We start from the raw sequence: 72,089 nt of genomic DNA on the forward strand, positions 1-72,089 counted from the left end.
TCAGAGAGATATTTGCTGTGAAAAATTTGTTAAGTTTGAAAAATCAACAAATATTCATTGATTAGACTTGTCTTTTTATAACATCAGAATGACCAAAGCTAATGACATTTTTTGCAACCCACTATTTTTCCCTTTAAACATACCAAGCCACTCATATTTCTCCACCAAGTAGAAATGGCATAATTCTCCAAATGGGTAAAAATTCTGCACAGTTGTTGCTAGAATTTCTCATATAAAAATGAAATTATGTTTCCAAGTGCCTGGGGATTGAACACAATTTTCCAGAGTCATTCAGACAGTCCCACTCTCCTCTCAAGCCTTGCTTTTGAAATCAGCCACACAGCACGCCATGCAACAGTATCCTGCACCTAATTATTCTCCTTTTATCAGAAGGTGTGAAACAAACCTAGAACCTCTCACACTTGTAATTATATCTGCAGCTCGTTATCACAAACACAATTAGGTGAGGTGCAGCAGGTCAGGGAGCTGGGCTGGGAATTGCTGGTGGTGCTCCCACTCACACCAGGGATGTTTTGGGAAATCCACCCCACCCAGGGATGGATGGCTGCAGCTTCCCATCCTTTGTTTGCTGTGCTCTCAGCAGGTTTCATCACAGTTACCTCTGCTGGACCTCAGTTTGCTGGCTGAGAAAATATCCCCAATCTCAATTTTTAACAAGCAGGGAGCTTTAGCAAGTTTGAAATAAGCTAGCTGGTCTCTCTGCCATTATTTTATCTAAAACTCTTTTGTTTCTGCATAAAGCTATGATTCTAATATTGATCAATTAATGCCTTGCTATGTTTATTCAAAATTGCAACTTTCACCATAAAACATTGTTTCTGATTCCCAGTTGGATTGATAGAATTTCCTCCAGACTTCTCGTACGCAGAAGTTCAAGTTATGCTGAACTTTTTAATTATTCCAATCATCTGAGTATACTCAAGAAAAATGAGATTGAGAGTGGACCTCTAATGGAAAATGCTGCCAGTGTGAAGACATTGTTTCCAAACTGCATTTCTCATCACAATATTTTTGCATAACCTCAGCTGAAAATAACCTTGCTTACCCAAACGTGAACAGACAAATGAGCCAGGAGAAAACATATTTTTATACAGAATATCATTATCTAGGCCAAGCTGCAAATCCAGCTGAGATGTGTCAGCCTCTCCTGAGCGTGGCAGGAACCTGCTGAAGATCACCCTGCATTCCATAAAGACATCATGCTGCTAGGAAATTGCTTTGAAATATGTTCTGAGAGACACAGAAATTGAGAAAAAAAAAAAAAAAAAAAAAAGAGAGAGAGAGGGAAATAAGAACTTCTGGAAGGGAAGTGCAGAGGAATAGCTGAGATTCCACCAGCCCCCAGAGAGGTGACCCATCAGATGGCACAGCTCCTGATCACATCTCACTCTTCCAAACAAAAGCCAGGCAGGGAAGGGCCTCCAGAGGGTTTCCTTCCCCTGCAAAGATAATTGTGAAATGTGTGTCCCCTGGACACTTCTCTTTACACTGGGACTTCAAACAGATTTGGACATGACCTGCTTGGCTGAGGGACTTGCCTTTCAAGGGGATGAAGACCTATCTGTCAAAAATATGAATCCCCCTAAAGGTTTTTTTTATTTTTATTTTTTAATGTAAAAGGCACATTGGAAGCAGAGACCAGTCTCCAGCCTTTTTCTCCTCCAGATGTGTTTGTGCCTTCAGCCTTTGTTCTCCCATCTTCTGCCCCATTATTTTCTTCTGCCTTCAAGCCAAAGAATAAGGAATGATCCTCAGCTCACACTCTAAGCTGTATCTCAGTGACCATGGCAGTTTATAAAGCACAAAATAATGTATTTAATGCAGAATGTCCAGGAAAATGAAAATAGATTTGCCTCAGAATGCAGAAACAATGAGCTCCTCTAACAGAAAAGTTTTTCCTGTATTATAAATACAGCAAAGCATCCTCAGAGGACCTTGAGATGAAATGAATGGTCCCAGGTGTCCTCAAGACTTTTGAGAACACTGAAAAACTTGAAAGATTTCACACTGCAGAGCCAACAAAGGGACAAAACTGTCCCATTTTGCTCTCTTGCATCTGCCCACAAATACACCTGACCACGTTTAAGGGGGATGGAAGACGGATGAAGGGATTATTTGTAATCTAATACTGGATTTAATAACTCACACTGCCTTTTCCAGCTGCAGGCTATTTCATCCTCTGAAGCCAGAGAGGAAACTGGGCTATGGAAATAAATTAACCTAAAAAAGAATATGCCTTCCACTAGCAAGTAAGAAAATTATAAGATGAAACTGCCAATTTTCCACATTAAAGTATCCCCTAAGATTTGATGACATATCATGAGTTAATTTTTAAGGCCTGTATTTTTTTTTTTTTCTGTGGAAAGTTTATCTGAAAACAAAACACTAATAAATGTGGTGGGAAGTTCCTGAACTTCCAGAACTGCAGCAGGAAATATTTGACCTTAAGGGCCCTCTAACTGTGATGTTTTCATCAGGGAGAAATATCACTAAGCAGTGTCTACAGTAAAACTGTCTTACAACAGCAGTGTGGAATTTTAAACAAAATATGTCAGGAGTAATTAAAATCAGAAGAATGATCAAGTGTCTGCTAGCATTGCTACATAAACAGCCACTACCAAAACAAGAAGCAAAAAACCCCCAAAGATTAGAGAGACAACAAGCATCTTGTTTATGAAAACATACAAGTTTAGAGGCTTTGTGTGAATACATCCATCATCTATCCCACTTAAATTTAAGCTGCTCATATTTGCCATTCTTTTGGTGTCTTTCATGAAGTTTAATTACAATACAGTAAACAGAGATTGGGAGCATTTCTGTTGTGCAATAAAATCCAATTGCTGACAGTTCTGAGAGGGATACTTAGACCTGTGGCAAGTTTGAAAGGGAATTTCCTCACACATTTTGCCAAAACTAAAGAGTGCCTCCACTCAAGCGATGAAGAAGCTTTTTCTAGACTGGTGATAAATAAACAGATAACAATAAATAAAATAATCTCTTCCATTTTGAGCTGCCTCACACCTCCCAAGATAGCAGAACACCTTTTCTATGGGTCAAGCCACTTTTCTGGAAGGCAGAAAATTCCAGAATAATTTGGAAGAGGCATACAAAGAATGCATGTTGGAGAAACTGCTTGTCTGGCACAGAAAAAGGCTGGGAACACCAAATCCAGGTTACAGCTGTAGTTTGCTTTACTCTCCTCTCTGTGGCTCCCACACACTTGGGCTGATGAGCAGTGTTAAAATTTGGGTTGTTTTTTGGGATTGCCCCCTGGATAGGCCAGAGCAGAGAAAAAAAAAACAACAGCATTTGGAAAAAACAAGTTGAAATTGGCTGGGGAACTGGTGGTGCTTCATGTTTGGATCCAAGACCTGATATTCCATAAATACAGGCAAACTCCAGGTCCTGATGCACTCCCACTGTGATAGTGAGAGGCCTTTCAGACTCAGAGGGGCAAAGCATCTGAAATACCCAGAATTTCTGTAATTTCTTCTGTTTGTGTGTTTACAATCAGCTTGCAAGGCTTCACAGGGTAAGGATTCCAGGTAGGATGGTTGAAGATATGATAAAATTAAATGTTATGTAGGTAGCAGAGGAGTCCTACAAGCTGTAAGTTTCTGTTCCTGAATGGATTTAATATGGTTTTGTTATGTCATACACAATTTCAGCTCAGAGACTACTGTTACAGCTTATTTTCTGATGGTTTTATGAGGATCTCATGCCTGACTTCCTAAATTAGGGTGGCTCTTTAAAAAACACCTTTTAAACAAGCTCCTACCAGAACAAAGTTTCCCTGTTGTTAAAGGTGATAAATCCTAATGTCCAATTTTTCCACATGGAACCTTACAAGTCTTCTAAAGCAATAACCATTTGCCACTTGTTTCTCTGGAAAAAATTCCATTTTTTTACTGGCATGAGGAAGAGCCTTCTGGAACCCATACACTGCTTGAACTCTGAATCTCCTTGCAGTGACTCTTTGGAATGTGGAGTGTGCTGAAGGCAAATTCAAACCACATAAAGAATAATGTTGACTAGTACATGATCAAATTATTGTTGATAGCATTACTTTTCTCACCCCAAAGCTTCAAAGGAAATGCTATGGCTTTGTTGATTATTTTTAAAGGCAAGACTGACTAATGAGAAAAATAATCACAGCATAGGAAATCTTGGGTTTTTTGTGTTCTACAGGACAAAAGCCTCTTCAGATGTTTTTTCTTTCCAAGGTCATGTTAAAGGCTTTACTTTGTACCAAAGGGAAAAATAGCAACACAAGTTGTGCAGTCTGCAGTGCTTGAATTAAATTAAGATTCCACTGGAGATCTTCCCATCTTCTGTCATGGGAAACATGTAGCTTTAAGATCTTTTTCGTTCTGTGTGTGTTTTGTTTTCCTTTGACTTGTGTTTGCTAATGGAGAACATCTTCTTGCTGTAAATTGCTTTATGAAGTAATGATCTACGGATGTCATGAACCAGTGAATCAAACCAAGAGTTATTTAAATCCTTATGTAGGTACAAGGCTTTGCTAGATAACAAGCAGGATTCAGAGGTGAAATTCCTGGGATTCAGAGGTGAATGTCACCATTTGCTCACCTGAATAACCCATAAGACACAATAAAAGAATTTGAGGGAGAAAATACCCAGATTGTGGGTGCAGATGGTTGATTAGGACAAAGATAAAAGCATGAAGAAAATGTATGTCAATACTGTTTTCTTTCAAGATGTTCCTAACACAAAACACTATCAATGGGACATCATCAGGAACACTTTCTGAAAAGGAGCCACAGAGATTTAGGAATTAAAATATTTTGTGGTTTTGAAAGCACGAGCATTAAAGCTGGAAGTGATAAAATTTGGGAAGTTGTTAGTGTAAATAGAGGCTGAACTCTTTCATGCAGAGGAGCTGATTAGTGCTGTACAGGAGTAACACAGTGTGTGTATGTGGCCAAAAAGAGCTTTATAGACTGGGTGCTGTGCTGCACACTCCCTGCTGCTCACTGCTCTGCATTTCTTGGGGTTTTACACCTGAGTGAAAGAAACCATTTAACCCTCTTGCTCTTGTCCTGTGTGAGGTGGAGGGGTGAGAAGCATTTTCAGGGTTCTGTGGGTGCAGAGCAGACCATGGAGGTGCCTGTGGGAGGCAGCTGGGGAGATGGGGATGCTCAGCTCAAACAGGCTTTGAGAGCTGCCCACTGCTTGCTGAAAATGGTGAAGGGGGGTGACAAGTGATGGCCTGGCACTGACCTGGATTTTCACAGTCAGAACTGCATTCCTGCCATAACACTCCACTCATGGCCTGGCTCATCCCCTGTTCTGCAGGAGGTGAACCAGTGGACACAATTTTATTTGTTCTCTAGTACACCCATGCCTGTGGCAAGTGACTTTATGCCAATAGATGGTAAAACTAAATGAGAAAATATGTAATTAGTGTCTCCTCAAAAGGTAGTAATTTCAGGGAGGAATACCCCTTGTCTCCTGAAGACAGTAACTTTGCTAAAGAGCAAATATTTGCTTAAAAAGAGCCTAATCATTGATATTTCAGCTGGGCAGTTCTGAAAATGGAATAGCACAAAGTATCTACTGGGAGTCACAGAAACACCAGAGCAAACAGGCAATTAAAAAGAAAAGGAAATTTTACCAGGCTAATCACTGATATTTCAGCTGGGCAATTCTGAAAATGGAAGAGCACAAAGTATCTACTGGGACTCACAGAAACACCACAGCAAGCAGGTAAATAAGAAGTAAAGGAAATTTTAACAGTTGTATTTTAGATTCAGTCATACCTTTTAAATTCTATTTAATGTTTACAAAATGTTAGACAACATGAAATACCCAATTCTTTTGAAATAAGTCAGTAATATTAATATACCTGCATCTGGTTTATAAGATGTACAGGATGCAACTTCTATGAGTTAACCCTTCTAACCCTTCTAGGGATTATTTGAAAATGGATTGAGAATGTGATTTGACAGGCAGTTTCTCAACAGGATGCAAAAATGCAAACCATTTAGCTCTTTATGGAGCTTTTTTTTTTTTGGGGGGGGGGGGCGGGGGGATTTTGGGATTGTTTTTTGGCTCCCTTGTGCTGTTGTTTAAAAAGAAAAATTCAAGTATCTTCATTGCTTTTTATGTGCTCCTTCAGATTACCACAACACAGCTTGAAACTGGGGCTCTTAATTTATTATAAGCCAAATTTGAACTTGTAAAATAAGAACTTCTTTAAAATTCTAGGTTTAAAAATATGAATATTTTGTTGGACATATTAACAACCAAAAGTGAGAAGTATATTGTAACAGATATTTAATTTGACCCTTTCACATGAGCCATTCAGACTGAATTTTAATTTATATTAAATTATATTATATTTATAATTTATATTCATGTATTTTTCTATATAATTTATATTAAATTATATTATATATATATATTTATTACTATTATATACATGTCAGTGAAAAAGCCAAACTGATTAATTTTTGTTTTCTTGTGACTCTTCAAATTCTCATATTTAATATCCTTTTTCTCCATTTACTCTAAATTTGAGGTAGGGATAAGGCCTCATTTTTACAACTGACTATAAAATACTTATTCCACTTTAATGGAACCACCTGTAGGATATAATACAATTTATTGCCAGAAAGATTATTAAAAATCAATCTTTAAGTGCCTTAGTCATGTTCAAGACTTGCCTTTGTAGATAGAGAAGAAAATCCATTCTCTTGGGGGTTCTTTGAATCCCAAAACATTTTCCCTGAATTACTTTTCCAGTGGGCCTTCTAGCATACCACAGGAAGTTATAAAAGCACTCCAGAACTGAAAATATCTAATTGTTAAATCATATATCAGTGTGCAATAATAATTAATTTCTTATGTGATCGTAGGTATTCTCAGAGATACTTCTGAAAAATGAAACTTTATCTTGTTGCAGGGACAGACAGGACAAATGGAAAGAAGGAAGGGAATTTTCCATTAATTCTCTGGGGATACCTTTCATCCTGGAAAAGGGATTTGTACCATACAATAGCATTAAATCACCTGTCCCTGCAAGTTAACTCATAAAACCCAGCCTGTTAAAAATGAAGGTTGTAGACATTAAAATAAATGGAAAGAAAAGGCTTTAAAGTTATTCAGTTAAATGTAACAAAATTGCTGTAAAATACTCTTTTTGTCCCATGTTACTCGAGGGTAAAGGCAGAAAAGTGTAATTGTTTCTATGAATTCCTACTCACTCAGGGCTTTTCCTTAGGAAGAAAGGAGCTTTTCCTTGGCAGAAATTATTCTTTACCAATCTTTTACACCTTAAAAACTGCTGGGTATGACCACACCAGTAAAGCCTGACTTATGGTAGCTGACATATTTAAAAATTATTTAGCAAGCTCATTTCACCACTGCACTTCACATAATATCATTAAATGACACACTTTTTAGAATTAAAGTTCTGCAACTATTTGAAAAAAAGAAAAAAAATAAAACCTGCCATGGCTAATGATGGGTTTAGAAATCTCATAGTTGTAAGAGAGGCTTAATTCACATGCTGCACTATAGCAAGGGGATTCAGTTCCTCTGCAGGAGAAAAGTAATCAAAGGATTTTAAGTATGATCTCCAAAGCTTGGAAAGGTCAAGATCTAAGGATATTTATCTTAGGAACCCCTGATAAGGCAGGAAGTCACATTAGCACATTATTACCTTGCATTTTCATTTTCAAATGGAGAAAATGAAGCAATTCCTGAACTAATGTTCTTTTAAATATTTCTATTTAATATTAACATTTTAATATTACAATTTCTTTTTAAATATTTCTATCTATGTTTGATTTGGGGTCTTTTCCTTCAGTAAAAACATTTTTGTATGTCCTAGAAGTAGCTGACTGGCTTCCCAAAGAATTTTTCACCTTTAATGGGGTTGTAGAACACATTGTTGGTCCAAACTGAGATTTATGTCCAGTCAAATAATTCCTTCTTTCCAACAACTCAATATCCACATCAACACTGACAGGCCAACCAGGAGGATGAGCCAACAAAGAAATTATGAGCAAATATTGCCATGCCACTATCCCATGTCAGATGGCACACAGGAAACCTTAAATATAGAAGTTGACTTCTTACCTACAGATGTAAATTTGTGCAGAGTTGGGAAGATTTTAAATGTTCACATTTTTGTAACCTTTCCTGACTGAAATATGGGTGTGGATAAATAACAGTTTTATCCCTCTGATTCTGATTAAACCCCATCAAGAGTTGGACCAGTGTTTTGACTGTGGTGCAAGATGACCAAGAGAATCAAAAACGGTTCTGAATGGCTCAAAGTGATGTCTCCAATTCTACCTGAATCAGATTATCAGTCTGTTTTCTCTCCAATACCTCACTCCAAACCTGGGGCAAAAATAAACTCTAAGCCTTACACATCAAGATTTCTTTTACACTTGCCTTGGGTGCCATGAAGTAATTTTAATTTTTTTTTTTTTTTTTTTTTTTTGCCTTTGGGTTCAGCATAAGGAGAAGCAGTCCCACTCAGCATCTGTCACAGCATTTCCCTCAGAGCAATCTGCAGGGCTGTTACCCAAAATTCATTCACACATTTGCACAGCTCTGCACTTGTCCTTGCCTCCAAGAAATAATGATTGATGTAGAGGCCAGCTCTGAGCTCTCTGTTTAATTAAAGCCCACACTGCCCTCCTTTTTGCTGTACTGTCTTCCACATCCCAGAACTCCTTACAGAGCCTGGAGTTGGTGTTGTAATTAAATTCTTCCATTCTGGGACCTTGTTTTTTTTACTACCAGCCACTGGGTTTTCACCTTTAGAGCAAAGTTTGCTATTCCACTCATATCCTGGAATACAGACTTCACATTTCCCCATCAAGGCTTCCTAACTCTTCTCCCCTGTCAATTTTCTGACTCAAGATCCTCAATACATCAGCAGCCTTGGTACACTGTTCTTGCCAGGACACATGTGAGACATGATTGTGTTTTCATGGCCATAAACCTCGTCTTTCCAGATATTTCTGTGCTAAAATGCTTCTCTGGACCCTCAAGAGCAGTCACAGCATTTCCAGCCTCGTGTTTCCAGCAGAAATCCTTGTTTTTAATGCTGCACTGCTGCCCTGCCATGCTGCAGGGCATCCCCATTGCATTTTCCACAGGTAAATGCATTTATCAGCATCTATTTAACAAAGGTGTGTTGGTGCTCCCTGAGTGCTGCTTCAGAAACATTTCTCAGTTTCACAGTGCTGATGTGAAGGGGCACTCTTTCTCATCCAAAATTTGCTGGTCAGTAATCTTTTTTTCTTTACCAAGCAGTTTATAAAGTTAGCCTACTTGTGTTATAAATAGCCCATGACAAAACAAATTTGATATTAAGTGATGCTTCAAAGAGCTCTACATTCCAATGAAGACTTACAGTGGGTTTTCCATATGAATATATTTATTATGCATAAATCTGAATTTTTGCACGTACTGAAGACTTGAAGGAAAGCAATTCAGCTTCAAGGATCAAATGTTTAATAGGTGTCTCAGTAATCCATGATATTCTTTCTTGAATGACTGGGGTTCTCAGAGGCAGAGAGACATCTGTGGGGTAGATAAGCATGTGCTAAATGTCTGTATTTACATGCCTTCCTCAGGCACAAAGGTACATCTAAAATACATCAGTGGAAGTTTGAGATTTAAGTGGAGGTTACTTCATGCTAATGCTGCCATTCTTCAAAGCCACCTCCATAGAAAGGTCTGAAAAAAGGAATTTAATATGAAACCTTTATTTAAAAGTAACATTTATGGAATTTATATATTATAAGTCCCCCTCACTAAGCAAAATACATGCAGCTTAATCCATTTTTCATCCACTTTTATCTTTGTCCTCCGTAATCTGGCTCATCTCTTCAGGGTGGGGGAAAATGCAGGGAGTCAGTCTGCTTCACCTTCTCCTCTAAATACAGAATCTGTTTAATGCAGCAAAAAGAGAAAAGCCAATAATGGATGTAAATATTGACACATTTGAAAGGCATCAGAAATCCTTTCTCTCAAAGTATCCCATAATTTTGAAAAACTAGCTCTAAAAAATTATACCGTGTGGAAGACAATTTGGATTTTTCTCCCTTGACTTGCTAAATGGGACCTTTCCTATATTCAATGAACACAGTTCAAATAATCTGGAAACACAATTTGATTAAAATAAAAAATTGGTTTAATTTCACTAATTTAAATTAAATATTTGCAGTACCAAAACCTTAAATAGGAGAATGCAGATTAAAATTAGCATAGATGCTATTAGTAATAGAATATAAATTTGCAAATCACTGACAATGAGGATCATGCATGATTATTAACTCAGCAGGATTTAGTCCAAAGTTGAACAACATTATTTGATGTGTGTGCTCAACACACTGACAACTTCAAGGTGTGATTTGAACAAACTGAATTGTCATAACATTTTTTTAAAGGAAATGCTGTTTATAATTCTATTTTTTTAAGGCTGGCAGAAGAATCTTCAGTAACTCTTTCAGTTTTTCTATATTAATGATGACTGTTTCTCAACAGTAATGACTAAATAATTTATTTTTTCTTCCTGGATAAAGTGATCCAAAAATACTTGGCAACTGTGAAGAATGATATGACTGAGATTCCACCTTCCCTGGGATTTTGCTGCTGTAGTGACAGTAATTAATAATTACGAAGGCATTAGGATTAAATGGAAATATCACACTGGTGTTGTTATTAATGAAGTAGGTTTTCCTAGAGGTGACAATGTGCCTTGCTTACAAACCAGTGTGATGACAGCCACTACATACTTTTGTGGCAACTGGTGTGGCCCAAATTTTCTATGCTCCCAGGAACAGCAGCAACATGTGCTGGAGTCATCTGGCTCTATAATCAGAACACGACTGTAATTACAGACACACTCTCTGCTCTGACTGGGGCCAGCTCCCACTCCATGCTGTTCAAAAACAGGGAATGAGTTTTCACTGGGGCTTTGTCCCATTCTGGAGCTGGAAACACTTCCCATTCAGCCACAAGCTACAGAAAAGTCTGGGTTTCTAAACCACTTGTGTTGTGTTCTCCTAACTCTGCTTGTGCTCATCATCCCTGCTCCCTTCCCAAGGCTGTGCATAAAAGCAGATGGATGCAGAGGATTTAGGAATCTGATTTCCTGAGTTGATTGTAACTCTAAGAGAGTTAATAATGTTCTTCAAAAAGCCAAATTACTCAACTAATTATTAGCCATTTATAGTGAGATAGCATTGAAGCTGTCAGTCAGCAGCCAGAGATGCTGTATTTATTAAAAATGAACACTGCTTTTGCACTCCTCTGCTTGGCTTAAAGTGGTGGCTGCTCCAGTTTTGTTTTGTTTTAACTGCACAGCTTCTACTAATCTACTCCTCATTAACAGCACCAAGGCAAATCCTTTCTTTCTGCTTTGGCTGGCAGTTTCAGAGCTGTCTGTACATTCAGTGCAAACAAATTTTGCCTTACCAATACCAACCACCCACCTCCTGCACATCTGATTAATCCTCCTAATCTCTGGCGTTCCAGAAACACCTATTGCCATGGCATAATTAAATTTCCAGATTAATCATAATTTGAGTTCTCTGGCAGGGAATTACTCCTCGTGGTGTGGGTGGATCTCGAGGAAGGTTTGGAAGAATCACTCAAATCCTGATGAGCTGCTCGGGGATTTGGTGCTGGTCACCCTCTGCTGGGAAGGCAAAACACTAAAAATATAACCAGCCCAGGTGTGTGGCTTGGACAAGGAGAAAATGCAAGGGTGGAACAGGTGGAAAAAAATGCTGATGGGAGCATGGAGCCTTGCTTGGACCACTGCTGCATCCCCAGCATCCTTGTGTACTGCTCACATCTGACTTTGGTTTATGTCAATAGGATTATCAAGCTGCTGATACACATGAATGCTATTACCTCCAGTAATAAGATGCTGAATTAGTAGTAAAATACTTAATCCTCTTCCACTGAATTTAATGCTGTGAATGCAGTGCAAGAGAAAACACAGACAAGTCTAAAATTCCTTGGAAACAGACATTTAGATATTGACTTTCCTTCAAGGCATCTACTTGACTTTCAGAGATTTCTGAGATCTGGAACACTTGTCAAAGGAGGGAAATGATTGTTTTCCTATTATGGCAATGGCATTAATGAGTGCCCTAACGTGGATAGTTAATACAGTGGCTTCATATAGAGCCATAATTTATCATTCCTAATTAGAAAATCATTGAGTTTGTTTCCTATTTTTCTGACAAAACCTGGCAGAACTTCTGATAAACCTGGCATGAATCAGTTTGGTTTGATTTACTGAAAGAGTAATAGTGATTAGTGGTGAAAGGGGAAGAGAATAAATAGCTGCTAAAAACTGCAGAAAAACACAGCAGATATGATAGTGGAGTCCCAGGCACCAAATGGATTCTTACCCCTTGAGAAACACAGATTAAGCTGAAAACAGTTGCAAAAGTATTTTTAAATGAGGCTCTCAGCAATGAGATTGCAAAGCTGTCGATGTCATGGATACACCCTGGTTTCTAGTGCATGTCTATCTGCTGCACAGGCAGCTTCCTCAGTTATTTTCAGACCACTTTCAATCCTCTCCTTTATAGTAAGATTGTCTTTGCCATGGTGACTAATGACTTTTTCCTACGTTTGTCAAGGTTGATTTTTGTGCTTCCCTTCTGTCTCACTTCACAGAGCCTCTAGTGAGACACTGAAGGCTCCTTCTCACACTGGGAATTATTCCCCAGGCCTTGGATAATATGTGAGACAGCTTCAAGCATTTCCACCACTGACTGTGTCACCTGAAGGGAAACTTAACCTGCACCAGCAAACACAAAAATCCCTTTAGTCCCTGCACTTCCCCAGCAATTCACACCTGACTCCCACCCAGATAATTTAATCTGTGGAGGCTTCAGAACTCCATTTATCATCTCTTCTCATTTACAAGACAGCTAAAGTTATCTCCACCTCCTTCTGCCTAGGTCCCATTACCCCCTTAATCCATTTAAATCCTTCCATTAGTTTTTTTTTTTTCCTCTGCTAAATCCTCAGCTTCAAGGTCCTATGTGCCACCTCTTAATGTTTCCAAGTATATTCAGCACTCAAGTACTGGAGTGGTTTTTGCCAACACTGAGCACAGCCTTGCTGATAATTTATCTTTGGCTTTTTTTCTGCTGCTTATGACTATGCAGCAAAATGGACTTTGGGCTTTTTTTCCAGTTTTCCTGCAGGTTCAGGATCTCACCTATAAGGAAGTGAGCAATGATTGGACTCAGTGATCTTAAAGGTCTTTTCTAACCTAAATGAATGAATTTGTGAATGGTCTAAATTTGTTTAGTTTAATACAGCATTTCAACAATAGATTAGTTTTTGTTTGTTTTTTCCAGAGGAACTGTACAATGAAATTCATATTTTTTTACTCTTTTAACCCCAATTCCATTTTAGATCTTTTTTATGAGACTTATTTCCAAGTGAAAGCTAAAATAAGAAGATGTGTGTTGCTCTACATCTAAATATGCTTTAATAATTTTGAGCAGTGTACTCCATAAAACAATCCCATAAACTCTCTGCTGCCTGAGCCAGGCCTTTACCTCCTCTCCCAGGTTCCATTCCAATTGCCTGCATAAGAACATTAACAGGATTTTATGAAGATGACACACAGCCAGTCTCCAAACCCTTTGATCTTGTGTCCTAGATTTTGACTTCAGTTTGGATTTCTACAGTGTGCTAATGCCATACAGAAAAGGCAGAGAAGGGTGCTGGGCAATGCAAGTTGAGTGTTTGGAGATCAGGGAAGGGTGGGCAGGAAAATACTCAGGAATGCACCATCACACCCAGGGGTGATGAGGAGCTCTTTACAGCAATCCTCATGTTTGTTTTCCAGGTTCTCTAACACTGACTGGGCCAAAACAAATGCTACTGAAATCCAAACCCTTTGGAAAAGTCTGCATCTCTCAGTTCAGGTGGATTTTTTTGTCAATTACCAAAAAATAGGAAACTTGTGCAACTAAGTTGCTGTTATTGGTATTACTATTGCTATTTTGGGTTGTACCAGCTTATGACATTTTATAGGAACAGCCAACAAATAGCCAAGCTTAGTATCTGCCCTGAATCAATTTTCTGTACTTTCTGCATCTCTCCTGAGTTACCTTTACCTCCCGAAGTGTCAGTAAATGGCTTATGTGCTTGGTGAGTGCAGAAGTAACTGGTTTTCCTGTTAATGACACACCAAATTCAATTCTACTCCATTAAACCCCTATTTTCTTCATGTGAGAAAATAGCAAGTGGAAAAGTTAGTTGCTTTGATGCAAGTATGTGTCTAAAGTTTGGAGTTATTTTGCTGTGTTGCACAGGGAAACATAATTTGATTCTTTCCCTTTCGTTCCCTTTAAAAGGAATTTTTTTTGATTCCTAAAATCCGTTAGAATAAACAGTCTGGATGATGAAAAATAGAGAAAGTTTTTTATTTAGGGGAAGGAAGGGAATGAAATTCTGCTTATCAAATGACACTAATGACCAAACTAAATTCCCTTCCACACAAAATGCACATGCTGTTTTTCAATCAACATTAATTTGTCTTTCTCATTCTATTTTCAAAGTCTAATGGGACATTTCTAAGGACATATTTTAGCTGCCTCTTCCAGATTCAGCAGATCTGCAATTAATCTAAGCAAACTTATCCAAAATATGCTCTAAAAATTCTTCATCTCACTATGTCTCATCTGTGTTTAGAAATGTGTTAGAAGGGGACTAATCAAGTGGTTTCATAGATGCAGTGAAACGGATTAAAAAATCTTTTATATTTACCCCTGTTGATTACAATTTGTCATGAATAATTTTATTTTCTGAGTGTCTACAAGAGTTTAGTGGCCTCAGCCTGGGGAAAAAATACAGTTTACAAGTTTTTTTAGGATTATGCTGATTGCTTGTATTTACTAACTTTGTGAGCACAGAAATAATTCTGCAAGCAATGGGTATGACTATTCAACTAGACCTTGGTGGAACAGTGGAAGATGCTGAAACAGTTTTTCTTTCAGGGGGCAAAGACCAGAGCTGTCCTATGAGGAATTTTGCCAGCAAGGGCTAGCAGGACAGCTCTGAACTTGCTCCTTCTGCTCCTGGCTCCTCCAGTGCTCTCACTGAGCTCCTGTAGGTGCTCTTGAGTCTCCCTGTAAGAAAGGAGGATCTGTATTTGATTTTTTGGAAAACATGCCTTATGCTAAGGAACTTCTCAGGAAACTGGCTGTGTGGGTGAAGCTGGTTTGCAAGGAGGGGCAAAATGAAATCCTGCCATCTTCTCACTTGTGAAGGGATGATTTGCAGAGCCCCCTCAGACTGAGAAGAAGGGCAGCAGCCAGTGCTAACCAACCTGGGCAGCTTGCCTGACTGCACTGCAGTCCTTAAAACACACAAATTCACAAATAACACAAAACTCCTGAGCCAGGGTAAACTAGATGGAGAGAAAATGGGATAAAATTACTTATTATAGTATCACAGTGTGCCTTCTCACATAAAAGCTTTTGAGCTGCTACAGGCTTAGGGCAGAAGTGTGTAACAGCTTATACAGCAAGAAATATTTTGGTTATTTATTACTTCTGGTTTAGCCTGAAGAGTTTATGCTGATTCCATAACACATCAGTCAAACTCAGCTGGTTGGAGCAAGTTTGTGCCTATCTTATGTTGTTAAAGTGGTATAAAATATTTTGGCAAACCTTACTTTAGCTTGCCATTTGACCAGGCATAAGAAAGGAGATAGGAAAGATTTACTATTTTTATTGTACTGATGGAGAAACAGAAGCAGGTAAGGTGACATGAGTTGCTCAAGATCACAGAGCAGGTCAGGGCAAGTGTTCAGACACTGCCTGTAACACAGACTGATGAAAACACTGAAATTAGGAGAAATGTACATGTACATATATATATTCAGTGATGTTATTTATACACAAAATTTCCCAAAGTTCCCAAAGCTTATTCATGTGTTGCATGAAGCAAATATTTTGTTAAGGTTCACTAGGTTTATACAGTATCTTGTGCCAGCATAGTGTCTTTCATTATTGTAGTTATTTTGAATATTCACATAAGAATCAGTTGCCTAAGAATGTAACACTTTTTTTCATGCCTGATCTGAAATATACTTCTGGACCAAGTCAAGTAAAAAGTCACTTTCATGATTTAGTTTTTTCTTTTGATTTGCTGCTATGAACTTTTTTCTTTCCACTCCATAGACATTTTCATGCCATCATTTAACAGCATCTGAATTCTTTCCTTCCCAAGGAACAGACAATTATATTTTCACCCAACAGGACAACTTATCAACTGCAGCACCTGTTTTCAAGAATATCATTGCTTTAGTGTTAATTTTGGCTGGCCATGTGCAGTGTCAACTGTTATTAAATGAAATGGTGATGTTATACCACAATTCATATTGCACAAATATTGGGTAACATGTTACTTCAAGGTAGGAGGAAGCTGAAGCAGATTCATGTTCCTGTACACACAAAAATATCTGAAATTAGAATGACACAGGCTGGACAGAGCACAGCACTCCAGACCACTATATCAACATGGATTTTTTTTTTTTATGCTAAAAGCAGTTCTTAGGGATTTTTGGGTTTTTTTTTTTTTTGTGTAGCTGGCTAAAAATTATGATGTATTTTAGACACTCAGCTAAGGCTTTGCCCAATAAGTATCAGAGGTTGAGCATCAATTATTAATCAGAAGGTTCCTATCTTCCTAGTTCTGTGAAGATGCATATTTGTGTGTGTATAAATATTACACATACATATAAAAAAGATACTGCAGCAAATCTTTAAAGCCAATGCTGGGTTTTGCTCAAGAGGCATAAAAAGTGCCTCCAAGCCTTTCAACTAAATTTAGTGTGCAATTGGGAGGACAGTGCTCTCACTGCTCTCACATCAGCACAGAGCAAGCAGGAATTCCTGGAGGAATGCAGAGCATTTAGACTGGTCCCCTATTTGAACAGTCATCTGGTGGAGTGTTTTCCTTGACAAGCAATTTTACCAACAGGATGGTGGTAACACACAGCACTAGATATAAGCACAGTTATAATTACACATGACACACATCATGTTTTCCAGACATGGACAGAAGATCTTTTGAATGTGCCTTAATTCTGTTATTAAGCTGCAAAATGCACATCCACCACTGCTGGGTACTCAATGCACACGTGTATTTGTACAGAGGATGAGGATATGTGTATGCAAACCTCCTGCTTTCCCTTTTCTGTGGCTACAGGACAGACCCTGGCCCTTGTGTACCAAGGAACAGGGAAAAATTGCCTTCCTAACCCAAAGCACAATAGCCATTCCTCTACCAAAATGCAACTAGATTATGTTGTGGTGGCAGCTCTGTAATGACCTAGAAATGAATGCTGTCAGCCTGGAAATGGGAACTGTTTCCTTTTCAGGGAGAATGGGAATACAGCTCCCTCCTCTCCTGGCCAAGTGTTCCAGCCACCACATGATCCTATCCCAGATCTTTTGTTTAATTTTGCTTCAACTTAATCATTCTTGCATCCTTTGTTCACTGAGCTCAGGTTTCAATAGATGGGATAGATAGCACTCCTACCCAAATTACCTGGTAATGGGGAAGGGTGAGGAAAGAGCTGAAAGGAACTATTATGCTGCCTGGCTATATTCTTATGTAAAAGAACACTATTGCCTTCATCTATTGAAAATCCGAAATTGTGAGTGCAAGTCCCTGATAAGTAGGGAAAAAAAGAAAAAGAAACAACAAAACCAAGCTGCATTATGTTCCTCTTTTAAAAAAAGCAAGAAGGAACAAGATGGTCAGCCAGGACTCAGCTCCTGAGGAGCTCAGGAAGCACATCCTCTTGGAGTCCATTCCCAAGTATGTGACTAAGTGACCAGCTGAGTCTGAAGGATCTAAAAATTGTGGACAAGACCTATCCAGCCCTTTCTGAGGCCTTTGACATCCCTCCTCTCTAGATTCATTTAGAAGCTGACCTGGGCAATGGATCAGGTGGATCAGGGACTGGCTGTGGGTGCCAGACTGGACACAAGCCATCACAAACAGGACTTCCAGGTGATTTTGTGGAAGTATCTTATATCTGAGAGTCCCAAGATTAAAGTGCATCTCAGCCTGGACAGATGTTAGGACTAAGACCTGAAACATCAGGTTTTGTCTGAATAAGATTTCCACTATTTGCTTGGGAAGCTATAAAATTTTCTGTTAATATTCCTATGTTATCCTAAGTCTGCACTATCTTTATTTACCATCAACCTCACTAATTTTACCTGTCAGGGAATGAAAGCCTGAATTAAAAGATAATGACGCACGAAAACCAGTAACTCAAAAGTTACAAAAGCAGCTAAAGTGACTACCCCGTGCTTAAGCAGATAATCACACCTCGGGCCCACCCTTGCAAAACATTTATTCCTGGATGTGAATCACTGCCTGCCCAGAGCTCTCCCCAGGACACAGGAGCTCGCAGGAGCTGCACCCCTACCAAGGGCTGAGTCATGCACCAGAGAGCTGGAAACAGCATTCCAAATAAAAACACACACAAAGCCAAGCAGAGGTTTCGTGTACACACAGGATGGCTCCTTTTTGATGACTTCAAGGATCAGCTTTTCTCACTGTGATCCATGATGTTCTCCCGTCCATCAGGACTGCCTGCTTTCACATCCAAACAACATCACACCAAAACTGGTGAAATAATTGAAAAGCACGTAGCAGTCTTTCCTAACACTCGGTAAAAGATGTGGCAAATCGTTTGGGAAACATAAAAGATTTTTTGCTTAACCCACCCCCACAGGTTTTTCCAGCAGACTTCATGTTACAACTTTTTGTGCAATCTTTTCGCTACGAGTTTCTTCTTTTTTAGCCTTAACCATACTAAAAATCATACTAAACCATACTAAAACCATGCATGACACCAACATCCCATTCTTTAAAATCGGTGTGGCTCAGATTAACCAGGAAGGTTCCCACAGCTTCAGACCACTGAAACGAAAAGTATAGAGTGTTTTTGAGATTTTTTTTTTTTTTCAGATAGGAAATGTTGCAGTATTTCATCTCCTTTACAACGTTGCACAATTGTATCAGAAATATCTGACCCTCAGCTATAATAATTCACTAGAATGATGTCATCTGAGCTGTCACCTCAGGTATAGGAGGTGCTACGCAAATAATCTTGATAACAGAATGCCTCCCTTGCTTTTGAAGGCTGACTTCAGGGTCTCAGCCCCTTGTGTACAGATGAAAGATCACAGCTGCGCCTCTTGGTGCCAACCTTGGCGTTTTAACCCTTCCCACTTATTTTTAGGATAAATTCTTTCTTCAAAAAAACCCAAAATATTTACCATTAAAAGTGTTTATATGCTGTTGTTTCCTAGCAGTAATTGGGGGGGGAGTTGTTCCCCTTTAGTTTGTACATACAAAGTTTTTGGAAGGTCAAGTTTTGGACTTTGTAAGATTTTGCCTAACTATACTTTAGGCCTGCCACATTTTTTTCCCAATTTCTGTTTGTCTCTCCCTTCCCCTCTCTTTCTTCTGTTTATAATTCCAGCAAGTATTTCATATACCTGATGTAAGAGTGATATCCTGAAGGGAAACTGAGCTCAGATACAGTTTTAGGGGGTAAATTATTTTGTGTCCTCTGTACCATGCTAAAATCCAATTATTGTCATCTGTTTTAGGATTTATGTATTAGCATGGAAAGGTTAGTATTTTCACAGTTATTATCTATAACCCCATCATGTGTACACCTAAATATCTGATTTAGCAAACCATGCTGTTATTCCACCTGCTTCACTATATTCCCACTGGATGTTGTGAAATCTGACAGTGCCTTTTCATCTAAATTGGGTTTTCACTTGTGTCTCAGTCATCAGAAAGGCAGAAGTTGCAGTTTCCCCCGTATTTCATCATTGTCCAATTTCTTTTTTTTCTCCTCTTTGGGTCACCTACCAGCCTAATGCTTGTGCCAAGATCTGCTTCTTAGCGTGTTCAATCTGCAATTATTTCTTGTGAGTTTTTACTTTTTTTTTCCTGTCAACTTCTGTTTTCTTTCCAGCCTGCTCAGCAGCCCAGAGCAGCAATCCCATCACTCCGACCATTATCTGTCTCTATCCCTTTATTGTTAAAAGAAAAAAAAAAAAAAAAAAAAAAGAAAAAAAAAAGAAAGAAAATATTTTACAGTTTAAAGTCTCTTGAACCCGTATTAGTTTTGGAAGTCTTGAGTTTCCACAACATTTCGAAATGGAAGGGTGGTGCAGCTGGGAAGAAAAAAATGAAACAAGCCTAGAGAAGATTATTTGCCTGAAGTGTAGGGTTAAAAAAAACCCAACCAAGCCAGAAACCTTAAAAAAACTCCCAAAACAAAACAACCACACAACATTTTCTTACTACTAATCTCATTTCTGTTTCTCCCCCACTCCCAATTGCTCTGCGAATTTGTAATTCACTGCTTCCAAAGGTTCTTCAAACTTGTTCTACTGGTTTTCAGAAGCAGACAGACTTGTTTTTCGAAGCTCTTCGGTACACCAACTGAAATTTATTTCATTTTTCATTTTGCTCCTGCAAGGAGCCCCGGGACGCTGCATCACCGTGTTGTGTCCTATGGATATATTCAGTGTGCGCTGCACAATGTGTAATTACCTGCTGTAAAAAACCACACAGAGCCCTGCTGAAATAAAGGCACCTTGATGCTTGATGGAAAAGAATAATACAGCCAGCTGAAAGGGGAGCAAATTGTAATGAAAATCTATTTTGCTCTGTCAAAATAAAGAGCAGAGCGGTTGCTTTGCTGTCGTGTGTGGAAGGGGCTTCGCAAGGGCCGTGCAAAGGTGTCCTGGAGCAAGATCCACCCTGTTTCCTTCCCTATCAAAGAAGTTCTACCCTGGTTTCTCTCAAATTAGGGTCCCTGGTTCCAGAGTTTATAGGGATACACCAAGTGTGAAGCTCAAGGGACACTTTAACACGGCATGAGCGAAGGATGCGGGATGCCCCGCTGGAGGTCTCAGTGTTTCGCTAACATGATTTTTGGAACAGAAGCAAGGTGGGGAAGGCTCAGAACAGCGCTGCGATCCGGGTGGGCTGTCGGGGTGATTAATTAACGGGAGCTGTGCGTGCAGCGGGCACGGGGAGCAGCGAGCAAACGGAGCTGGGTGCGGAGACTCGGCGGGTGTCACTGCGGGCCTGTGCCGGCCGGCAGCTTCCCCTCAGCCGCGGAGCCCGGAGCGGGCCCGGGACGGCGCCGGGCCGGAGGCGCGGCCGCCCCCTGCAGGGCCGGGACGGACGGACGGACGGACGGACAGAGGGAGGGCGGCCCGGGGCCGGCACAAAGCCCGGGGCGGCGGCCAGGGCACCGCCCGTCTCCCTCCGCCCCGCACGACTCGGCCCCAGCTGTCCCCGCCGCCCGAGGGGAAGCGGGGCGGGCCCAGGCGGGGCCGGGGCGGGCGGAGCGAGGGAGGCGCCGAGCAGGGAGGAGAGCACCGGGCGGGTTGAGGCGGCCGCGGAGCGGAGCGGGCTGGCCGCGGCCCTGGCACGGCGGCGCCCGGGGGCGGGCGGAGGAAGAGGAGGGGCGCGGGCAGCGGCGCTCGGAGCCGTCTGGAGGAGCCGCCGCGCCGAGGCGGCCGCGGAGGTGAGCGGGGAGCGGCGCTCGGAGGCCCGTGCCCGGGCGGGGCTGACAGCGGCCCCGGGGCTGCGGGTCCCCGCGGCGGGCAGGAGGGGCGGGGGCGCTCCCGGCTGCTCGGGGGGCCGCAGGGAGGGAGGTGGTCGCTCGGGCGGCGTGCCCGGCCCGGGCGGGGTGGCGGCTGTCACGCCGTGACCCCGGCGCTGCCCGGCGCCGCTGCCGCGAACAAAGAAGCGTGCGGGGAGCAGCGCTGCCCTGCAACACAAACTCCCGAAAAACGCCGGCAGGCGGAACGCGGGGCCAGGAGAGGATTCCGTGCTGAAGCCTCGCTGGGAGGAATGCTTCGATGTGAAAGGATTTATTCGGTTCTCTCAAGCAAGACTCGCTGTGGTTTTGAGACCGCTGTCATATCTGCTCATTGTTTGTTGTTGGGTTTTTTGCGTGTGGCTGATCCTACCTCGTAACAGCAAATTTTCTTTAAAACGGCTCTCTTGGTGAATTTAACAGTATAGCAGAAATAAAGAATGCGAGCCCTTGACTTTGGTCTTTGTTGTCTGCGTTCGCAGCTGACGGAATTGTGATTTGCATGTAGGGTTAAAAGTGCTGTCTCCTTTATTTCAGGGCTCTAGGGGAAGATGTTGTCTCTTCTGACATCTTGCGATTGAGATACCTGAGAACAGGTTCAGTAAGAATCCAAGTTCCCGAGGAAGGCGCTCCGAATGTATTGAAACCAGAAGCTGTAAACGCTGATTTATTTCTTTGCCCTGCCGCCTGTACCGCATCAGAAGCCGTAATGTGAGGCACTTCTCGGACACTCTCCCAGATGGGTGAAGTCTGCAAGGCTCGCCGTCCACACTGGCCGCTGTAGTCACTGGTACTTGCCACGTCTGTGGTGTGTGTGCATAGTACTCTGAAGAGAAATCACTTTTTTTAATGAAATTCCCAGAAGGAACATTTTATTATGGACAGCTTCTTCTGTATGTATATCCATCGAGATTAATGCCTGGAGTTGAAAGGCATTTAGTATACAGTGCAAAGTTGGCGTTCCCTCAGCTTTTCCAGATGTGTCGCCTCCCCTGTGCGCTGGGAGCACACGCAGCTGCCTGAGCCGCAGATGCAGCCATGGAGCTGCGTGAACTTGTGAGCCACGGCACAAGTCTTGCTGAGGGCCGGTGCCAGCCGCCGCTGCACGATGTCAGCTGAGCTGTGACTGCGCCGGGCTGGTCCCAGCACATGGAGTGACACCCTTCCTGCCGAGTTTCACCGGGAAGGGCTGGCTGCCGTCACCGCTGCCAAGGTGTCCTGCCCCGGTGAAGGCGCGTCCCCCCGCTCCTGAGATGCTCGAGATGTGCCCCAGCTTATGACACATCCCGGAGAAGAAGCTCTGTAAAATGGCTCAGACCAGCTTGCTGCAGGGAAAGCAGTTTTACTGTAGGGAGTGGGTTTTCCACAAGCTTCAGCACTGCCTCCAGGAGAAAGCGAGCTGCGGCGGCAGCGCTGCCAGCAAACCCTCTCTGGTAGCGAGTGCTGGCAGTAACAGCGGCGCTGTCTCTGCGAAAGGAGCTGCCTGGGGAGTGCTGCTGGTAGGAGGGCCCGGCAGTGGGAAGACTGCCCTGTGCACCGAGTTGCTGTGGCCCAGCTCAGCTGCCAGCCTGCAGAGGGGCTTGCATCGCCAGGTGCTGGCCTTCCACTTCTGCAGGGCGCAGGACTCGGACACGCTCTGCGTCGGGGGCTTCATCAGGGGCTTGGTCTCGCAGATATGCCGCGGCGGGATGGTCCAGGGATACGAGGACAAGCTGAGGGATCCCGCCATCCAGAGCCTGCTGCAGCCCGGGGAGTGTGAGAGGAACCCTGCCGAAGCCTTTAAAAGGTAAAAAACAAACAAACATACAAGAAAAGCCTGCTGTTTAGGTCTTCCTTCCAGTGAGCCTGAGATGCAGATAGTTTAAAACACGTTTGTGTCGTGGCTTGTTATCTCTGTCAGAGCGTGCAGGCTTAACCATGGAACAATCTAACTTTGTTGTTATAGCTGACATAATAAATATTTACTTTTACAACAAAGTTTATTATTAATAGTGAATTTATTTACATGTGTATATTAGTAGCCTCTGATGTAACTGAGTGTTTTGGAAAGACTTGAAAGTAACTGACTACAGAGTGGTAAATATCCAGTCCATGGTCTCCCATGTGCCATGAAGGTAGGGCAGTTGTCCTTCACAGACCTGAAACAGACCTTACAGGACCCTTGGAAAAGCTTCCAACAGCATGCTCTGTCTGAGAGGAAACTGGGCTAATGGATCTCTGGGTCTGATCCAGCACATCGGTTTTATGTTTGTCTAAAAATATGTGGTAGGGAAATGTCAATTAACTCCTTATGTTACTTCTCACAATATGCACAGATTGTGTCAAATCTTTATTGCTACTTCTTCTGCAAAGTGCTTCAAAGTGTTGAAGGCATCAGAAATTGATCAAGAGGGCTCAACCTGCCCCTTAAGAGGTTTGTCAGCTGTCTGAGCTGAATGGAAAAGAAACAGATTTAATTTTTTTAAATAGTGTTCCCTAACAAACCATAGTCTCTTGAGTTTGTCACTGATAATTCTCTTTCTGTGAGCATCTTTGAAAGGATACATTACATGTAAATAGCAGTGTATATCCACAGATACACAACCAGCACAGCCCGTGTCAGTGTGTGTCTATTGCTCTTTATTCCCTTGGGTCACAATGAAGGAAAATTCATGAAGGATAAGGCTTGTCTTCATCAACACAGCTTTAAATTATGGTGTTGCCAGTATAAAACTTCTTTGGAATATTGGTTAAAATGAAAAATTTTTGGTACTGTGTATCAGTAACTTTTTGTGATACTTGAGGGTTTATTGCCTGTTTTCAGTATAAAATTCCTCTCCTCTATTTTTTCTTTCCTGACTGCTAGGACTGTGGAGACAAGTACTGAGGTTGAACTGTGGTGCTTGCTCTCATTGTCATGGTGGTGTAAAAGAGCCTTCTAGTCCTGGTGACTATGTCCTTGCCTGCTGAATAAACAGGATGCTTGTCTACATTGTTCTCAGTGTAGTGTCTTAAAACAAATAGTTTAAACTGAGACTAGTTCTGGATTTTTTTGTTTGCTGCTGAGTGAATATGGAGCTGCTAGCAGCTCTTAGGGTACTAATTTCAGAGGTATTAAGCTCTCTTAAATTCTAATGAATAAAAACTGGGTTCAATTAAGAGTCTATAAATGGAATAGCAGACTGGCCATCTAGCTTCAGGCAGTCTTTTAAAATCATGAAAGTGGATTATTCTGGTGAGTAAGAGCCTGTTTGTGTTTAAAAGTCTTAAATCTTAAGAATTTAGTACAGGCAAGTTCTCAGTAAGAGCTGGAATCCTTCCTCTGTTCTAAAAATGATTGCCTTACTGCACAGAGCAGGAGCTAGGTAAGTGTCTTAGACAAAAATGCAACCTAGAAATATAAAATACAATACATATTCATTTAGACTGATTTTTATGAACATAGGGTTTAATGATGGGCTATTTTGAGTAGGTCAATATACAGGGTTCTTGGTTTTGAACTGGAAAAATAAAATAGGCACAACATCCACCAGTAGTCTTTTCCTTCTCAAATTCTGCAGCAGTGATTGTGAACTATTATTAACCTAAAAATATTTATGGGGTAGTACAAGAGTTTCAGTCAAGGAGATTTTTCTTTTTGCCCTTCATGTATTCCCCTGCTCCCACTTACCCTGCTCTGCTCTCAGGAGCAGCTGTGGTGGATGGTCTCCATTCTCCTGTCTCAGGTTTGAGGGAGATGAGGTGCTGTGCTGGGAATATAAGTTTTCAGCACTGTGGCAGGGGACCAGGAGGTGGCTGTTGACAGCAGCACCACGAGCTTGTTCTGCTGGCTGATACAATCTGTGTCCACAAACAAGAGGCACTTGGCAGCCCCTGCCCACCATCAGACACCTCAATCCTTTGATGGAACCTTTGCTGGTGTGTAAAACATGCAAGGAGTGTGTTAACAGGATTACAATTTAGGGTGTTCTGTGGTTTCTGAGACTTGCTACTGAGCACTTCAGTGTTCATAGTTTATGTCAAGTGAAAGTTGTGTGAAATGAGTTCCAGGAAGGCTTTCCAGGCAGATGGTTGCATCTCTCCTTGTGTAAAGGCACTGAAGAAGCACAGAGTGCTTGTCTCAGTGCTCCATCGATTTTTGCCTTGCTTTAGTTTATTCAGTAGAAGAGGAGAAAGATTTTTCTTTAAAGGCACTGTCAAATTTTTGCTCTGCTGCTCCAGACTCAGCCATGTATTCATGGCCTAAAATGGAAAGACTTCTCTACATAAGTGCTAAAAAAGATGATGCCGCTCTATTTTTGTGCTAATTGTCCTGGAAATACTGAGAAAGAAAAGTTTCCTAATGTCTTGTAACAGGCCAGTTTATAAACAATATAAAGTTTGTTATTTAAAACAGTGACATGTTTTCCTGAAGGATGTTTCTTAAACAGATTTTCAGCAGTCCTGATGGTCATAGTGATACTTGTGCAAGTGATGACCCTCAGAGTTAAGACATTTCTCACACTGTTGAAATGCTTAATCTTAAAAACTTTTTATGCATTTATAAGCTTTAAATGCCCTAAAAATTCTTTCAAGGCAGATCTTGCAGTTTTGAAGAGCCAAAAGGGCTGAATTACAAATAAAAGGAATGTATTTAGCTTTTTGTATTTGTTGTTGCACTGACAGCTGAGAGAAAGAACAGCTACTTAAAGCACTTTTCTTATCAGTGCACTCAATGCTGGAGCAGAAAGCAGCTTAAAATGTGAGGGAGAGTGCTGAACCTTCAAATTTTCAGTGAAAGTAAAGCAGAAGGGAAGGAAAAGATGTTACAGACACCAGAAGTTAAGAAGTTACGTGATAAACAAAGAATTTAATTCAGAAGGTTTATTGGGCTGTTCTTCCCTATTGATACAAATTCTGAATAACCCAAATTTTGCAATGCTATCTCTAGGGTTGTTTTGGTTTTGCTGCAGCAAGTTTATGCTTCCAGTGATTTGGTAGGAACACAGGCAGATAGCACTTATCCAAGGCCATGAGGGCATGGAGGAACTCTGATACAAACTGTGGGTGATGCTGAAATTTGTGTAAACTAGTCTGTAGAAAGGCATTTCCCTCATGTTCCTGGTTTGTGTTTTCCAGACAGAGGAGATGACCTTAAACACCTTCAGGCAGTAGGGAAGGCATGTCATTCCCATGTGTGGTGCTGCAGTTGGGATTACTGGTGGGAGGCAGAGCTTGCTTCATTCACAGCCCAGAATGTGTCTGTCACTAGGAGTGTGAGCATAATTTACCCTGCAGAGGGTTTGAAAGATACCCAAAACAAAGCTCCTGGGACAGAGAATTATAGAGGTGGAAGGTCTTAAATAACACCATGTTTTTAAACTTCCACCAAACTCACCTTTAGTGTGTGTTGGTCTGATACAAATTTAAATCAAACTTTGAATTTTGCTTGGGTGTGTTGCTGCAATTAGTAAATCACCAAAAAAATGGTGAATTTCCAGATTTTCCCGCAGGTTGGTGTAAGTGGAGCTGCTCTCACAGGTGAAGTTTCTTTCCAGCTTCTGAATGCCTTTTTCAGGGTCTTGTGAGACTTTTCACATCCTTATTTCTCATATACTGAATTTGGGTTAGTGGTGTCCAAGTGTTTTTGTGAAGTATCCTAACATTTTTTTTATTAAAGTATTTATCATGCAACTACTTTAATGTAAGAGGGTCTAAGTGATTTTTATCAGGAAAAATAGTGAAGCTGTGAATTCAGATTTCTACTTACTGCATTGCTAAACTTGCATTCCCATGCAAGTAAATGTCCCTGATCAGTAGAGACCCAAAAATTTAAAAGAAAGAAATCCACAAAAACCAAACCAGAAAGAGCTGTTGAACAAATCTATTACTCTTTAAGAGCTTCATAAAAGTTTTCTTGAGGTGATGTTACATCCCCTTTATCAAAAATAAATACAGGGAAGCTGTACCCCAGAGCTTAAGTATATATTTATTTTTTTTTAAAAAAAGGACTCCAGATTCTATTCCTTTTGCAGATTCCCAGACTATCACAGCTTTTCTTCTAACTCCTGATCTCTGTGTGCAAAGCAGATTTGCCTTGTAATTTAACATGACCTTCTTGGTGATGTAAAAAGCCAAACAGTTTTATAATTCTCCAGAATATGCAAATACCTGTAGACTTGAGTGTGAGAGATGTGAGTCATTACATGTGGTCATGTAAGGTTCTCTGCTGACTGCAAGTTTGGAGCAGGGGTTTATGTAGATTAAATTTGAAATTTGAAATTTGAGTTGTGTGAGTCACTCCCTTGGACAGCATTGAAGTGCAGCAGGTCTTGTGCAAATTGCTGCTATCTGTGTAAAGTTCCTTCTGCCAGCTTGGAGAGCTCCAAAGGATTGAGTCTCTGGTGTTTTGTCTTTGCAGTGTAATGGAAACCTCATAAAGGGCAGAATTCAGAGAAAAACACCTCTGAGTGCCAGCCAGGGCTAACAAGCACTTCCTTCCCCCAGCCCTTCTTCACCTGCATTGCCTTTCCATGTTACTAAGTTTTTTATTTTTCTTCCCTCTTCCTCAGGAGTCATGTCTCATCATTGCAAAATGTAGGTGATAGAGTTTTTACTCCTATCTGAATGGTAAGGGTAACAAGTTTTATTTCAAGTTCTGGATTCTTTATCTGAAAATGTAGAAAACCAGTGGTTTGTTCAGCAAGATTTCTGTGACTTTTGCCCAGGGACTTTCAATCTGCAGTATAAAATGCATTCTTCCTGCTTAGATGAAGGAAAAGATTTAGGCATTGAGTTGTAAACGATAACAGATGAAGTGTGAAGAAGCTGTTCATTTTTAGAACTTCTTGTACCATCTTTGAAGTCAGTAACATAATTAAAATTATAATGGATTGTGTAGGCTTTATTGAACAATTAGCTAGTGAGCTTTTTGCTGGTTTTGGAGCAGCATATTCTTCATTGCAAAAAATTTGGGTGCATTTTGGAGTAAATTTGAGATGAATTGGGAGTATCCTGACTTTAACAGGTTTTGATATTGCACCCTACAAACTTGGGGAGTTTTCCTTGCTAATGAATTAACTACAGTATGTGCTTCTACTGATGTTTGCATCACTCAAGTTCTGAAACTTCTGTGACAAGGTGAGAGGCAGCACATTGGAGCCAGTTAAAGATACCTGAGCTTGGGCTACTGGAAACCTAAAAACTGCTGGGATTTCTATCAGTTTGCTGATAAGAAATGACTCAGTTTTTCTCACCCAGGTCTAGAATCCTGAAGCTACTTGGACCTTAGCCTAGAAGAGCTTGATCTGATAGAAGATTGGACTCTCCTTTTAGTAGGAGTTTTCAGTTAAACACAATCTCACTACAATTAGAATCAAGTTATTTTGTTTATCTGGGATTTATTTAATACTCAGAAATAATGGAGGCAACATAAAAATGAAAATCATACCAATTTATGGCTGAGATGAGAAATTATTTCTGTAAGAACATGCCACAAAAGGTTAAAAAGAATCTGCCAACTCAGCCAGTGGAGTTGCAGAAGGTGAATTTGCTTTTGTGGGAGCATCTTGAATTTGCTTTTGTTGGGAGCATCTTGACTCTGCTGGAGCTTCTGAGTATTTATATGTAACTTGTAGACTTGTAGCTGCTGCTGGGTTTAGTAGGAAACTCTGTGTTCTGGTGTTCTGCAGGCCATTAGAAGCGTTTAGCATTGCCTGAAGCTTAAGTGCTTTGTGGCATGTTTCTCTTTAGGCTTTTCCCCTAAATCTGAGGAGTTAACGGGTCACATAGCAGCAGTCAGTGTTTCTGCAAGAGCAAGCTGTACGTTCCTCTTTCATTGTATGGAAGCACAGCCTACACACTGAACATAATACCGTTTAAGGTTTTAACCTTTTCAGATTAAATTACCATAAGAAAGTTTCCCCGAGGCATTTTAATAATGACAACTTACATAGACCTTTTTGTCTTCTACTTCTATAGGCATTAACATTTTGGCTTTAATCAATGTGGCTCAGACTTAAACCTTACAGGTTTTCCTATAAGCTGTTTAGTTAGATGGACCTTCATAGCAATTCTTACTTGTTAATTATTTCCCTTCCCTTCAGTTTTCTGTGCACATGTTCATAGCTTGTGCAAGGGTTTAGGTTTCTTTTCCTTTCTTCTTTTTCAATGAAAAATGAAAAGGATTTGGTGGATTGTGAAGTAGAAAGGATGTAGTGTGTCATATACTGGGAGAAGCTAGTATTGAAATATTGCCTCCTGAAAGCAATGACTTGAAGAGGTTTCAGTTTCTTGCATGTGATGATATTTATCATCCACTGGGAATGGTGAGAAATCTCCTGTCTTTGTCCAGGAGCAAGAGTGTTTTCAATAGTTAGTGCAAAGACACTTTGTGATTGAAGAGTGACTGCTGAAAAAGAAATAATCAGGCAAAAAAGGCAAGAAAATAATTGCATTGACCCAAAGGTTGAGTTGTACAGAGGTGTTCAAAGGTATTGCAGAAAGAATGGAGGCGGGTAGGTTCCTGTTCTGCTTGTTGACATCAAAATGTGACAAGATAGCATGAAAAAACAAGGACAATGCCAGCAGTGTAGAGATGACAGTAACAGGCAGGGAATGAACCTCAGGAGGAAAACTGCTGAGGATGGGATTACAGCATTATCTCCATCTTAGAGCAGTTAATTAAGAAATCTTGGTTTAACTACATCAGCTCTCCTGCAGCCATAGTGAGCATGATACACTAAGCTGTCTATCCTTTTCCTGCACTTTTCCTGGAGTAGAGTTCAGCAAGACATCAGGAAAAAAGCTCAGTTTGTAGTAAAGTGAAGCTGATCCACGATAAGAGAAATATTGTCCTGTAGGATTTTGGATTACCCTAAATGATCAAAGTTTAACAGATGGAAACTTAGGCAGCCAGCAGCACAACACCAAATCTTTTTGTGTTTCCATGCTTTTTTTTGTTAGCACCTTCTTTTATTTTAAATTGTCATTTTCATCCACAGTAATGAATAATTGGAGGGGAAGAAGAGGAAGATACATTTTCTGTCACTTGTTCTATTGTAGCTAATGCTAATAAATATGAGGCTGCAAAATCAGTTCCAAAGCTAAATGCATCAGTGCTGTAAGATGATAGACTCAAATCTACATGGTGCTAACCTAACAGTGTTTATTTAAGAATAAATTATAGCAACAATACAGAAAGCATCAATTGGATCTTTTTACGGGCAAAACAGAAACTGTATCTGCTTGGGGCTGGGGATGAAAAAACCCAAACCACAAGGTAACTGATAAGGCCCCAAAGTGATGCATGAGGAACATATGCTGTGAATGTACAGTGGGGAGTATGGCAGAATAATCTTGAATGGGACACATGAAAGCTGCTCCATCTGTTGCCTCTTCAAGTGCAGCAAATGTTAGGATAGTCCATTTTACTAAGATGGAAAATAAGATGGTAAAGATATGTGGTAACACAAACAGTAGGAAAGCTGTCTTGTGTGTGTTTGACTAGGAAGGTAAATTCTCAGCAGGTTTTCATCTAGTATTAGTGCAGAGGATTTTCTCCAAAGGAGGTTGGACAGTGTGATCCTGCAGTCAGTTCAGCAGTGGAAGCGTGGGGTGCAAGGCAGGTGTGGAACAGCTTGGTGAGGGAATGGTCAAGGTTTTTAAATGTTGTTTATTTAGCCTGGTTCTTGCAGGCTGGCAGGCCAGGAGCCCCCTGTTCTGAAGGAGCAGCTGATGCTGAAACAGCCACTGCAGCTTCTCTTCCTGCTTCCCAATCAGCAGTGGTTTTTGTTTTGTTTTGTTTTGTTTTTTCTTTTAGAATGCATAGGAAAAATCTAATTAATCTGAGGATTGTCAGACTGAACTGCAGTAATGATGTTGGCTCTTTTATTGTGTATATTAATCTACTGTATTCTGTTTTATAGTCATGGAATAATAGAACATAGTAAACTGCCATATAGCCTGACAACAGCCACACAATTGAATTTATTCAGTGCAGTTTTCTCCCTGCCTCATCTGGGAGTTTTTAGGTTTCTTTTTCTACTTAGCATTTCTCTCATGCCAGCAAATCCAATCATATACCTGGAAAGAAATATCTGTTCCTTCAGTTGTGTTTATGAATAGAAACAGAAAAAAGAAAGGATTTGTCTATTTCTAAAACATAGAATAATACCTACAATATCAAATGCCTGTCAAACTATAAGAATTTCAATTCTGCTGTGTACTAAATGTGTTCAGATAACACAGCTTATAGAATTTACATTTTTGTTTAACAAAGAAATATTAGTTTTGCTATGACTAGGGAATCAGGTGGGTAGAATGTATGTGTGTGTGTATTTCACTTGCTGTACCTTTGATTTCATATAGGATTTAAAACCAACCTTGTAATTTCAGTACATTCTGTTGCATATATAAACTTGTTCATTTTCTTATTGTGGTACCCCACTCTTACACATTGGATTTCAACCACAGGCTTTTGAATATTTGCAAAGTAAGTTATTATCCTAACTTTACATGTATGGAAAGTAAGGTACAGTATAGGCAATTCTCTCATTTCTGCTAATGATAGTTTTCAGTCAGTCTGATTTGATGCTTTCATCTCGTGCATTTGATGTAAAGTGTACTTTCTTTGACACCTCCTACTTTAAAAAAAAATAAAAAGAGATGGATATGCAGGAAAAAATACCATTGAGAACAGAAAGAAAAACATTGATTTTTGGCCCTAATTAAAGATCTTTAAAGCAAAACCTGGTGGATGACAGATTCCAGGAATAAATCTAAATAGCAGCAACTTAGACAACAGTTCAAAAACTGGGGATGGAGGAGGAAGGGGTATGGGGCTTAGTCATGTGGGTCATGGGACAGACAAGAAGATAAGACAGGGAGTAATCAAATGCCTTAGGTGTCTTTACACTAATGGAAAAAAGGTAAGGGGTGAACAAGCAGAACTGGAAATTTTAGTGTACAGTCAAGATTGAGTTCAGTGCTCTAAAAGATGTGTCAGGATAACTTGTATAACAGGTATGTGTTAAAAAAAAAGTAGCTTGTTTTGTACATAACATGCTTGCTTGTAATTCTAGAATAAAGAAATTAAAGCCACTGGGAAATCTGAATCAAATACATGTACCACGTGTGGTGATAGCCCTATATGTGGGATTTCTGTTCCAAGGTTTGCTGATAGGCCTGATCTTTCATGGACTAAATCAGACACCTACCAACCTACCACTCAGGCCATCCCGAGTGTCTGAGAGTTTACCTGCTCTGTCCAAGTAGAGCTCTTGGTAAATAAGAGATTCCCACACCTCCAAACCCTGTCTTTTGTAAAAATGCAAGTGCTTTACTCTAGCAAAGCAGCAAGCTCAAGTAAGCTAAGATACTTTAAGATAACAAGTGGCATTATCCCTGGCATAGAATTTGGATGATAATGTCTGCACGGTTAAAAATTTGAATAACAAATAGGAGATAAACATCAGCTGGGAAGGCATGATACAAGCAGGAATCTGCCAGTGACCATACTTCTGATGTCAAAGAGGGAGGAATACCTAGTGGGGAGACATAAATTAGCTTCAGCTAGACTGAAAAAATCAGCTGAGGAAATGAAAGAAATCTTTTGTACACAGTGACTGTGAAATGATTTTAAATGCATGTGTTGGGTTAATGGTTGGACTCAAAGATCTTTTCCACTCTAAATGGTTCTGTGATTTCTTTGCTTAGAGGGTAGGAGAAAGAAAGCTAAAAGATGGAGATGTTCACCATCTCAGAGGATTTGAGTAAGATGTGATGAAGAAAGGAGTTGACTAGGAAGAGAACTGAGGTCTCAAAGCCCTGTATTAAATGTCTGACTGTGAAACTGAGCTACTCCTCACTCACGTGTTAACCCATAGCAGGAAGGTGGCAGAAAGCAGAGCAGCCACTAAATGTGAAAGTGAAAGAGTAATGTAAAAATGAGAGCAAGACTTGCAAGTTCAAGGTGCATTCATTGTGTTTCCTGTGAGGTGTGTTTTACAAGAAGTAACTCCATATATATGTTAGCAGAAAAAAGACAATACCCACCAAGTGTTGGTCTAATATTCCTTGGGGAGAAAAAATTAATAGCTGTAGACAAGTTAAAATTTCTGTGCTCAAGTATATTGCCCTTTGTTTAAAAACAGTCATTTTACAGTCAGCTAACATAATTAAAAGTGGTGAGAAATAGGAAAAACATAGCCCAGGCCAAAAAACTCTGACCAGCATATCCAACACAGAATAGGTGAGATGTCCTCAAACTGTTACTGATTGTCTTCAAAGGACAAGATATCTTTATCAGCATTGCTGAAAACTCAGTGTTGAAAGAAAAATTTGTGTATTTAGTGCCTTGATTTAAGAAGGGATATAAAAGGCATGGGGAATTAGAGGTGTGTCAGTCGAGATGAAAAACACCAGGAGAAATTATCAGACCTATTTGCAAGCAGCTGGGAGATAACAAAGAGGTGAAAAACAACTAGTGTGGTATGACGTGGCTTGGTTTTGATAAATTTAATCTAATGTCTGTTTGGAAGAGTCACAGGACTTGTGGATAAGGGGTAACCATTGCAGGAAGGCTTTGCATGCATGAGAACTGGTGCAAATAAGCCATGTTCAAGGTAGAACTAGGTTTGGCTACATGGAATAAGAGATACTGTGTTTTGGTTTTTTTCCTTTTCAACCTGTTCCTTAATCTATTAGGTGACTGGAGAGACATGGTTATAAATTTTGGCAGGAGTTATAGGCAGCAGGTACAAGGTTTGAATTGTAGGAAAGCAGGTAAAGGTTAGACACACCAGGGGAAGGAGAAAACTTCCCAGTTTCAGGAATATTGAAGCACTGGAATGGATGGCTGGATTGGTGGAAATCTTCAGGGATGCCTAGGCTTGTGTCTCAGGGATGGCAGATGTAGATTTTTTTTTTAATTTTGGTTTTTTTTAATATTACATGTCTGGGGAAAATACTTTTCATCATCTTTTGTACTCTCCCCCTCTTTCCCTTTGGAGACACAGATTTTTGTATGTCAGACTTGGAGTAATTTAGAATATATTTTATATGTTAGCACATATGGCAAGTATATTTCATTTAAAATTCAGTCAGCCTGCTCCTGGTAGCAGTTGTGAATGGTTTTCAGCCACAGTTGTCCATCCTTTTTAATAGGTAAGTTGTTTGCAAACTGTTCTGGGCATTCCACTATTACACCAAAATATTTGCTTATAAGGTTTCTATTTTCTGGGGTTTCAAGTAAATCCACAAGTAGACCTGCTGGCAGTGCTTTGTAGGCAAAAATCACCTCTGTATTTGTGTGAGACAGTAGGAGGGCTCTAATCAATAGCCAGGGTCCAGCCTGGGCTGTTTCTGTGGCACCGGTGGCTCTGGTTCCACCATAAACTCTGCTTTTGTCTGGCCTGATGCCCTAGAGCTGCCTTTTGTGCTCTCCTGGTGGGGCTGCAAGGCTGCCTTACAATTGCAGATAAAATCCAGGTTGCTACAAGACATTGCAAAATCAGGTATTGAGTTGCACAAGACTTGCCTGCTGTTTCTTATTCACCACTTCTGAAAAGGCCAGACCCTTGATTTACATCTGTGTGCTTCACCTAGAGCTTTCCCAATAGGTGATTCTCAGGGTGGGTTTGGTTTGGTTTTGTTTTCTTCTGCTTTCTGCCTCTTCCTTCACAAGATTAACCATGGTTGGGTAGAATTGTTAGAGCCAGTTTGTCTTCCAGTGCAGCCTGCAAATAAATAATTTACTCAGAACAATAATCTGTGTTACACTGCAGCCCAGGAGTGTGCCTTAATTCCAGAATTACACTTAGTCAGAAAGTCTTAATCAGCTGCAGTGCACTTTATCTTGCTGAGCAAGTACAGAACAAGTACCTCGATAACCAGATCTGTCAGTGTGTACACAGGTGTGCACACATCCAACTGGGTCACTTTTACCTTATGGGTTATATTTTGCAGTTTTTTAAAGTGTGGAATTGTTCTGTGCTTCACAGCCCTCGTATTTCATAAATATTCCTGGTTAGTTAAGGGTCCTGTGTGTCTTTTTTTCTGGATGTTATTACCAGTATGAGCAGCTGGGCAATTAGTGTTCCACATGTATATAGTGCCAAGAATTGGGGTGGTGATATACAGAAAGCAGCTATTGATTTGATCATTAATTTCCCTTTTAATCATTAGCCAGAATGCATTATACAGCAGGTAAATAAGCTGTTTACTGTAAGTCATCCATAAGACACAAATGCCTTGTCACAGGACAAAATAAAACTCGCTGCTCTACAAACAGTGCTACAAGCAGTTTGTAAAGATGCTCTGGTTTTTGTTTCTGTGTGAATACAGCTGCTGGAAGTACTTGGCAAGAGGGTAATATTTCATCAGCTGAACAGCAGGAATTGTCAATTTTATTAGAAGTTAAATTCACCTTTTCTTTTTTTATTGTGACCTGTGCCCCAAATGCAGTTTGGAAAACAAAAGAGAAAAATGCAGCTATTGGTGTAAGTCTGTCTTTGCTGAAGCTGCTAACAGTCTTTAACAGCTTTATCTTCACTGGCTCCATGCTTTTAAATGCAAATTGAGAACTGGGGCTGGTGGGCACAGACAGCTTTAATGGATTATACTGCCTGCTAACCAGCCCCTGGATTATTGCAATACACAAACCAACATGTGTCTGTAAGCATGGGAGAAGCAAGCTCTGGTGTTTGCTGTCACCTGTGAGAATTTTTCAAGTACAGATGATCTAAATACCTGGGGTTCAGCACTTTTTACTGAGGCATTTAGAAGCTCTTACATTTGCTCCATGAGCAGTGGAAGCAGTGAGAACGCTGTTGTATGGATTTGTGCCCTTGGTGCTCTGTCCTTAGGTGTCCTGCCATGGCCTGAGCTCCCCTCTGTAGTGTCTGTACAACAAAATTCCTTCCCTTTTCCCTGGCGTGCAGCTCCTCCAGCTCTTAGCTGCCCTGCAGAGCCTTCTCCTTCCCTGCATGTTCCCCAGCAGTGGCTTCTACATCCCATTTGGAGCTGGAAGAGGCAGCAGCAGCAGGTTTCCCCTTAGTGGTTAAGATTTTTGCTTGGTATCAGAGTGTGATTTTTTTAGGCTAAAATCCCACTGCTTCTTATGTTGCTGGCAAAAATTACTACAACATTATGTAAATATAGTTGGCTTGCTCCCAGCCTCACTGTGCACTTCATTTTCCATATTTGCCAATACAACATAAATGAAAGTAAGTGTCTTAAAAATTCCATTGTAAAGGGCTGTGATATATCATGTTGTAAGCCACTTACAAGAAGGAAGATGCTTGTTTGCTTTTCTCAAGATTGAGATGAGTGCTTGGAGAATTATTTTATTCCACACTAGGTATCATTAAACTCTTTATATATAAATGCATATTTATATATAGAAAGGCATCCATCCAATATATATAGGCATATTCCTGTTTAATATGCCTATATATATTGGTTATATATAAATAATTTGTCATTAGGGAGGTGTCTCAAAAAGCAGTTTGTTAAAGCATTGTTACACTGTTTAGAAAAAGAAAGGTAAGAGCTCAGATTTCCAAATATGTCATTTCCGTCATGAAATTTGCAGTGTGTCATGCTTTGCTAAAAGTAGCAGCACTTGGAGTCTGGCAAATCAAGAGTAGTGGTTGTGTTTTATTTTGTTTTTTTTTCCTTCCCTCTGCTACTTCTGGCCTGTTTAGAAGATGATTTTTATACACTTGCTCTGAGTGTTTGTCACTAGTGAATGCTGGCAGCTGGGTAGAGAAATGGGAGTCTCCCAATTTCAGTGGGGACATAGCTGAATTTTTTACACACTAGAGACAGTCAGATATGAAGAACATTGATTTCTTTTGCCTCTAGAGCCACTCATTAATTGCTATTTGGCAATGTGTTTGCTTTATTTTTTTTTTATTTTTTAAATAAGTATGTGCACTCCACTGTGACTCTTTTCAGTCTTTGATGACAACACCACGGTCTTTCTACTCTGTTCTGTTGTGTCTTTGTGTTTTTGTGGGTCTGATCTAAAAATCTCAAGGGCAACCATAAGCAGAACTTCGGCATATCCTGTATATATTCCTTCCATGTGTGGAAAATCATGTTTGCATGGGTTCAGTCAACTCAGTAGCAATCCTAAAGAATTCTGTGGGATGGCTCATTGTTCTGAGGAATTCTTTATTTGCTGCAGAGCATGTAAAACATCTTTGCTCTGCATAAGTAAGTCATTAGATTACCATTAAAATGAATTCCATCATTTAAAATACCTAATTGTGCTGTTTTCTCTGGAGATTTTGTATTTTTACTGACAAGTTAACTTGGTTGTTTTTAACGATAACCACTTTTATATCTGTATTAAATATAAAAGTTGTAAAGATAAAGCTGTTAGCCTTTCAGAAAGTAAAGAAAATCAACTTCCAATCTTTCGAGAGCCACTCTGCAATTAAGCAATCTGCTACAACAATCTGTAGATGAATCACCCTTTAGGGAAGTGCTTTAAAGACCTTGTTAATTCCGTGTTGATTTATGTTATTTTCCTGTGTAATCAAGAAATGGTAGGGGAGTGGAGTTACCAAGTCATGTTGTGGAGGCAAACACAAAGAAAAAAAAAAAAAGATGGTGTAGGTTGGAAAATACTTTAGAGATGATTGCCCAGCACTGCCAAATCCACTAACCCATGTATGAATGACAGCCCCTGGCTGTCACATAATGTGACTTCTGGCAAATTAGCACAGCACTTCCCGAAAAGTTTCACTGTTCTGTTCCTTGGCATCGACTCTGAACATGTGATGTGAAGTGGAAGAACAGAATTTTATCAAACAGTTTCAAAGGGCACTCAGAGAAAAAGCCCAATCAATATCTTGTTAATGCCACACTTTTATTAATATTGCTCTAGGCTGGGAGAAGTCATTGTGCCTCATTTCTTATGTGCATAATTTTTTCCTAGTGGAATTTAAATTATGTTAAGATTCAGAAATACAAGTATTGTGGAGTGGAAGGAAGCAGAGCACAGGGAGACAAGGGGCTGTGGAATAGCATTTTGTGGAGGGCTTGGGCTCCTCTGCCTAGGAAAAAATAGCTCAGAGAGGCTGTGGCACAAATTTTAGACTGTGAGAATATGACATTACTGCTCAATGCCCCTTCCAGTCAGAATTTGAAGGATATCAAATGGATCATGGACATTTTGGTTTTTAAATACAAAAGGAGGGATTATTTCATGTGTAGCTAAGCTGCAGACAGCCTTGCTGTTGTGCATGCCAGAGCCTTAAACCAGTTCATACAAGACTTGGGCAAAGCTGTGGAAGTGTGGTCAGTTAAGGGATGCTAAGTGCCAAGACTGAATCTCAGAAAGTCCCTGGAAGCAGTGATTGCTGAGATTACTGGTCTCCTTAGACATCTGCTTCCAGCCCTGTTTGGAGGCAGATTTGGGAATCTTTCCCAGACATGACTGCTCACTTTTTTTGGTGATGTTCCCAGCAGGTAAAAACTGACACAAGAATGCTCCCAAGGTATTTTGTAAGCATTTTGTTAGGGTCACATAGTTTTTTTTAAGTGAGATTTTTAATTTAAGATAACCATTACCATTTCTTCATATCTCCTAGTAACATTCATTCTCAAAAAGTAATTTCATACGGAGAACTGTGTGAGAAGAAAATTAGTTTTGATAGGGAAAGAAATGTTGCAGGAAGAATGCCTTGACACAAATAGCTGAGGGGGCAAGGCAGCATTGTGGTGGGGGAAGGGGTGGAAAATGTGGTCATTTCCAACTGCCTCCTTTCATTGTGGGATTGGCATCACTTGGGAAAGTAATTTTAACCTCATGGCTACTTTAATTTCCTGTTCTGTAAATTGTTAGCTGCTTAACTTCCCAGCTTTAGTGAGCAGTGATTGCAGTTGTACAATAGGCATCCTCTGAAGGGTACAATAGGCACAACTAGGATTCCCTAGCTGGGGAAGAGCTACCTAAGAGTTCCAGAAGTCTTGTGCTTCTGGAAAAAATAAAAGGGGGAATGACCATCTTTTAAAATCCATGTAATACTGAATATTTATTTTATATGTACTTCTTTTTTATACCTCTGAGGAAATTTCTCCCCTAGTCTGTTCTGTTAGATTCTGCTGCTACTATGAGAAAAGTGCACCACTGTTTCCATTTTGCTTTTTTTCTCAGTCAGAAAACCAGAAAATAACAAACCTCCCCCTAACAAGGCTTATGTATAATTTCTGAAGTGGGTTAAATTCTTGCATTAACAGGCAAGATTTTCCTGTACTCCCATTTGAATGCTTGGTAGGTGATAATGTGTTGACCAAAGTCTTCTGAAGGTAAATTTGTCCAGTAAAATAAATAAAAAAAGGTTATTATAGTCTTGAGTAAAACAAAAAATACTTACGATGGGCATGCCTTCTGGACATGTGCAAACAGCAAATTTACAAGGAAGTAAACTGTCAGATCTGTATTTTTCTCACCTCATTTCATTTTCCAAATCCTTGTACTATAAAGTCAAAGCTTACTTGCCAAGTGTATTTAAAGATAATTTAGTCAGTGGAACTTACAGGCCTAATTCACTATGAAGTTCCCCAAAAAACAGTAGTGTAGTGTGGAAATACTGAATAGATGCATGATGGTTAAATAGTGCTATTTAAAGATACATATAAATGCAGTTAGGTATATTTTTAAGAACCACCTGCTAAAGAGAGGAACAGAAGATGCAAATTTGAAATTTTTAGCCACACAATCAGATGTGTTGTTAGAGCTGCATCCTGAGGATGCAGGTGATCCTTTCCCAGTAACAGGAGCTTGGCAACTTCAATATAAATAAAAGCTAATACATCAAAGTCACTGCAGAACGCTTCAGTCTGCTACTAATTTGCATTTTATTTGTGGAGGTATGGCAGAAATTCTGTTCTTTGTAATAGTGTTATTCATTCAGACTTGAACTCTTTGAGCTTTGATATTTCATGTCTTTCAGATTTTTGTTCCATGACCAGCTATTGTTCACTATTAGTTTCTGATAAGCAATGGTAACAGCTTTGGGAGAGTAAACAGTAGTGAAGTTCTTAAGCTTCAAGCCAAGTAGATTCTGAGTGAAGCACCATTTTTCCAAGTCTTCTAATGAGCCTTGAACACTATGACATAACTTTCAAGTTACAAATTAGAAGTTCATGAAAAAGTAATGGTGCCTAAACAAGCACTGCATCACTATTTGTTCAAAGTCTTTCTTTTAATTTATTCTACTTCAATATTTTCCATGGTAACTGTTTATAAAAAGTGACTTTTCATTTTAAGTTGATCTCAGCTCTGCCCTGGGTGCCTGTATGACAGTCAGTGTATTGTTAAATGCATTTAAATACGGATTTTGTGTCGTGTTCCTTGCAGGTGCATTCTGCTCCCTCTCCTGGGAATGAAGCCCCCTCAGCAGAGCCTCTTCATGCTGGTGGATTCAGTGGATGAGGGCTGCAACGTTTCTGAGGGTGAACAGACTTCCACAAGTTTGTCTGGGACCATAGCAGAGATTCTGGCCAGCCACTTCGAGTTCTTCCCTCCCTGGCTGCTCCTCCTGTGCTCTGCCCGCAAGCAGAGTAAAGCTGTTACAAAAATGTTTACAGGTGAGCACAGAGCACAGGCATTGTGGGATTCACCAGCCCTGGGGATGGTGGAAAGCACTGCTCTAAAAAAATGACAATAGCAAAAATAGTAATTCTAAAAAAACACACATCCCTGTTTCCCAAGGAAAGATTAAATCAGCCTAGCATTTTAGAGGTAAATTTTATCTTTGCAAAGAATCCGTGTTCTCTCCAGTGTTTTGAGTTTTGCTTTGCTGGTTTTATAGAGCTTCAAACAGCATAGGTGATGTGTAAGTGCAGAAGTATTTCAGCTGCCTACACCCATTCCTTACAACCTCAGAAGCTTTTCCTTTCATCTCCCATTAAAATCTCTCTCTGTGTTTGCAGAAAGTGGGTAATAATCTCTGAAGGTGAAATTGGAGAGAGGAACAACGTAGATGTGGATTCTGAGACTGTACTTTCAGCAAAGGTTTCACAGTAAAAAAAAAATTTTATAGTTTCTTCATCCAGGCTTTACTGTGTCATGAGAACATTTCTTCACTGTAATGACATTGTTACTGGAAGTTCTCTGAAATTTAATAACAGGTAATATCTGGACTGGATTCCAGGTCTATGTGTAAAGCATGTGTGTATTAAGGACACAATTAGGACAAAAATGAGATTATAGAACTCAGACCCATAGGCTTGCTGGTTTCCACAGTGGCAGAAGGTCGATGGGATAATTGTATTTTGGAATTAAATACTGTATTAATCAGTGGCAGGCATGAAGACTGGTATTTGGGAGTGTGTGACAACAAAGAACCTTTGGGTAGCTTCATAGGGTTCCTTCAGGCATTCATCTGGGAATAGTTTTGTCAAAGTTTGGCTGATTAGATATGGGTGTTATTGCCAAAAAAACAGACAAAACTTTCTCACAACAATCCTATTTCCTTTCCATTGAATCATAGTGTATCAGACTAGCCCTAAAAAATTGCTGTTGTCTTCTAAGTATATTTCCAGATGGAATTCTTGACAGGAAAAATCAGCAGAAGTAATGGATATGCCTTTAAAAGCAATTTAATTCCAGTGAGTTAATTTTTCATTTCCACAGAGTATGGCTTGATGAACAGCATAAAGGAAATTGGTGTGTGATACTATAATCCCATCTTCACTGTGGGAAAGGTACAGCAAAGAAAGAATTGGATACTAATTGAGAAGAAACTTTAGGGTCTCTTTGGAGGTAGTTGTGGTTTAGCCACTGTGAAAGGAAAATGTGACATTACAGCAATGTGATGACTGCCCATTTAATACACTGTTGGAGGATTTTCCTGTTGCCAGCCAATATTCAGGTTTGCAGAAGGTGCAGTGAGGATATGAGGAGCATGGCTGAAGCTTCTGCTGACTTCAGAAACTATGCAACTTGGTGTTGTAAAACTGCAAATATTGTGGATTTCTTTTTGGGTCCTAGCCTGAAAAGGATTTACTGACATTAACTCTTCTACTGGGGCAAGCTCTTCTTCTCCTTTGTGGTATTTGAATGTTTACTTTTAGCTGAGCCAATTTTTAAAGCTATTTATATTTACTTGGTGGGCAGGCAGAATAGAAGATCAAGTATAAGTATTTTGACCAAATAAAAATCAGTTGCACTGTAACTTCATAAAAGAGACTGGGATCCTGTTAGGATTGATGAAGAAAATGTATCCCATTTGTATTTTTTTCTGTTAAAAAGTTTTGGGGTATGATATGAAATATACATTAACCAATATTAATGTGTTTGCAGTAAGTTTATATCTGTTTTCACTTAAAATTTTCGTGCAGTGAAAACTTCCTCCGGATTTGCCTGACAAATAGATTTAGCTCTCATTTCAGCAAAGTGTACCCAGTGAGTGGAAGCAGGCCTGCTGCAGTGGCCTTGTCCTGATGATGCTCTTTTTTGGGTGTGCAGTACAGATGGGAGTTGTGCAAGCAGCTCCTGTGCCAGAAACAGTGATGACATGGAAGAGAGAGTCCAGTCGTTCTCACCCACTGTCATCCTGAGGCTGCCAGTGGTGAATAATCATCCCTAGCACTCTTGAGAATGAGAAAAGGAGGAGGGGTGTTTGTTCTGATCCTCTTTGTTCTTTCACTTCTGGTGGAGGCTTATTCATGAAAACTGAATTGCTGTGCCTGCATCTGCTGCAGCTTGTGCTCTGGGCCCTTCTGTATTCCCAGATTCTGTAGTAGCATAACATGCTGCAGATTTTTTCCCCTTGCTCAGATTCTCAGCTTTCATTAATTAAAAAAAAAAAAACCAACAACCAAAGTTTAAAAAAAAAAAGTTTTGCCTCTTGTGGCTACAGAAACAACCTCAAAAATATGAACCAAATGTGAGATGATGCCTGGCTGAGTCTGCGGTCACCCTCCACAGTGAGCAAATGCCAAATGAGTTATAAAAGGATAAAAGGAGAGGGACAGATAACTGCCTTCTCTTCATCTGCTCTGTCACCAACCACATGCTGCCAGCTTGCTTTTCCTAGTGGCTTTCCCCCTAAATGTAACAATCCTGTCTTGCACCAATAGTTATTTGTCTCCCACATCATCATTTGCTATCATTTGGCTCCAAGTGTGGGCACTCAAGCAGCTACATCAACACAGTCTTTCCAGCATGGCACAGAACATAAAACTTTTTTTTTTATTTTTAGCTAATGAGCTAATTGTGATGCTTCTTCTAAAATGAGACTAAATCTTGAAAGCATATTAGTCGTGCTTACAAAACTAATTTCCTGTCTTGAAAATCCCTCATAATAGTTGGAAAACTTGAGACATTTTAAAATCAGGCCAATTTTTTAGATAGTTAAGTTGGAGTGAACATGAGACTACTTCAGGAGAGATTGCTTGCAAAATAAAAAATCTAAGTTGTCTTCTAATTTTTCATTGTGGGTTGGAACTTATTTGGGTGATTTCATGTTTCTTTGAAGTCTTCATGGGAGTTGGATTCTTACTATAAAAGATAAACTATATATTTATGTGGTTGTAAAATTTACTTTTATAATACTGAAGCTTTGAAAAAGTTTATTTCTTGTTTAGGTTTGGGGTTTGGAAAGAAAAATTATTTAGAATGCCTGGTAAGTATATAGGGAGCTTTTAATTACCGTGTCCTTTCTTTTCACTACCACTTTGAAAGCATTGTACTAGGGAATTTCATATTTCCTTGTAAAAAGTTGTCTGTGAACTTGAAATTTAATTGCCTTGTAATTAAAGAGGGAAGGCTAAATTGTTTTAAATGGACTATTACCTGTAGATCTAATTAAATAAACTTCTGTGCAGTGACACGGACCAGTGGGAGCAGCAGATTTCAGCCTCGGTGTCTCGTAGCACCTGCAGAAGAGGCAGAGGAATTTGTAATGCACAATATGCTGCAAATGCACTAAAAAGCTGCCTGAGTCTCCAGGTGCCCTTTACTCTGCTGGAGAAGTTACTCTTTTTGAGCAGGTGTGCATAAATGGCCACAGAAGTACCTAATTCAATACTGTTTAGATCAGCAGGATAAATTAATAATGCCAAATTATTGCCATGTTAGTAATAATTTGGATTACTTTAAAGCTAACAATTCAGTTAAATACATTAAAATGTATTTAAAACTTCTGTTATGTGCTTATGTAAATGCATTTAAAGATGGAAAGTGGAAGGATATTTTTAAGTATTGAAGCTTGCTAGTTAATAGCTTTTTTTGTTATTAAAGTATGAAAAGGTTGACATGCTATAAAAGTATTTATAACCAAGAGACTTTTTTCCCCCTTTTGAATGACCCTAGGTCTTGCCAAGGAATACATTTGGAACAGATTTGTTTACAGAGCTGCCAGAAATGTAATAAATTAGAACAATCCATATTGGATCTCCCATTGGGTTGAAAGTGATGTGTTGTAAGAAAAATTTTAACAATGCAAGAAGCAAGGTCGTGGGACTGCAAGTTCTGTCTACTGTAACTTCTGTTTTGCTGAGCTTAAGTAGTTCATGGGAATGCATCTGAAACAAAATGAGCTTTCTCTTAATATTTTGGTGCTTCATATCCATGAAAGTGACTTATTGTATGGGGCAGGGTTGAAAAACAAGTTTGCAGGAGCTTTGTTTGGAAATGTAAAATGACTTCATTTAGGCAGATATTTGGGAGAAAAAACCATAGCTTTGTCTTTCTTCTGCAAGCTAACAACAGAAAAGTCAGACTTTAAAAATTCAGTTCTATACATAAGGCTTCTTTTGAATTATTTGTTTATTATAGTATGGACTGATGCAGTGGTTAAAATTAACATCCTGTTTATGTCTAAAATTCTGTTACAATGGCAGTTTGTTAATCCCAGCCCGTAAAGAGTGTTTCATCCCTGGGATGAGTGTACTGTGCTTCTTGCTATCCAAGCTTTCTTTCAGATACAAAGCACAGGATCTCATTAACAAATATTGTATGGAACTACTGCAGAAAAGAAAAAAGGAAAAAAAAAAGCAAATTTTGGCTTCCATAAACATGCAGCCAATCAAATAATTGAAAATTGCTGTGCAGCCTCCTGAAATTATAAATAAGTCAGAGGTGCTTAGATATTTAGTGTATCTCAGATCAGGGTAATATTTTTAGCTCTAGTGTGGAACAAAGTAATCAGACCATTTTGGAATATTTTGTGTCAGATGAGACCTTAAAGACCATCTCATTCCAACCCCCTTTCACTATCCCAGGTTATTCAGAGCCCCATCCAGCCTGGCCTTGGACACTTCCAGGAATGGAGCATCCACAGCTTCTTTTGGCACTGATACCTCATTTAAATGAGAAAAAAAATGCCAAACACACAAACCCTTCCTTTTTTTACTTTTTTATTTGGAGGGCTTAGGCTTTGGGTTTATTTGTTCACTTTCCCACCCATTTTGGGAAGCAAAATGAAAATTGTTTTTTCAAAGAACACTTGCAAGGCAAGCAAGAGTCTGAGACAGAGGCGCCTGAACAGTTATCACTGCAAGTTTTCCTGGGAAGGCTGGGAGTCAGGGGAGGTGAAGTGTAATCATTAGTCAGGCAACACTGAACATCAGCTGTAATCTCAGGGTTGCTGTTGTGCCAGTCCATCAGGGGTTTTCTCATAGCAGGGAAATGAAACCCGCTGCTGAAAAAACACTTGAGCGATGCAGAAATAAAAATAGCTTGCATTTGCAGGTGTGCATCAGAAGGCAGGATGTGGGCATGGGATTAATGGGAGAAGTTGGGGATTTTGGTGAGCAGGGTCATTTAGGTCTAAAGACATAGAGGATGAGTTTGCAGAGCTCCCTGCCTGTTCTTGTTCAGCCAAGAGACAGATCTTTGAGGCAGTTCAAAGGAAGGTGAGTGAGCAGGATGGTTGCATTTGCTCCAGATGGAGCAAAACAGAGCTGTTCCCTCTGCACACACAAGGCAGGCAAAGGGACATTGCCTTTAATTACAGCTCCTTGTATGCATGTGGCTGTGAGTCCATGCACCAAGCAATGCCCTGGCTTTGGTGTTCTTTTTTTAATTTCTGTATCTTCTGAAGGATCCTGACCTAGAAACAGCCTTTCACTTCAAGTGGGAGCTTAGAATCTACAGAATCACAGGGCACTGTCTGCTCTTACTCAGCAAAGTTTTTTATTTGGGTTATATGCAAGAATTAAGGGCTTCACAGAGTTGCATAGAGAATATTTTAATAAAATACATAGTAAAGCAATGAATTATGCCACCCTGTAGGTCAGGTTAGGATATTGCTTGAATTTGTCCACATCATGGTGGATAAAGCTGGTTCTGTGTTTTCTTTTAGAGCCAAAAAGAAAAAAAAAATAAGCCTCTGGAATGGAGAAAGATTATTTTCTTCCTCCTGGCATTCTCCTTCAGAAATCTTCAAGTACTCAATCTTATTTGTGTAATCTTATCTTCTGAAGTGACTGTGCAAAAGTGTCTTCTCCAATGATTTCATTTCATGGAGAAGCATTATTTTGTTTTAGGTATTCTATTGGTTCAGTCCTGTTTGTAGTGCTTCCATAATTACTGAGGGAAGCAGAAATATTTTAGTAACACTTCCATAGTTGGCCTCTGTTCTCATCTGTGGTGTTTGTACAGTGCTCATGTAGACTAAACAATTAACGGAGTGACCTTAATGGGACATTCAGAACCTCTGCTGAAGCCACTGGGGAGCTAAAACCACAGCTCTGTTACCAGCCTGAATTTGCTGTCAGAACAACCTCACAGACTGAGCAGTTTGATCCACAGAGTGTTTAAATACAACAAAAACATATATCTAGAAGCAACATCCTTCAGAGGCTCGCTTAAAATGATTTTTTTTTCCAGTGGAGAAGGGGCCAGAATTGAATTGAACACATTGATCTATGGTTGCTTTTCCTTCAGTACAATTCAGTTTAGTAACTTAGCTTTGGTTTGAAGGGCAGAGTTATTCTTGTGTCTGAGCAAGGAAGGCATCACAGCCTGTCCCTGGAGGAGTGAGGTGCAGTTCTGTCCCAAAACACAGGTGCTGGAGCCGCTGTGTCCGTGACCTCTGTGGTTTTCCCGTGGCTTCCGCAAGAGCAGCGCTCCAACAGCGCCGTGTGTCGCTAATCAGACAGGGTAGGTCCTCATCGAGTGCTTACCTTGGCCCCAGCACAGCAAATGTTTGAAATGGCAGAGGCAGCTGTGTCTCCACACGGCTCTGCCTCGCTTCAGCCCCATTCCTGAGAGCCTGAGGTGGCACAGGGAACTTCCTGGCACGTGCTGCTAGGAGCAGTGTCCCTTTCCTCGAGTGGGGAGGGGAGGATGCAGCCTGCATGCATGGAATAGCGTCCCTGTTTCCTCTAAAGAGTAAACAGCCTGGGAAAACAATGAGATCATACAACTGTGAGAGAACCTGTGTCTTTGCACAGTGAGTCACCTACCAGAGAACCAGGGTGTTTATCTAGAACTCAGTCCTCACTTGGAAAAATAGGTAATTTTTGGTGTGCAGACATCTGAAGATGTTTAAAATTATTTTTGAGTGTCTCTCCTGTATCATAAAAGCTTGTAAAAGAAACGGTGGTGGTCAGGTTAGTGATTTATATACATTTAATCATGAATATGCAGCAGGTGTGAATACTGTCTTCTGTAATTAAATAAACATAATAATTGTCTTAATCTAAGTAGCTGAAAATTACTTAGAATTCCATTGTTAACCACACTGGAGAAGGGATTATTCCTTTAATAATATAATAATACTTAATAATCTTATTTTGGTTGCAGTTTTGATGGTTTTGCTTAGGTGTTTAGTATTGTCCAAGGCAGATGCACAATGCCTAATTCAGACTGATTTTCAATGTTGTTTTTGTTAATAGCACATATTTTTCTTACAGTAGATAATGATAACAGTGCATCTGATTATCCAAGTTTTCTGCTATTATAATTAACTTATATTCACTGTGTTTACAGGGAAAATATTTTGCTGTGGGTGTTCCCCATCCAGAAATGTCTTGGTTTTTTTGTACTCTTCTTTCGACACTGAGTTAAGCCAAACTGGATCAGAAATAATTGCAGCTTTCTCCCCTCTCAACAGGTTTTCGGAAAATAAGTCTGGACGACCTCCGAAAGGCTTACATTGTGAAAGATGTGCAGCAATATATTCTGCATCGTTTGGACCAGGAAGAAGCCCTGAGACAGCACCTCACAAAAGAAACAGCAGAAATGCTGAATCAGCTGCACATCAAAAGCAGCGGCTGCTTTTTGTATCTGGAACGGGTCCTGGATGGAGTCGTGGAGAATTTTATCATGTTGCGGGAGATCCGTGATATTCCAGGAACGTTAAATGGCCTCTACCTTTGGCTCTGTCAGAGACTTTTTGTGAGAAAACAGTTTGCAAAGGTGCAGCCCATCCTTAATGTAATTCTGGCAGCCTGCAGGCCCCTGACCACCACGGAATTGTATCACGCGGTGTGGACCAAAAACATGGCGCTGACCATGGAGGACTTCCAGCGCAAGTTGGATGTCCTGTCCAAAGTGCTTATCGACGGCCTTGGAAATACAAAAATCTTGTTTCATTACAGCTTTGCGGAGTGGCTGCTGGACGTAAAGCACTGCACGCAGAAATACTTGTGCAACGCCGCCGAGGGACACAGGATGCTGGCCATGAGTTACACCTGCCGGGCGAAGGATTTGACGCCGCTGGAAGCGCAAGAGTTTGCTCTGCATCTCATCAACTCCAACCTGCAGTTGGAGACGTCAGAGCTGGCTTTGTGGATGATATGGAACGGCACACCCGTCAAAGACTCCCTGTCAACCCTGATTCCCAAAGAGCAGGAGGTGTTACAGCTGCTTGTGAAGGCCGGCGCTCACGTCAACAGCGAGGACGACCGCACGTCCTGCATCGTGCGGCAGGCCCTGGAGCGGGAGGACTCCATCCGCACCTTGCTGGACAACGGGGCGTCCGTGAACCAGTGCGACTCCAACGGGAGGACGCTGCTGGCCAACGCGGCCTACAGCGGCAACCTGGACGTGGTCAACCTGCTGGTGTCGAGGGGCGCGGACCTGGAGATCGAGGACGGGCACGGGCAGACGGCGCTGACCCTGGCGTCCCGGCAGGGCCACACCAAGGTGGTGAACTGCCTCATCGGCTGCGGGGCCAACGTCAACCACACGGACCAGGACGGCTGGACGGCGCTGCGCTCGGCGGCCTGGGGGGGCCACACGGAGGTGGTGTCGGCGCTGCTCTACGCCGGCGTCAAGGTGGACTGCGCGGACGCCGACAGCCGCACGGCGCTGAGGGCGGCGGCCTGGGGCGGCCACGAGGACATCGTGCTGAACCTGCTCCAGCACGGCGCCGAGGTCAACAAAGCCGACAACGAGGGCAGGACGGCCCTGATCGCCGCCGCCTACATGGGGCACAGGGAGATCGTGGAGCACCTGCTGGACCACGGCGCGGAGGTGAACCACGAGGACGTGGACGGCAGGACGGCGCTGTCGGTGGCGGCGCTCTGCGTGCCGGCCAGCAAGGGCCACGCCTCGGTGGTCAGCCTGCTCATCGACCGCGGCGCCGAGGTCGACCACTGCGACAAGGACGGCATGACCCCGCTGCTGGTGGCCGCCTACGAGGGACACGTGGATGTGGTCGACCTGCTGCTGGAAGGGGGAGCCGATGTCGACCACACGGACAACAACGGCCGGACGCCGCTGCTGGCGGCTGCCTCCATGGGCCACGCCTCGGTTGTGAATACCCTCTTGTTTTGGGGCGCGGCCGTGGACAGCATTGACAGCGAAGGGAGGACGGTGCTGAGCATAGCGTCTGCGCAGGGCAATGTCGAAGTGGTACGGACTCTGCTGGACAGGGGGCTGGATGAAAATCACAGAGACGATGCAGGCTGGACACCTTTGCACATGGCAGCTTTTGAAGGTCACAGGTTGATCTGTGAAGCTCTTATAGAACAAGGTGCTAGAACAAATGAAATTGATAACGATGGACGGATACCTTTCATACTAGCCGCGCAGGAAGGTCACTACGACTGCGTGCAGATGTTACTGGAAAATAAATCCAACATTGATCAGAGAGGCTACGACGGCAGAAACGCTCTCCGGGTTGCTGCCTTGGAAGGTCACAGAGACATAGTTGAGCTCTTGCTCAGCCACGGGGCAGATGTGAACTACAAAGATGCCGATGGCCGGCCAACGCTTTATATCCTGGCGTTGGAAAACCAGCTGACAATGGCCGAGTATTTTTTAGAGAACGGTGCGAACGTCGAAGCGAGCGACGCTGAAGGAAGAACGGCGCTCCATGTTTCCTGCTGGCAGGGCCACTTGGAGATGGTGCAGGTGCTGATCACGTACCACGCCGACGTGAACGCCGCCGACAACGAGAAGAGATCCGCCCTGCAGTCGGCTGCCTGGCAGGGCCACGTGAAGGTCGTGCAGCTCCTCATCGAGCACGGTGCTCTGGTCGACCACACGTGCAATCAAGGTGCTACTGGACTCTGCATTGCAGCCCAAGAGGGGCACATTGACGTTGTCCAGGTGTTACTGGAGCATGGTGCTGATCCCAATCACGCTGACCAATTCGGGCGCACCGCTATGCGGGTCGCTGCCAAAAATGGACACTCCCAGATCATTAAATTACTGGAAAAATATGGTGCGTCGACTCTGAATGGTTGCACTCCGTCTCCAGTGCACACAATGGAGCAGAAACCCCTGCAGTCCGTCTCCTCTAAAATGCAGTCCCTAACCATGAAGTCCAACAGTTCGGGCAGCACTGGAGGAGACGTGCAGCCTGGAATGCGGGGATTATCCAATGGGCCTGCACACGCCTTCAGCTCTCCTTCGGAGTCTCCCGACTCCACGGTTGACCGCCAGAAATCATCTTTATCCAACAATTCCCTGAAAAGCTCCAAAAATTCTTCTCTCCGCACCACGTCCTCGACGGCCACCGCTCAGACGGTGCCCATTGACAGTTTCCACAGCCTGTCGTTCACGGAGCAAATCCAGCAGCATTCCCTGCCACGCAGCAGGAGCAGGCAGTCCATTGTTTCCCCTTCTTCCACAACTCATTCCCTGAGTCAGAACCACAATTCACCGAGTAGCGAGTTCGAATGGAGCCAAGTAAAACCGAGCTTGAAGTCAACTAAAGCGAACAAAGGGGGCAAAGCAGACAACTCCAGCAAGTCTGGCTCAGCTGGAAAAAAAATAAAGCAGAGTAGTTCCTCCCAGCCCAAAGTGCTAGAGTATGAAATGACTCAGTTCGATAAACGAGTACCCATTGCCAAATCTGGCACAAGCATGCCACTGAAATCAGTGCCACCAGAGCCACAGTGCAAAATTTTGGTCCCTCCAGCTCAGCAAGAAGTTGGTCGATCTCAGCAGCAGTTCCTGATTCACCAGCAGAGTGGGGAGCAGAAGAAGAGAAATGGCATTATGACAAACCCCAATTACCACCTCCAGAGCAATCAGGTTTTTCTGGGCAGGGTTTCTGTCCCACGAACGGTGCAGGACAGAGGGCATCAGGATGTGCTGGAAGGCTATCCCCCTGCAGAGACAGAGCTCAGCCTTAAGCAAGCCTTAAAACTTCAGATTGAAGCTGGCGACCCAAGCTTCAACTACAAGAAGGAAACACCCTTGTAAAAGGTAACTTACCCAGTCACAAAGGAGCCAAATGCCTGCATCTCATTTAAAATGTGCTAAAATTGCATTTTATTATCATTTACCATCATAATTCCTTATGTGGTGGATGCTAAAATCTTAACCTGGCAAGTATTTCCTTTGCTGCCATATAAAAGCATCAGCCATAGAGGAATTGGATCACTGTGGAGTTGTCTGTTGAATTCAGTTGCTCAAATTGTGCCCCACTGTCTTTGATAAGTGGGTTCCACATAGCATTGATTTGGAATTTCATTGTCAAATGTAAGGACAGGTGAGAATTTCAGTTAATGATGTTTTCAAATACAATCTTTATTTCATTATTTACAAAAATGCTCCTCAGAAAGTTTCTGAAGGTTCTTATAAATTATAGGCAACCACTTTTCTGAATGTGGATTTCAAGGGTCAAGCATAAGTCTAAAATATTATTCTAAAGCTTTGATTTTATATATAATCTGTTACTGTAAAGGTAATCCCCATATAAAAGAGATAATCTTGCACTGAGAAAAGTAATAATCTGTGTTATGGTACCAATTTTTTGACCACTCTGATGTTCTTAAAAATGTGGAGTTCATTTAGATACCTCACCTCCTCTCCAAAACTGAATTTTAAGCTGAAAAAGTAATTATAAGTCTCTTTTTCTGACATGAATTGTCAGTCTGTCAGCTAAAATAATTCTGTTTTTCTCCCTCTTCCTGTTGAGATGTGTGTTTTTTAGGATATTTGGAATGTGTTAATTTGTTTTCCATTGGTGTTTCAGAGAAGCAGCATCTTTATGAAATGTGTGCCCACCTCTTACTGCTAGTTTGCTTATTTTTGAAAACTTTATTTTGTGTGTGAAAGCAGCATTTTGGACAGGTCAGGCTGCTGCTCCTTAGACCAGGAATGTTCTTGCCAGTTCTGACTCAGTTCTGCTGCAGACCATCAAAGACAGCATGTTTCTGGGACAGTTGCAGGTGGTGTAAAATCCACACATGGAAGGTTTTCAGCTGTCAAAAACACATAAACAGGCTTTTTCCCAAAATGTCCTGGAAACTGATTTTGATGGAATACATCTGTAGATGTAGCTGAGGTCCCTGGAGAACTGCAGAGCAGTAGAATATTTCACAGGACCCGTTTTGGTTCATTTAAAATGTTTGAAACAACAAAGTGTTTCAAAAACATCTGCACTGGAGCCTGCACATTTCTAAAATGCAAATTTTACCAAAGGGTCAGATGAGCTGTGGAGCAGGACAGCAGGAAAAAGCACAGAGAGGAATCATCAGCTGGGGGAGAAAAGTCCTTAAATCCTCATAAAAGTTATGAGAGCTTCAGATTCCCACAGTAGCACATCATGCCCAAACAGGATTAGAATTTATTTGTAATTTTTTCCTGCTTCCATAAAACTTTAAAACATGTAATTAAGGATTGTATTTCCTAACTCCTGCGTGCCTGCACCTGATGTTCATCTCTTGCTTTCATGTTGTACTTTTTTGTAAATCCATTGCATGGTTCTGACATAGAATGTGTTCATCTGACCTGACCTGTCATCAAAAGACTGGTTTTGGTGAATTTTTCCATCTTTTTTTGATTTTAAAATATAAACAGCATATAAAGAAATCTGAACAAACCACATATAATACTAAAATTTGGCTTTGCTTTTTCTGGAACAAATGGGGTGTTACTGAAAGTTGAAGGTTTCTCTCAGTGAAGTTCTTGGTTATGCAAACAGCTAAAAAAATGAGGTGTGGATAACCAAATGGTTCCTTTTGCTTTTCTCTTAACACTTTCCAGAGCATCACTTTAAAGAATAAGTTTAGAACAATTCTGTGTGGAGTTGCTTGGCACAAGCTGTAATTCACCTCCTCATTTGCCAAATCTCAAGCAGAAGAAATGGTAATTTCCCTGGCTGGTGGATGAATGAGTCACCTGTGGGGAATCACATCAGAAATACTCCATGGGAGCACCACAGGAATGACTTTTCCTTCCCTGGCTGTTGCTTCCCAGCCTGTCCAGGAAGCTCATGCTGCTTGGGATGGCAGAGAGCTCAGGGAATCATCACAGCACTGGGGTTAGGCAGGAAACACTTTTCCTCATCAGGCTGTTGTTGCCTGCTTTTGGCTTTAACTAGGGAAGATGCAGCTCCATTTCTGACAGTGTTCTTTGTGTCACAGGCTATTTCAAAGCTAAATGTTTTTATTTTATACTTGCAGGCCAATTCCATGATGCTGTGAACAGAAGTGCTTCTGCTCCCAATGATTTATCAGCTGGCTGGGATGAAAGCAAACAATGCTTGTTTAGTCCACCTAGAAATTCAAGAATGTGATTCCTACAGTACAGTTACCTTAATTACTGTAACGTGCCTACATTTTCAGGCTGCCTTCTCAGTATAACCCTCTGTGCTTCGAAATTTTATTTTGTGTACTTTGTATTTAATACACAGAATGAGCACTTTTTTTAAATTGCAGAAAGATATATGCTGTATTTGCCTGACCACAGCTGAAAATGGTAACCACCAGGAATTTTGATTTCCTATTCCAGATAGCTTGGTAGAGGTGCATGTGCCACAGTGAACTGTGTTATGGAAAAGGCAGTGCTTTTTGTATTTATTTTTCTGTGGCTAAAGAAAATAAGCAATGAGTTTGTCACATTTGCATTGTTGTCATGTATTGTCAGTTTCCCATGTACTTCAAAAGGTTCCCTCCAGAATTACAAGTCTTGTAACAGTATTTTATAAATACTGTACTTGTGTGTTCTGTCTGTGTAATTGCTGTTCAGTGGTGGCAAAGAAGGTGGACTGCAACTACCTGCAGTGTCTTTGGGATTTTTAAGAGGCAAAAATCAACTCTCTGGTACTACAGCACCAAATCTGGATGGCAGACTGGGACCACTGAAAGCAATAGGCAAATTTTGGACACTTGGTCTTCAACAGCCTCTGTTATTGCTACGGTGAAGAGGTAACTAATATGGGTATGTCTGAGGTGCTAAAAGGTCTGATCCTGCTTTCTTGTATATCTCTATACATTAGAAACAGCTCCTTCTCTTTTCCAAGGTAAAGGACTATTTTTGGGAATGTCAGTAGAGCAAACCATGGCAAATGCAGACCCTTTGTGAGTGAGGCTGAGAGAACGTGCAGCGAGGTGGAAAAGCACAGCAGCAGCATTGCCTGGGGAGTGCAGAGATTACTGAGTTAGCCCTGTCCTGAGACAAAAACTCCTTAAAGCACAAACTTTAATGAATGTGGGTCCTGCTTCACGGGGATTGGGTGGAGGCAGCTTGTCTCTGTACCTGCAGCACGGGTAATCAGCAGAGTCCAGCTCTGGACAGTGGGATCTGCTTTCCTGCTCTTACAGCAGAAAGGCTTTACTTGTATGAAAGAGCAAAGCCAAGCTTGTTGTGAAAGTGAGCAGTGCAAGTTTTCCCTTTGAGTGTGCACATCTTACTTGCAAGTGATAAAATGAAACAAATGGGTTCTTTTCTCCTACAAATGCGAGCTATATTCTGCTATTCACCATTTCACAGCCTTGCTCTTTAGAAAATAAGCCTATTTTTGTATGCAAGTATTTCTTCTAAAGGCTTGGGTTTCATCCTTTTCGTACTCTAATTCTAATCATTCCAGAAATAAGGTGATAGAGAGCTGAGGTTATTTTTCATAGATGAATAATTAGATCCTTAAACTTTGATGAATGGCCCCTGGATGTAGATGTAGTGCATATTCTGAGGCACTAAAGGGCTCCATGTCTGGCTATTATAATCAACCATCATCCAAACTTTATTTTTTTCCTAAAAATCTTGCATCTCCATTCTTATTTGCTTTTTCCTAAATGTAAAAAAAAGGATCTTTTATAGTCAGGCATTCATCCTACAGTAAAATTAGATGTTAGAAGCTGACACACGGCAATATGGATTTCTGAATGTTTCATGTATTGAATTTCTTGTCCCTGTGGGACAATTATAAAATAAACATAACAGGAGTCTGGCAGAATGGCCTTAAGAGGGTTAGTGGTTTAGAAAAGAGAAAGTACCAAAATGTTCTCAGCAAACTTGTTCCAAACCTCAAATATAGTACATTTGCAATACTGTGCAAGAATTCTTAGTGATTAGATGTATGTTTTGTTCTGTGGGAAAGGATCCCTGAATGCCAACATTTTTTCTACTGACCTTGACTGTCATTGGGATTATATTTATTTAATTTTATTGTGTTGTTATTAATTGCACCTTGTGGACGGAGGACGTAAAAATATGGCCAGTTTCACAAGGGGCCACAACTTACAGATAGTCTGGTGGGTTTTGTGTGAATAGAATTTACATTTGAAACAGTCACTGGGGAAACCCTCTCTCCAAATCAGCAGAAAGTAGACCTGTCAAAAATGTGTTCAGAATGACAGTTCTGCCACATTTTGAATATCCCTTTGGGATGGGGCATGAATTGCTTAAAATGATCTATTTTCTCAGAAGGTCTGTGTAATTCCACATTGCTGTTGAGTGTGATTTGTAGCATCACCATTTGTGAGGGGTTTGTGTGCCAAGCAAAGTTCTGTTCCCCCATGTTCCCTCTGCCCTTTCTCATAAATGGAGTGGAGGTGAGCAGAGGCTGAGCTGTGACTCAGCACAGCTCCTTCTGCCAGGGCAGCAGTTCTCACCACCCAAAAACCTGAATAAAACAGGAATCCTGTTTCCATCCCATTTCGCTGGTCCTTCCGAGGTCATCTCCACAAGACATCCAAAATTCTTGATGGGAGAGCTGGGAAAAGACTGTTTTGTGGACAAGGATATCAATACTGTGTGCATGTGGCAAAACTCACCTGGAGAGAAATGCATTGAGAGATACCAAGGCACAATGGATGCATTTTTGTCTTCTCTGTGATCAGTATTGAAAACATTACCAGTTCTTCACAACTAAAAAGGTGTTTTCCCTCCTCAGTTACTCTGCTATGCAAATGTCTGTTATGCTTAATATTCCCCATCTGAACTCCTCAGTTAACTTGGTTTGCAGATAGACTGTTTTTTCCTGGAGTGGGTTGTAAATAGCCTTTAATGTACATTGAATGAATTTCACATTGTAAAATTTTTATTTTATTCCTTGTATTATATTAAGCGAAAATCCCTGTGTATATTAAAGTGCATAATAAATATATTTGCTTTTCAGCAGACATCTAACTGTTTTAATTTTTCTACCTCATTTCCTGGGACATTTCAGGAAAAGGTTATTCAACTTGATTAACTTTCATGTAGTACTAAATGAAGCATGATGTGTGTGTCCAGTAAGCAGCCCAGGCTGGCAGACCTCAGACCCTGGCATTAATTCCTGTGGCTTTGAGCATTTACAGGAGATTCGCTGCATGTCCTTCTGTTTAAAATGACCATTATATACTGTAAATACCATGGGGGCCAATAAATTCACTATTTCACTTGCTGTAAGTTCTTTGAAAGTTCAGATGGTTAATTATTGCCTTGATGAGTGTTTCTCTGTGGTATTTTCAGCTTAAGCAAAAGCTCTTTTCTGCTGGTGGGGACATGTTTTTTGAATGTGTTATTAGAAAAGGTAAGGAAGTGTTTTGGCTCTGTGGTCTTGTCTCACCCCTTCAGATGTAAAGCCACCATGGTTTCTCTGCAGAGGGTTTTTGAGCATGAAGGAGTTTGGCTGTGCCTCCTGCAAATGGTGCTCCAGGTTTACCCCCAGGTATTCTCCTTCACACAGATTCCAGCAGCTGCTGCACATGGCTCGACTGATTGCCAAGATGAGGAAAAATTGTCACTATCTTCTTGTTTTCTATGGATTTCTCTTGTTTCTCACAGCAATTATTGACCCTCTTTTGTTAAGTTCTCCATCTGAGATAACAAAGTATGAGATGCATTAATTCAGTGGCTATTTTTCATTGAAGCAAAGAATTTTCACTGAATTAATCTTTGAGTAAGTTCTATTATGTTCCAGAGACATTTTCTTCAGATAAGCACTGTAATAATATTTAAATAAAATTATTCAACACCTCTTTTAAATCTCTCATTCTATAGAATATACACAATCACATTAAATAATGCTGCACATCTTCTGTGAGATCTCTGCAATAATTTGGCTTGTGCATTACATGTATTTTCCAAAAGAAAGCTGAGATTGGTTGGCACAGTAAACTAAAGCCTTTCAGCTGGAGGCCCTTAGAGAGACAGCAGTGAGAGTTTGGTCTTGATCTCAATCCTAATCATTTTGTGCTAAAAGAGTCACAGAAACAGGGTATGGGACTGAGAAATCTAGTTGGCAAATCATTTTGATAAAGAAGTCTCCAACTGTGATTGACCTTTAGAATTAAAATGTAATTTGCTGGTTGTGGGGACAGAATAAGGTGTTGGGGTCTGGTTGTTGGTTTTGGTTTTTTATTTCTCCCAATGACTTTTTTGATATAAGAACTTTGAAGCCTGCATCTCCTAATGGAAAATTTTTTTGAAATATTAAGATAAATAAAGTTCTCTCCTCTTAGAGTTAAGGCTGTGATCAGAGCTATTGTGTGCTTATTGTGTCTTGGTGAGCATTAGGCAATCTCATAGAGAGACTTTAAAACTCAAAACTTTATCCATAAATGACAAGTGGACCTTTATTATGATTGATTCTGTCATTTTCCATTGTGCTGGCTATCCAGTTCACCACTGTGTTTTCCCCAAGAACAAAACATTCCAGTTTTGCTCCAGCTTTAATAACAGTGCGATAATTCTGTTGCTCTTTTTTCATACAGCTCTCACAAAAGGTGTTACAATTCACCAGCAAATCCCAGAGCACTTCACAGAAAATGCAGGAGGAATACTGAGATGAAGATAGGTTTGCTGTGTCAGTCACTGAACAGGCTCAGGAAAAGCCCCTGGGCCTCTCCCAGCACTAGGAGAGTCTGCTGCCTTGAATAACCTGTTGTCTGGCATTAACTCATCTCCTGCCTTTATTTTTTTTTTTTTTTTCCCAGTTGCTTTTTTTAGCTGCTTTTTGTGCATTTGCAGTGCAGCTCTCTGGAGGCTGTCCATGCAGCTGGTGCTGTGGCAAAGGAGTGAGGAGTCAGCTCTGCCAGCAGATCCCTGCAGGGTTGGGCCAGGGACCACCTCACTGTGTCTGTTGTGCTCATTTTTCCTACTGCAAACAGAGCTTTCAAAAAAGAAAAAATAGGAAATAAAAAGGCAGGCTTATCCAGGAGCCTGGTTGACAGGTGAGAGCTTTGTGAGAGGCATCCAAGCCTTTGTGTCCCAGTGCCAGATTTCTGCTAATGTGGCACTCTGAATTGAATGGCAGATAAAGCAGCCTGAGTGTTTCTGTCTCTGCTAACATTTCACATCTCCCCTGTGCTGTCAGCCTGCTGATGAGTTAATGGGGATGCCTGTTCCTGGAGGCTGTCATTTGATGGTATCATAGTGTGGAGAGACAAGATCCTTCTACAGGCACAGTGCTCTAAGCAGGTTTTTCAGAAGCTGGGTAGGCCAGGTTGCATATTTTCCCTTCCAGCTGGACCTCTCCATACAGGAGCAGGAGCAAAAAGCACCTGGATCAGTGATGTACCAGGTTTAGTTGCATGAGAAGAAAGCAGGGAAAGGTTCACAACATCCCTGAAGTCTTCTCTTTGCCATGAATGAAAACTTCCCTGCTAAAGCAAATCTTGAGATGATTAGAGGGTGCATAATTAGGATTCCTCATTTGGCAGCTGGAGCTGTTCACTGCAGACTGGGAATGTGGCAGAAGTGCATTTGCTCTGACTCTTGCAGTGTTGGCCCTGGTGACACCATGGTTAATTCAGTCTACTTGTGCTCTGCTGAGATTTCCCACAAGAGCACTGGATGGAGTTGGTTTTCAAATGCTTTTGCTAATTACTTTTTTTAATGTGAAATTAATGAACATAACTATTCAGGGACATTCTTATTTACATGGGGTCAAGACTTCAGCAGTTGCAATCCACTTCCATAGTAGTGTTTGAAGAGTGTGGTTCCCTTCACCTGAGGAAAAGTAGCAAAATCTGTGCCTAAACTGATAAAAAAGTGCTTTTTGGCTCACACTGCTGGCTCATTTACATTTTCTAAAAAGGGTAAGTCTTTCCTCTTTGCCAGGATGGGATGATGGATTTAAGAACAGCCCATAACAAGGACACACCAGAAACTCATCCAGCCCTGCAATCTGTCATTAGCAATGACCAATATCAGATGTGAAGAAAAAAGTACAGCAGGGTAAATTTTCAATGATTTTTTTCCTCTAAATGTTCTTTGTGGTTCAGGGATTTCCAAACCCAGAGACAATATTTTTGTCATTAATATTTTCTGTGTCAGTCAGTGTTAACCAGGAACAACTGCCTGAGATTGAAAAAGTGCACTGTAATTTATAAATAATATTTGTTCTTGAAGGGTAGGACCATTCAGCAATCAGCTACTGAACACAAGTGTTAAGCCATGAATAGATTTCTACCAGGTCTCTATGTGTCCAAAAGAATTTGGTCTGAAATAAATATGGAGCAGTTCATATGAGCAGTATACAATGCAGAAAGTAAAGATACTATTTGAAGCACAAGGATTTCCTTGCATCTGCTGAAAACCTGTTTTGCAACAAACTAGAAGGAACTTTTCTGTGCTCCAGCTCCATGTAGGGTTGATCTTTTTGCACAGAGAGAAGACAATCCCAGGAACATCAGAGTTAATTCTTCCCTTATTAACATCACTGGAATATTGATTCACTGCCTCTCCAGCTCTTAGCCAAAGCCATCAGATGCTGGTAATAGGGAGTGCACACTCTCAAAAATGAGTGTTTTCCAGATTACCAGTGGGCACAAAGGGGAGCACAGGTGCAGGAGCATATTTCCATGGTGCTGCTTGGCAGTGCTGCTGTGCAGCACAGCAGGAACCAGGTGAAAAGCAAAATTGCCCTAGCAGATGTACTCCCTCCTGTATTTCCTAAGCTCCCAGTTTGCCAAGCCATATCCCTAGGACAAAGCACTTTCCCTGCAGAAATAATGACTGTGTTTGCCTTTTCAATCTGTTTTCACTTAGCTCTGGGATTTTCACAGATCCCATGGACAGTGACTAGAAGTTGCCAAGTGGTGTCGAGCTGCTTTAAACTTGATACTCCCTGCACTCCTAATCTATTCCTTCAGAAACAAAGCAGGTTTCCACAACTTAGGTAACACCATGGTCCAAGTATTCCTTGGCTCCTCCAGGACCTCTAGGTTGTGATCACCATGCCTCACATGGAAAAACTAGTTCAATTAATTCTCTCTGTTCTCATTTTTGATCCTAATTATTAGGGGGTGGGGTGGTGTTGAGTGTGGAGATGGCCAGACAGAGGATGGATTTGGAAAAGAGGATTGGTCTGTGCAAGTATGTTTGTTACATCCCAGGGGGAAGCGTGGAACACCTTGTTGGAAAACCCAGCTCCACAGTGAACAGCACGGGCTAAGCAGAGTAACAAATGAGAGGTGAGTCTGAATCAAAGCCTACAAAACACCCCAGGGCTCATTTTTGGCATGTCAGAGGAAGGGCTGTCAGTGCAGAGCACAGGGCCGTGGCAAGAGCCACACTAGGAAGGTTGTCCTTGAGTGGATACAGCATAAAATGTGAGATTTAGGAATTTTCCTTGTAAGAAGAGAGCTTTGCTCATCTGCCCAAGAGGTTGCTGAGGCTGACAGAAGAGGCCCTGAAAAGTTAGGTGTGATCTGAAGACCAAGATAGTGACAGAATGTCTTCATCCTGCTGGTAATGTAGTCTGGGCTGTCCCCTGCTTGGGAGCAGCTGGTGAGAGGACTTTGTTTGGATATCAGGGCGCTGCCCTAGCCTGGGGATAGAAAGCAGCTGGCACAGCCTGACCCCTCCCTTCAGAGCAGGGCTGTACTCCGTGCATGCATTCGTTTGAAATTACACAAGGCTGTTTGAGCTTGGGCTGCTGGGGTTTGGTTTGGTTTTTCCATTTCAGGGACGTTCACCTAAGTCTGTTGTGCAATTAAGACCAGCAATAGTTGGTGGTGTGCAGCACTGCTGGGGATGCAGGGTGTTCATTGCAGAATTCCATGGGGATACCTGGGGCTGCAGGGTGGTCATTGCAGAATTCCATAGGGATACCTGGGGCTGCAGGGTGGTCATTGCAGAATTCCATGGGGATACCTGGGGCTGCAGGGTGGTCATTGCAGAATTCCATGGGGATACCTGGGGCTGCAGGGTGGTCCCTGCACCCAGAGCTGGAGCACAGCAGCATCCATGGGGATAACTCGCAGCCACCGCCCGGACTGACGGCTCCCAGCAGGGTTGGCTGCCCTAGGAACAACTGAGAGCTATTCAAAGAGCTTGAATCTCTCTGTAAACATGGAATGCAGCCAGTTTATGACACAGTTCACCCTCTGTTAGCTGAGATTAATCAGGGAGTCTCCAGGTACGCTCCCTCAAACATGAGCACTGTGGGATGTGTGGGAACACACACCCACACGGAGAGCAGCAGGTTTATCAGCCCCAGGGTGATGCTGGCTGCTCCTGACCTGTGCTGCTCATTCAAGCAGGCAGGAGGAGGTTAAAGCCAGCACAGCATCCTCAGAGACAGATCAGGAGGACAGACCCTGTGTCCCAGCACAGTGCCCATCTCCCCTTCCTTCCACCTTCTGGGCAGGATTTTCCCCCCAGCACCAGGTTCAGAGCAACATCTCTGCTCGTTTTCCATAACCACTTTAATCCCCAGGTAACTGTTCAGACTGAAGTTTACTGGATAGTGAGAATTGGCTTAGTTTAAGGTAATCCAAATGGAGCATGATGGAATAAATAGTGCTTCACTCACTATTTCATCTGGCAGCGGGTGCAGGATCTTTAGGAACAGCTGACTAAAAAAGGAAAGCTACTTCACAGGGCAAGAATTTCCATATTGCTTTTAAAAATGAAATAAAATGAAAGAGAGCAACCCTGAGTCCCTTTCCTCCCAGCAGACTGCTGCCTCTCAGAAAGAACAATGTAATATCATGTGTGAAAATGCAGGCAGAACTCCCAAATGTTTTCCCTATCTCTGTTTTTTATTGCTTCAACAGCAGCTTATGAAACATTGGGGTAAAGGGACTCAAAGCATGAGACTGAAAAGACACAGAAAACAATAAAGTGGATCCCACAGGAACAACTGTCACTGTCCTTCAGCATTCCATTGTTCAGTGTGTAGGACCAGAATGTCAGTCATCTACCATTTATTGATCACTTTTATTACTAGGCATTAGTCTAGAGTTCTGTAGCTGAAATTCCACTGAAAGAACAGAGTTTTATTGCCAAGTTCAAAACCCATGAAAAAATACTTCCAGAAACATTTATGATTGCATTTAATCTGTGACAAATCACAGTGGAATATGGTTTGGCCAGTCCTTGGCATTAACCAGATGCAGAGGGATTCAGGCTTCTCTGTTGTACAAGAAAATGACTCACATATTCCTCTTTCATCCTAGGGGACAGATGAAAAACTGATTGCAGGCTTTCTTGCCACTATCCTTTTTTTTGCTCTTGGACCAGTCCTGTGCTCAAGCTGGGTTTAAGGAAAATAAAAGATGTTTATGTCTAAGAGATTAAATATGCTTTGGCTGTAGCCATGAGCTAGTCCTAGCTGTGGCACTATGCTAAACTTGTGTTATATCCCAATCCTGAGGCATGGTGGCAAGGAATAACCCTGAGTGTTTGCCTCATCCTATTTTTATGCTGTTTTCCCTCCACTGGCTTTGCAGACTTTCATAACCACAAGACACTGAAGACTGTGCTGGCAAATTGCAATCTAGATTTAAAGCATATCTATATATACACTCTCTTTTCAAGGGCCTTACATCCAGTGGAAGTTTGGCCCCGTGAAATGATGTTTATAGCACAGTATTTTGATAACTATAAATGCTGTTGAGACTCAGAGCCCAATACAACTGCAGTCATTACAGGCCCAGAGAAATTGTTTTCAGGCTCGTGCCAACAAATTGTGATTAATTTCTTTGTTGTGGTGCAGGCTGGTTTCTGAGCATGTTCCCCATTAGCTCTGTGCAGTCACTGGCACTCTCCACAGGGCTCATCCATCCTCCTTTCTGCATCACTGCCTGCAAAATGCAGTGTGCAAAGCTCTGTGTGGCTTCCTTCCCTCTATCTTTACATCCAAACTAGAAAATGCTTCTTTTTTAGCTGCTCTGAGGAGGCATTTGGGACCAGCAAAGATGAGGGTACTGCTGTCTTTTATAGCAATTACATATATAATTATATACATAATATATACATTTTATTGTACATTACTATATGAAAATAGCACCAATTCATCTAAATTGAAGCTGTGGAAAGAAGACTCAGAGTCAGCTCCAATTTGACTTTTCTGCAAAGTTTGAAATCACTGAAGCGTTTTCTTTTGTGATTTTGTTACTTCAATTTTTTTAAAAGTAAAAGTTACAGCAGTAAAGGGCAGGCATAAAAATGGGGTTTTTTTTCATGAGCAGGCAGTGTTTTTTAGCTGATTGGATGCAGTTTCCACCCATTATATCTCTGGGTCAGGGTAGCTTTCAGATGTTGAGAAGTCTTTAAACACAAAAAGTTTAATCTTTATGCACCTTTAATTCCCCAGTCTTTTCACCACATGAGCTTGTAAATCTGCCACGCTCCAGGTTTTCCAAAGTGTAGGTTTCTGCTTGCTTTCAGCTTGTTTTATTCATCCAAGTCACTCAGAAGTATGAGCAAGCATCTTCCAGTCTCATTGCTCTGCTTCCTGGCTTTCCTCTGGCTGCCATCCACCAGGGACATGGGAAGAGGCACAGACACAGCTTGGCTTTGTGGGGAGTAGTGGTGAGGCTCAAAAGCAGGTGAGACAGCACCAGAGAGCGTGGGGGAGGAAACTCATTTCCTCCTCTGGCATGGTTCCCCCTTGATTTAATCATTCCAAGCAGCCTATGGATCTAAAACCTGAGCACAGGGCTCTTATCTGCTGAGGTGTAACATTTCAGAGCTGCTCAGAATAAACAAAATGTGTGCTTGCACAGAATATATTAGTTTGTATTTTTTGGGGCATTTTTGTTCATGGTTATAAAGCATGCAGTCCTGGAACCTGGTGTGTCCAACAGGCTGAGATTATAAAGCCTGGTGCCTTGTGCAGGAACAAAGCTGCAAGGGGAGGTCATAAGGGAAAGTTTTTTGGATGAGGCTGGTGAAACAGGTTGCCAGAGATGTGGTAGAGGCCTCATCCCTGGAAACATTCCAGCCTGATTGGAATGAGCAACCTGAGCTAACTGAGGATGCTCTTGCTCCTTGCAGGGGGTGGGTCCTTTCCAGCCCACACCATTCCATGATTCTTCTATCTCAGATTGCCCAGAAAACCCATCAGGTTTATAATCCTCAAGTACAGCCAAATTTTCTCTACCCCTAGAGCAGCTTCATTGAAGTTAACTTTAGATTGGTGCAGTTGGAGCCATCAGGGGTGAGGAAAATAAAGGTAATGTCCATTTGTATGAAAATGTTACAGTGAAATGTGCTGACTTGATTTATAGGGACAAGAAATAATGCCTTTGTTCCTCCATAAGAATGGATAATCACGTTTATTTGAATCACAGCAAACTGTTTGGAGCTGCCTAAAGCCTTAAAGCCTCCATCAATACCAGGTTCTGAACAGTTAACAAGTCTGGTAGAAGATCACACAAATCTGGCACCTAAGGCAGCTTTAATCAGACTGAAAGCCATGTTGTGCAGAGCTTCTGGTGCTGTTATTTACTGCACTACAATCACTGCTCTCTTCCTTAGAGCCACTACTCTGCCTAAAGTCATATCACCTACTGCTGTGATCAGATTTCACAAGTTAAGCGGAGTTACACCAGATCTGTGTGTGATGGGAGCCCTTAAAAATACATCCACTGCTGCAGGCAAAGGCATCTGAGCCTCAGCTGGATGCTCCTGCTGCTTCTTGGGGGTCTCTCAAGATGCATTAAAGATATTTTTGGCACGCAGCATGACTGCAATGTGAAGGAAGAAGGGTGCAGGAAATGCTCCTTCACTTTTCTGTCTCTTTAATCCCTTATTACATTTGTCCTCCTGCTCTCCCCATGCCTTGTGAGTGAAAACTTTCTGTAACCTCATCTTTGGGGCAGGGCTTTGTTGTGCTGCCTCTCCATAAATTAAAAATTGCCTTTCTACCCCCCTGCTGGTGCTCCTTCATTCCTCACCACCAGCATTTTGACAGACAGGCACAATGTCACTACTAAACCAAACCTAATTGCTAATGGTGTCATTATTGTTGTTATTACTATTACTGTTATTATTATTTTAGTTAGAGGCACAAAATTGTCTTTCCTCCTAGCAGAAGGGACCCAGCAGAGGTTCCTTGAGTACTTAAGACCTGCAGAAAATGATAGTTCACATCCTCCTGTATCCTTTTATTAAAGCAAGTGTTACAGCTAATTACATGTACCCCGGGGCACTTGCTGGCTCCATTCAGACACAATGAGTGTTAATGACAAGGATGCCTTTTTTTTAATTCACCATAAAACAAGGCCTGTTGCCTCCAGCTCTCTGCTGCATAAACCCTGGGATGTATTTTTATATCTTTCCATTTCGTTCAGCATTGTCTTGCAGAGAGTGTTTGACAATAACCTTTAATTTGAGGAGATGCTGCTGCAGACTGTAATTAAGGCAGCCAGTTGGGTGTTGGTTTGTTGGGGTTTTTTTAAAAAAGGGAATCAACCATCAGCAGAATCTTTAAAAAGTTGAGGAGACCTCCTCCTTGTTGTTTAAAGAGGATGTCTCCTAGAGCTTTTTTCCTTGAGAAAATAACCTTCTTTTAAATATATTAAATATGTCAAGGTATTCTATAGATTGTCTTCTTAAAGGTGACTTCTTAAGGTTTTGCTGATGTAACAAAGACAAAACTGGGAAGTGTTTTGATTGTAGCTGGGCTCAAATTTCATTCTGAAGGGGAAAAAGCCTTTTAATTATTTCTGAAATAATTGCTTGTGATAATACAATCTCCTTTGTAATGTTTAGACAGAAATAGTTTCTATATAAATAGAGACATTTAATGTAAGAGTAACCTAATCTTTGTTTGAGCACCGTGATACTTCAAGCCCTATTATAGGATAAAAAGGTTTTCATATCAGCAGATAGCAGTTAAAAAAAACAATTTTAATGATAATTGAAGGTCTAATTAGTTAGTTTGTAATACTTAAATAATATCTTTACTACTTCAAGACTTGCTAAGAAAATAGTTCTGCTAAGGAAATAGGTCTGCCAATTTAAGCTAGAGGAACTCATAAAATATGAATTTGAAAGGGCTGCTTAAAAAACAAAAAGTAAAGGTTCTCTTATTTAAAAATAAAAATCTTTTTAAATTGAGCCAAATTAGAATTAGAATGTACTTTCAGCTCCAAAGAGGTTCTGAGGGTGGCAGCAACTGCATCAATGGATTTGCACACAAACCACAGATGAGGGCAGTAATTGTGGCTCTTGTTTTACAGAGGAAAGTCAAAGAGTGGAGGAGGAGGAGGTGCTGCGTCCCACCCAGATGCCAAGGAATGGCCAAGTTCTCACCCAGCCAGGGTGGAAAAGAGAATATCAAGGTGATATTTCCCATCCATGAGGGTTATCAGTGATTCTGGCAGGAGCAGGAGATTTCCCAGCAATCAAATAAAAGCATTACATGTGCTGTGGCTAGGATGATTCCTGGGTGGAGAACAAGGGGAGATGTGAGATTTATGGTGTGGAAACCAAAGGTTTTCAGCTTTGTTTTATCAATGCTGTTCAACACTGCACTCTTTACCCTGCATACAGTGTTCTTGGATGGAAAAAGAAGGGATAATATCACCTGCTTTCTCCAAAACAAGCTCATCCCCATCAGGGAGATACAGACTTGTGGAAAGCCACACCTTTATTTCTGAAAACATTTCTAAAGCAGAACCATGGAACGTTTTGGGTTGGAAGGGACCTTAAACACCATCCAGTCAAACACACACACCCCCACCCCACCCTGGGCAGGGAATGTGAGCTGCATGAGCACCAGATGGAAAAATAAAACATTTATAAGTATGCTTCAGGAGGGCTTTCTGGCCTGCTAGGAAACTGATTCAAAGCCTTAAAGCTTCAGCTATCTTCAGGATTATAATATATTAAATTGAGAATCTCTTATGGGACTTCTGGCCAGTGGCTTAATGGTTACAGTGTACTGTGTCAGGGATTATGAACTCCCACGTCTGGTGCTAAATTGCTTGTGCCTTGGCTCTGCAGAGGAAAAAAGCTCTGACACTGCACCCACTTCTTTTGATAGACCCATAACTGCTCATGCCAGCCAGCTCAGGGCCACTGTGCAGGAAAAATGGGAAATGGGATGGTTTGGATGGGATAGCAGAGCACTGAAGAGAACTAGGCACTGCAATTATGATATACGTATTTTTAATTAAATTTTGTAGATTTTAAATGTCGTTCCAAGCAGGGAGAATTCCCAAGGCTACCAATCATTTAGCACCATTTTAATACCCATAAAGTGCTGCTAGCTTTCATCAAGTCACTGCAAAAAAAAAAAAAAAGAAAGAAAAAAAAAATCCTTGAGCAAAATGTGGAAGATTTATAGCTCTGGAAAAGTTTGTAAGAATGACAATGTTGATATCCAAACTACAGTTTTGGCACTGTTTGTTGTTCATTTAATCTTTCTGCTTTAATCTCAGCAAATGAAATCGACTTGAAACTTCTGATTTTTGTTACTCTCCAAACTAATTCTAGGGCCAAAAAAAAAAAAAATTTGTGATGAATATGCCTGAAGGATAATGGAAATTGCTGTGCTTGGTGTTTGCATTTGTGTAGGGTGTGCTTTGTACTATATATGCAAAAGTGCTACTGCTTTATCATCATATGTGATCTTCTGCTATAATACTCCCCTAATGTTTCTGTTTGTGTTTAATTTCTCCTTGATATCTGTAGAATACAACTTTCCAGTGGCAATATCCTGGTAAAGAAAAGCCCAGGGATATATTTCTAGTGAGCAAAACCTCTGAAAAGAAAGGGAAAACAGATAAAGTCCCCCAGAAGGAGCAGCTCCTCTAGAAGATTCTGCTATTGGAGATATATAATTACCTAATCTCTCCCATCCTGAGCAAGTCCCATGGCCTCTTTAACAATAGTCATTAGACAGTGCTGTTTATATCCCTTTGAATGGAATTATGAGAGCATTGTGGGAAGGCTACCACAATTGTTAAAAGCTAATAATACATATGGTATTTGATGATTTGTTAAATTAAGGAATCATTATATGCCTCAGATATGCAGCAACTGTGACTCTGGCAAGCATCAATTTATAACTTAACTGTAGCATGATTGAACTTAATGGTAAAACTACTAAGGGAAGAATGTGAAATCTTCCAGAAAATAATGCTACCATGTGCAATGAAGACTGCAGACTCTCTAGCTTCTAATCTCTTCCCCATATCTAAAGCAGATCTTTTGTTAAATCAATTAATAAAATTAAAAGTTAAAGAGAACTGCAGGAGAAAATATTCTTTATAAGTCATTTATATATAAAAGGATGAAAAAACATGAGCAATTATAATTCCATGCACTTTGTAGCTGTAGTGAGCTTTCACTCATTTATGGAGGTACAACTAGTTGAAGTGCCAGCTCCCCACTTTATTTCCATAACTGAGCAACCCCAGCACTGGGGGTTTGTGCACAGCAAATCCCTATCTGTAATCTGGAGTCAGCCATGGAGGCTGCAAGAGTAGTTTTTCCACAATCACAGTTATTTTTTCCAGCACACGAGCCCTGAATCTGGTTCCAATTTTCCTGGCTGTGTGCATTGGGTATTATTCCTGACAAATGCTGTCTCTGAGAGCTTTGGGATTTGCCGTGTGCCAGCAGCACCCCCGTGGCCAACTCCAGCTGCCCAGTGGAGTACAACCCTTGGCACCATGCAGCCTTCTGTGGAAAATGCCAATTATTTCTACCCAAACAGCACAGACATGGAATTCACAGAGATACGTGCATGCATTTAGGGGGTTCCTTCTGTGTGGTACACAGTGAGGAAAGAAACTGAGTGAGAATCTGGGAATTCATCCTTTCCTCCAAGCTCAGGGATGCACCAGGCTGGCAGCACATTTTTATGGTGACAGCTGTGGGATTTCTGCTGGCATTGTGCTGGTTCACTAGGAAAAAACTGCCCACAGCTTTAAGATGGGCTTGTATTAACCCTAAACTTCAAACAATTTGTTTCTAAGTTGGTAAGCAGAGTCTACTGGGTTAGATCATGGGATTTCTGTAAATACCATCCCATGCTGGCACAATGCTATCTGTTCTGCTGTGGGTTAAAACAGGCTTTGTCCTGCTGTAATTCCTGATTTTTCTTCTCTAGCATCCAGATTTTTTGCTTATGGCAATACACATAGGAGAGGTAGAGGAATATTAGCAGGAATGGAGTTTTATGACAGCTGTAAAAATAGTTGATTCCATATACCTTTGTGCCTTGCAAAGCATTGGTAACTGGATCCTGGCTACAGCATGTAATTACATTGCTTGATGCATTGTTGGGCATTAGTAGGATTCCTTCCATCTGTCTAATATTTCCCATCCAAGAATACTATCACATTTTATTACAGCCATTTAAAATTTCCTGATCCTTTTCCAAGCTCACTCTGGGTGTGATGATACGGAATTTCACCCAAAATATTTTAAAGGCAAACTAAGCATTAAAAAGCAGGTGTGGATAGTATTTTTTATTACCAGTGTCTCAAATTTATGCTTTTGCTGGTGTAAAATAATTTTGGGCTCATTAAATAAGACCGATCCTCTTATTTTTATTTTTATTTTCACAAAATCATCAGTCAAATACCAAAATGCTTAGCAGAGACCAAGGACTTCACAAAATAGAAAATTAATTAATCCATGTTCTCTCATGTTCATTACCTATTAAATTAGCTTGGTGTATAGGCAAATAACTTAAAATCAGGTCTGAAGATGTGTCAGTTGTAGCTAAATATGAATTAATTTAACAGAGGAAGGCAAAAGCACAGCCCCAGATCACTCACCCTCCCTTATCCTTTGTTCCTCAGGCTGGCTGCATCCCCTTCCCTCCCTGCCAGTCTCCAGTCCATCACTGCTGTGGCCCTGGTAAAAGCGTGCTCTGGCTTGGTCTGAGCTACAAATGATCTCAGATGTTTCTGTAAAAAAAAGTTGAGGGTGTGTTTTTTACCAATGTTTTTGTTTTAAATGTAATTATCTAATGTAAAGAAAAAAACCTCAGAACCTATTGGCTTTCTGTTGATCTGTGGGAGATCTGGCTCCTCAAAAAAACCCCACATGCAGGCTCTTTAACTTCTCATTTTGGATAAACCATTTTAAAATTACACATGACACCCTGATGCTAATTCATTTCAGGGACAATTTTTTTTTTTTTTTTCATAATACACCCCCCACATTTCTAAAGTGATGGCCCAGTTGAAAGAAATAGGCAAAATACATTCCCTGGGCATTTTTGCTCTACCTGGTAAGTATCCACAAACTGAAGGATTAGGCTGCACAGTCAATTCTCTCATTACAATAGGCTGAAAAAACCCTCAGGAAATTTCAAGGCAGAATCTGCTTGTGGTCTGCAGTTGGTTTTCATATAATTGGACAAAGATTTCATTAACATATTGAAGTGGCACCTTTTTGCCCCAGACCAAGGAAGGTTGAAATAAGAACTATCTCTATCTGTTGCTGTCTTTGTACACAGATTAGCCAGAAAAAAATCTTGTTAGTTTGGAGAAGAGGATATTGCATGGATATGGTGCTTTAGGGAGATGGAGATGCAGAATTTTCTGCACACCACCTTTTTTATGGACACACATCTAGAGATAACCCTGTGTG

At 41.1% G+C, this 72,089-nt stretch overlaps 1 protein-coding gene across 1 annotated transcript; it reads left to right on the forward strand.

The window, feature by feature from the left end:
- Positions 1-21,454: 21,454 nt before the first annotated feature.
- ANKRD50 (ankyrin repeat domain containing 50) lies at positions 21,455-57,439 on the forward strand. The gene is made up of 5 exons (XM_079305971.1): positions 21,455-21,634; positions 22,247-23,495; positions 41,040-41,269; positions 48,748-52,295; positions 54,500-57,439. Exons 2-4 carry the CDS (start codon positions 23,017-23,019, stop codon positions 52,290-52,292), a joined length of 4,254 nt encoding a protein of 1,417 aa, XP_079162097.1. The 5' UTR covers positions 21,455-21,634; positions 22,247-23,016; the 3' UTR covers positions 52,293-52,295; positions 54,500-57,439.
- Positions 57,440-72,089: the final 14,650 nt, after the last annotated feature.

The sequence above is a fragment of the Erithacus rubecula genome (assembly GCF_903797595.1).
Source record: "Erithacus rubecula genome assembly, chromosome: 5".
Classification (NCBI taxonomy): domain Eukaryota; kingdom Metazoa; phylum Chordata; class Aves; order Passeriformes; family Muscicapidae; genus Erithacus; species Erithacus rubecula.

What these genes read in the sequence shown, in the direction of transcription:
- ANKRD50 (XM_079305971.1), top strand. Translation starts at nt 23,017, where the DNA reads ATGGCTCAGACCAGCTTGCTGCAGGGAAAGCAGTTTTACTGTAGGGAG. An exon ending in CCTGCCGAAGCCTTTAAAAG is followed by an intron (nt 23,496 to 41,039) that starts GTAAAAAACAAA and finishes TGTTCCTTGCAG; the next exon opens with GTGCATTCTGCTCCCTCTCC. An exon ending in TGTTACAAAAATGTTTACAG is followed by an intron (nt 41,270 to 48,747) that starts GTGAGCACAGAG and finishes CCCTCTCAACAG; the next exon opens with GTTTTCGGAAAATAAGTCTG.